Source organism: Ranitomeya imitator, chromosome 6, assembly GCF_032444005.1.
Source record: "Ranitomeya imitator isolate aRanImi1 chromosome 6, aRanImi1.pri, whole genome shotgun sequence".
NCBI lineage: Eukaryota > Metazoa > Chordata > Amphibia > Anura > Dendrobatidae > Ranitomeya > Ranitomeya imitator.
The window spans coordinates 392,331,249-392,403,337 of NC_091287.1; positions in this window are offsets into that span (position 1 = coordinate 392,331,249).

Below are 72,089 nucleotides of genomic sequence, written 5' to 3' on the forward strand. Positions count from 1 at the left end.
TCGCATGTCACATGTCACATGTGTTAGGGGTCGAGTTCCCGCCTCTGCACAGGGGGAATCTCGGGCCATCTCCGCTGCAGTCTCCCATTCTTCTCCTGCCGCAGTGGAGCCTGCTCAGCAGAGACGTCGGTCCCAGCGTCTCGCTCAGTCTGACTCTGTACAAAGAGTTACTGCTGCTTTTCCTGCTTCTGCCATTGAAGTCAGTGCTGGGCAGCGGTGAGCAGACGCTTTTGGGACTAAGTCCTGCTTTTCTCATTCAGAGCATGCCCAGAGTAAGATCTCTCAGTGGAGATTGAGGGTCACATGTTCAGATACTGCAGCTAAAGCCATTGGTCCTTCAGGAAGGTCCTGTAGGTGCTCAGGCTCTGTGGCAGCCTCTCTTTGGTCCTTCTAGGAAGGTCCTGTACATGCTGCAACTATTTAAGGCTCGCATGGCCACATGGCCATGCGCTAGTATCTTTCTATGTTATGTGCTTTGTGCCAGTGTGGTCATGTAAGTTTGTGTTCAGGGACCCGGCTAAAATAAGCCCCTAGAATGCTGGCACCTCCGGCGAGGAGATTGTATGTGTATGTATTCAGGGACCTGGCTGAAATAAGCCCCTAGAATGCTGGCACCTCCGGCGAGGAGTTTTGTGTGCATGCATGACCACTGACTGCTCTCAGTTGGGTAGTTAGCCTGTGCCTCTGTGAAGTCTAACAGGGCGCAGTGCTTTGATTTCACAGCTACTCTGTGAAATAACAGAGTTAGTTCATACCACCATATAGTTCTGTCGTTTGCTAGCACGGTGGACCCCGGGCTGCGAACGCATCAATTACAATAAAACATCTATATTTACTTGGTGCATTCCGCTAGCCCTAACAACATGTTGCATGTTGTTGCATGTTGTCGCATGTCGCATATTGTATGCCGCATGTTGCATGTCACATGTTCCATGTTGTCCCATGTTGCATGTCGTCGCATGTCGCATGTTGTATGTTGCATGGTGTATGTTGTATGGTGTATGCTGTGTGTTGTATGTTGTGTGTTGTATGTGCACACAGTGTAGACAAGTCCAGCTCTGCTACATCTGGATGCCTGACATCTAGATGTAGCAGAGCCGGTAGATGATCGCCGGAGATAACTCTCCAGCAATCACCTACACTACAGCGTTCTTGCAAACAGCTGATCAGCTGTTTGCAAGAACCAGACTAGTGACATAAGTTATCGCGAGAACTGCTGTGTACGAGGGACTTCCAGCGGCGGGACAGGTGAGCCGGCAGACATGCATAGTAAGCTGCTTGTACGCAGTTGCTACCCATGTGACTAATCATTAGATGCAATTTTATCGCATCAAATGATAGTCTATGGTAAATATACGGCACGGCGACAGAGCGTTGCCGCTTTGTAAACAAGCATGCTGCGTTCTGAAAAGACGTGCCGCATGTCCGTTTACGCCGGTCTGCCGCCTCCGTGTTTTACCGCATAGTGGAGATGGGATTTCATGATTTCCCCTCCACTATGCTGTAACATCTGGACGCTGCATGTTTGACGCTGCAGCTTAACGCAGCGTCAAACACGCAGCGTTTCCTTAACGTGGAAACATACCCTAACAGTTATAATCTTTATTATAAGCTTCTTTAAGGATGAGGAGTAAAGAAAGTGAATACAGTACTTCACATATTTCCATATGATTCCTAAAATGCAGAGGTGAAAAATTAAGAACAGGAGATCCAAGAACAAAAAAGGTATGTTTTGTGACAAAAATCATTGCAGATTATGTTATGGAATTATTTTAATGAATCTGCACCAAGATTGACATGTCTTCAGTTTGGGTATAGTTTTCCATGCTCTGTCGCTGAAATTTGGTAAAATGTTCTGTGGGAGTATTGTTTACAATGCTTTAAGGCTGATATTTAAAAAAAAATCTTCTGTGGGGGTATTGTCCCCAATGCTCTGAGGCTCAAATTTGTTAAAATCTTCTTCCGGGGTATTGTTTCCCATGATCTGAGGCCAACATTTTTTAAAAGCTTCTGTGAGGTTATTGTTCCCTATGCTCTGAGGCTGAAATTTGTTGAAATCTAATATGGTAATATTGTTCCCCATGCTCTGTGAATGAAAGGTGTTAAAATATTCTGTGGGGGTATTGTTACCCATGCTCTGTGGCTGAAATTTGTTAAAATCTCCAGTGGGAGTTTTGTTCCCCATGCTCTGAGGCAGATTTTTTTTAAATCTCCTATGTGGGGGTATTGTTCCCTATGCTCTGAGGCTGAAATTTGTCAAAATTTTCTTTTGGGGTATTGCTCCCCATGCTCTGAGACTGAAATTTATTAAAAGCTTATGTGGGGGTATTATTTTCCATGCTCTAAGGCTGAAATTCATTAAAAATCTTCTGTGGGGGTATTGTTCCCCATGCTCTATGGATGAAGTTTGTTAATATCTTTTGGAGGATATTGTTCTGAGGCTAAAACTTGTTAAAACCTTAAAACCTTAAAAAAAAATCTTCTATGGGGGTATTGTTCCACATGATCGGAGGCAGACATTTTTTACAATCTTCTGTGGGGGCATTGCTCCCCTTGCTCTGAGGCTGAAATTTGTTAAAAATCTTCAGTTGGGGTATAGTTTTCCATGCTCTGTCGCAGAAATTTGGTAAAATTTTCTTTGGGGGTATTGTTTACCATGCTCTAAGGCTGATATTTAAAAAAAAAATCTTCTGTGGGGCATTGTACCCAATGCTCCAAGGCTCAAATTTGTTAAAATTTTCTTTTGGGGTATTATTACCCATGATCTGAGGCCGACATTTTTTAAAAGCTTCTGTGAGGTTATTGTTCCTTATGCTCTGAGGCTGAAATTTGTTACAATCTATTGTGGGAATATTGTTCCCCATGCTCTGTGAATGAAATTTGTTAAAATTTTCTGTGGGAGTATTTTTACCCATGCTCTGAGGCTGAAAATTGTTAAAATCGTTAGTGGGAGTTTTGTTCCTCATGCTCTGAATCTGAATTTTTTTTTAAATATTCTGTGTGGAGTATTGTTTGCTATGCTCTGAGGCAGAAATGTATTAAAATTGTCTATGGGGGTATTGTTCCCTAAGATCGGAGGCTGAAATTTTTTACAATCTTCTGTGGGGGCATTGCTCCCCTTGCTCTGAGGCTGAAATTTGTGAAAAATCTTCAGTGGGGGTATAGTTTTCCATGCTCTGTCGCTGAAATTTGGTAAAATTTTCCATGGGCGTATTGTTTACCATGCTCTAAGGCTGATATTTTTATAACAATCTTCTGTGGGGATATTTTTCCCCATGATCTGAGGCCTACATTTTTTAAAAGCTTCTGTGAGGTTATTGCTCCCTATGCTCTGAGGCTGAAATTTGTTAAAATCTATTGTTCCCCATGCTCTGCAAATGAAAAGAGTTAAAATATTCTGTGGGAGTATTGTTCCCCATGCTCTGAGGCTGAAATTTGTTAAAATCTTTGTTTGGAGTATTGTTCCCTATGCTCTGAGGCAGACATTTATTAAAAGCTTCTGTGGGGGTATTGTTCCCCATGCTTTGTGGCTGAATTTTGGTAAAATCTTCGATGGGTGTATTGTTTACCGTGTTCTAAGGCTGATATTTAAAAAAAAATTATGTGGGGGTATTGTTCCCCATGCTATGAGGCTGAAATTTGTTAAAATCTTCTGTGGGCATATGGTTCCCCATGCTCTGAGGCTGAAATTTGAAAAAAAAAAATCTTTTGTGAGGGTGTTGTTCCCCATGCTCTGTGGTTGAAATTTTTATTAATTTTATGTTGGGTATTTGTTCCAAATGCTCTGTGGGTGAAATTTGAATCATCTTCCATGAGAGTACCTTGCCCCATGGTGTGGGAGTGAAGTTTGTAAGCTACTTCTTTGGGGATATTCTCCCAAATGCTCTTAGGGTGAAATTTATATCTGGACTGGTGGTAGCAAACCTCAGTCTCTGTAGGAGTACTGTTAATCTTTTTATGCTCTTGATTCACTTCCTATTTTACATTATGGCTATGTTGAAATAACTTCTTTAAGTCATTTTCCCCCATCCACATTTTTTTTTGCAGGGCAATTGTCCGGCTCTTAGTCACATTTCCCTTGCCTTTGCAGCTCCCTATTCCTTTCTACAACCATTCATTTTACAGCTCTGAAGTTTGAGTCCCCAATGACTTTTATGGGACTTAGGGTCCAGGGTCAAGTTCGGGTCAACTTCACAACCCGAATGGGACTTTAAAGAAAAGTCCTCCCGAATCAGCTGAACATGGACATCCATGAGTTTGCTCATCTGTAATCGCAAAAAATTATTTATTTGAGGTAAAACTTTTTTTTTAAAACCGGCAGGGATATGCTTTATCTCACAAAAGGAATCATCTGTGATTCCATGCTGTACTATCTGTATACTCTCTTTTGCTTCCTCCCCTGCCCAGGAGCTGTGGTATGATCAGCCATGCCCCTGTAAGGTCAGACACAGCCATTACACAGTACACAGCAGGGGCACATTAAAAAGATTATCTCAGCTCAGGAATATTTTTTTAAACACATCCAATTGTGGAAATTATTATTAAAATCAACATTAAAATGTTCTTTGTTCATGGGAAAACACTTTGAACTAATATCTCTATCCACATTTGTTTGCAGTGCAATTGTCCTGATCTTACCCTCATTGTGCTTCCGTTTACAGCCCCGTAGCCCTTATTAAAACCATTTTACAGCCATTTTAAAGCACCAAAGTCTAGGTCCCCCTTGACTTCTATGTGGTTTGGGTTCAAGTTTGGGTAGAGTTATAGTACCCGAGCCAAACTTTGGACTGCAGTTCGATTGAACACGACAAACCAGAACATCTCTATGATTGACCAATCCTGGCAGAGAAAAAAGCAGATTTCTCTTATAAGATATATTGCAAAGTTGCTTATTTTAATATATACTATTGATTTGTAGAAAAAAAAATTAAACGAGGTTGATAAAAAAATTAAACGAGGTTATGCTTTAAATATTTAAAGGAATCTAAGATTAATTAAATATTTGTTTCTACTTTTTCACATTTATCAGGCTTGTATGCTTTAGATCATTAACAGCTTTTATTACTTGACATAAATGAGCAAATTAGGTAAAAAAAATGCTTTTTATAAATGTTGATTTAATTCCAAAAGCCCTGACCTTGCCCTGTAATTGTCCCATTAACTATTAAATACAGCACCTAATCAAATTAATTGACAGTTGGGTTCACGTTCACTTTCACTAGTGATACCCATATAAGTATATAAGTGTAAGAACTCTATAAGTACAACAGTACTGACAGGACGCTATTAGGCCATGTTCACACAATGCGTTTTTTACTGCGGAACCGCTGCGATTTTGCAGCTGCGGGTCCGCAGCTGTTTTCCATGCAGGGTACAGTACAATGTACCCTATGGAAAACAGGAACCGCTGTGCCCACATTGCTGAAATTCACTAAAAAAGCCGCGCTGAATAGCTGCGGTAAAAAAGAAGGACCATGTCACTTCTTTGTGCGGAACTGCAGCGGTTCTGCACCCATTGACCTCCATTGTGAGGGTCAAACCCGCAGTAAAACCCGCAGACGAAAAAAATATCTGCGGGTTTTCTGCGGTTTGTGGTGCAGAACCGCTGCAGCAGGAAGTGCGTGGGCGGAGTGTGGCTGTCCCCCCGTGCCCCAATCCCACCCCCCATGCTCCGATGCCACCCCCCGTGCTCCAACGCCCCCCTCCGTGCCCTCATCTCCCCCCATTATACTTACCGGGCCTCCCGGTGTCCGTCCGTCCGTCTTCTCCCTGGGCGCCGCCATCTTCCAAAACGGCGGGCGCATGCGCAGTGCGCCCGCTGAATCTGCCGGCCGGCAGATACGTTCCAGGCACATTTTGATCACTGTGATAACCTCACAGTGGTCAAAATAAAAAAAAGGTAAATTACCCCCTTCCCTTTATCACCCCCATAGGTAGTAACAATAATAAAATAAAGAATTTTTTTTTTCCCCACTACAGTTAGAACTAGGGTTAGGGTTAGGGGTAGGGTTAGGGTTAGGGGTAGGGTTAGGGGTAGGGTTAGGGGTAGGGTTAGGGGTAGGGTTTGGGTTAGGGGTAGGGTTAGGGTTTGGGTTAGGGGTAGGGGTAGGGGTAGGGGTAAGGTTAGGGTTAGGGGTAGGGTTAGGGTATTTTCAGCCATTTTAACCCTAAAAAAACTTCCTAGAAAACACACAGACTCTGCAGAGAAAACTGCATAAAAAACCGCACTAAAAACGCATCAAAAAACGCACCAAAAACGCACCAAAAAACGCACCTGTGTTTTCTGCCAAGAGCTGCGGTTTTTAGTGCAGAAAAAACAGCAGGGAAATCAGGAACGTGTGAACATGTCCTAAGTAGTCAGACCTGTTGAATTTAAACATCAATAAACTGAACCTGTCTGGAAATGTAAAATGAGAGACAGTATCACATGCTAAGGAGATCCAAATAGAAATATCAAACAAAATAATTGAAATCTACTCATGCAGAAAGTTACAAAGCCATTGCTTAGATAATTTACAATTATTTAAAATTTTTCCACATGGATGTACAAGACACAATTTATCGCAGGTCTCTGATTACATTTCTTGCTGTCAATTGTAATGTTTAAGGGTGCAGTAATTATTTACGTGGTTGATATAGTTTAAACATATATCTGAAAATTCAAATTCAATTCATGGCATAGACTTTTAAAAGCTGCTTGTTGTTTTTACATATATTTTCTTTTTATAATATTATGATTAGTTTAATAAGAAGCATTTAAACATGACAAATTAGCAAAAAATCTAAAAAATCTGGGGAAAAATAAATATCTTTACACAGCACTGTGTAGTCGCAGATCTATATAAACGTTATTTTCCTTCATACAATATCACACATGAACATGGACCTTGCAAACTCAGTGCCCAAAGGCATTCTCAATATTAGATATTTTGTCATTTATCAGTTTCCAATGGAAGAGTCATATGATCTATATGACAAATGATATATGCAATAAGACCAATACGTATCATGGAATTAGATTGCCATTTTTATACAATTGAAACCACATTTTACTCTACAGATTAGTCATAATAGTAATTTAATAAAAATAAAATGTTACCTATAAATCTTATTACCTGAAATGCAGTTTTATTCTCCTTTTCAATTAGGATAAACTAATCAAAAATAACATTGCAATAAGTCAAACCATGGGAAAACACATTGCTTACTTTTTATTATTGTATTTTCTAGTTACAATATATTGAAAATTAACATCCAAAAATTTATTCAAAAGCATCATTACAGAAATCATTTGTTTAAAGCTAATCAAGTTTATTACACAAATAAAAACAGTTGCTGAAAAATGTAAGTGCTTACAAACGACATTCGATTTTATTTAATCGAATTTTAATGATAAATTATTTAAGCTTACAAAAGTGGACAATCATAGTTAGTGTATGTGCACACAACGTCTTTTCCGGTGGGTATACTCTCTAACCCACCAGAAAAAGCACCCAGTAACTGTAAAAAGAATGAACTGCGGGAGTGATGGGTGTCTCACCCCCCACAGATCTGGTATTGATGACCTATCCTAAGGACAGGATATCAGTATGAATGTTTAGAAAAAAAGACGACTGAGGGGCAATCTAATAACCATATATTAGTATATAAGGGGATAATACAAATAACTCGCTGAGGATCTGTTTATACCAAGGAAGGTGACAGTCACAAGGGAGCATTCTCTGCGTCTGGAGGAGAGAAGGTTTTTCCACCAACATAGAAGAGGATTCTTTACTTTTAGGGCAGTGAGAATCCGGAATTCCTTGTCTGAGCAGGTAGTGATGGCGAACTCAGTCGAGGGGTTCATGGAGAGGCCGGGATGTCTTCCTGGAGCGTAACAATATTGTATCTTACAGTTATAAGGTACTTTAGAAGGACGTAGATCTGGGGATTTATTCTGATGGAATATAGGCTGAACTGTATGGACAAATGTCTTTTATCGGCCTTGCTAACTATGTTACCATGTTGCTATGTTACCAGCATAACAATTATTTTTTCATATCAACTTGACCTTAGGCAGTTGGGTTTTTTTCAGGACAATTTTTTTTCAATCATATTTTGCATACATATAGTGTATTGTATAGCTATTAGAGATGGGCCAACCAAACAGTAAAGCTTGGGGTCCGTTCTGAACACCTGCTGTTTGGGCATGGATCCTGAACATGGACTTTACCAGGAAGTCTGTGTTACTGTTCGGGATTGGCACCATGAAAGCTTTGTGTTTATAATGCTGTGATATGCATGACAGCAAGGTAAACACTGCCTCTGATTGGTGGTAAAATCATTACCTCTGGTCAGAGAGCTGTGGTTCCCTCACTGTCAAATGACAGTGTGAACCCACAGCACTAACCAGAGGTAAAATTTTACCTCTGGTCACTGGCGTCAGCTGATGGGACTAGTACTCCCATCAGCCTAGGCTTGCAGCTGCTAATAACAGTGAAAGCAGGCGGTGGCTGATGGGAGTATTCATCAGTTGGTGCCTGGGCTGTTAGTAAAAAAACTCAGTCAAAACTGACATCTGTGGGCTGCAACCCTCAGCTGCCAGCTTCAGCATGGCTGATTATCAAGAAGAGAGGAATCCCCAGGCTGTTTTTTTAATTATTTAATTAAATAATTAAAAAATGACTTGGGGCTCTCCTCATTTTTGACATCCAACCAAGCTAAAGCAGACAGCTGAGGGCTGGTATCCTGAGATTCGTAATGGGCCATGGATATTGGCCCCCCAACCTAAAAATAGCAGCCCTCAGCCACCCAGAAAAGGCACATCTGTAAGATGCGCAAATTCTGGCACTTTACACTTGCCCTGTGGTGGCAAGTGGGGTTCATATTTGAAGGATCGATGTCACCTTTATATTGTCCGGTGACATCAAGACCGTGGCTTAGTAATGGAGAGGCAAGTGGAAAGAGCACACATAGAGCCAGAATTGGAGCATCTAAAAAATGCACCATTTCTGGGCAGCTGTGGGCTGGGGGGTCAACATTCATGGCCCCTTACTTGTTTCAGAATACCAGCCCCCAGCTGACTGCTTTATCTTGGCTGGTTGTCAAAAATAGGGGAGACCCCCATGCTGTTTTTCTCAATTATTTATTAAAATAATTAAAAACAACAAGTGTGGGACCCCTCTATTCTTGATAACTAACCTTGCTAACACTGACAGCTGTGAGGTGAAGCCCACAGCTGTCTGTTTTGCCTGGCTGGTTATCCAAAATACAAGGGAACCAAAATAAATTTTTTTTAATTGTTTATTCGGAGCATATGCATCAGTTGATGAATACTGCCATCAACCGTGCCTGCTATTGACGTTATTAATGGCAGCAGGCTTAGGCTGATGGGAGTACTAGTCCCATCAACCGATGCCAGTGAAGGAAGGCAAATTTTTTACTTCTGATCACAGCTGCGGGCTCATGCTGTCATTTGACAGCATGGGAATCACAGCCCTGTGGCCGGTGGTAATGATGTTACCCCCTATCAGAGACAGAGTTTGCCCTACTGCCATGAACATGACAGCGTGGCAAACGCTTGATGTTCTTCCCCTCCTATTGAAGAGAATGAGGTTCAAGTTCAGGTTCAGGTACTGCTCTGGTACCTGAACCAAACTTTCTTTAACTGTTTGACTGAACCTGAAGATCCTGTGGTTTGCCCATCTCTACTAGCTATGATTACCACGGTGTGGTATAAATAACTTGTTCACTGATTTGCTCACCATCCACTACTGCTTTGAACAGGAGACTACCATCATTTTATAGACAATCCTTTCATACATACATTTGACTTGCAACTATTTAGCATATGATTAGTTGTGCAGATTTTTTGTCCTGTCACTGCATGTTACTGTTTTGCTCCTAGAAGTGTAAAAATATTTTTCTTTGTGTACACTACAAATTACAACCTGTTCTCACATTTCCTAATAGCTCAGTGTGTTATTAGGTTGATTCCCAAGTGAAAGGTCACTTGTTTGAATCAAGGACTAGCCATGAAGAAGGTTTCCCAAGAAAAGAGAAACAGCATCATCCAAGTCATTGATAGCACTCTCACCAAAACGGCTCAGCATCTCGGGCAGATGGAGAATATCATTCCCATTTAAACAGGGGGATAGCATGTGCATATGAGAGGTGACATCTATGGACTGAATATATGAATGTGTTCATTTCAGTTACAGGTTGACACTGTATGAGGTAGATTTGTGATTCCATTAAGGACATTGTGCAATAGCGTAAGCACTTTAGTTTACTGACAGCCTGTATTTCAATAGCTGTTTGTTAACCCCTTCCCGACCTGTGACACAGCGTATGCGTCATGAAAGTCGGTGCCAATCCGACCTGTGACGCATATGCTGTGTCACAGAATGATCGCGACCCTGCAGATCCGGTGAAAGAGTTCACTCCAATTTCACCCGATCTGCAGGGACAGGGGGAGTGGTAGTTTAGCCCAGGGGGGGTGGCTTCACCCCCCCGTGGCTACGATCGCTCTGATTGGCTGTTGAAAGTGAAACTGCCAATCAGAGCGATTTGTAATATTTCACCTATTATAACTGGTGAAATATTACAATCTAGCCATGGCCGATGCTGCAATATCATCGGCCATGGCTGGAAACATTGATGTGCCCCCACCCCACCCCACCGATCGTCCCCCCAGCCCTCCGATCTGTCCTTTACACTGCTCCGCTCCCCTCCGTCCTCCTGTCCGCTCCCCCCGTGCTCTTATCCGCTCACCCCCGTGCTCCAATCACCCCCCCGTGCTCCAACCACCCCCCCTGCAGCAATCCGATCCACCCCCTTGCAGTCCGATCCACCCCCCGATGCTCCAATGCACCCCCCATGCTCCGATCCACCCCCGTGCTCCGATTCCCCCCCCCATGCTCCCCCCCACCCCATCATACTTACCGAGCCTCCCGTGGTCCGTCCGTCTTCTTTCCTGGGCGCCGCCATCTTCCAAAATGGCGGGCGCATGCGCAGTGCGCCCGCCGAATCTGCCGGCTGGCAGATTCGTTTCAAGTGCATTTTGATCACTGCGATAAAACCTATCGCAGTGATCAAAATAAAAAAAATACTGAATGACCCCCCCTTTGTCTCCCCCATAGGTAAGGACAATAATAAAAGATTTTTTTTTTCTTCCGCTAAGGTTGGGGTAAGAACTAGGGTTAGGGGTAGGGTTAGGGGTAGGGTTAGGGGTAGGGTTAGGGGTAGGGTTAGGGTATGTGCACACGTATTCTGGTCCTCTGCGGATTTTTCCGCTGCGGATTTGATAAATCCGCAGTGCTAAACCACTGCGGATTCATGGCAGATTTACCGCGGTTTTTCTGTGCATTTCACTGCAGTTTTACAACTGCGATTTTCTATTGGAGCAGTTGTAAAACCGCTGTGGAATCCGCAGAAAGAAGTGACATGCTGCGGAATGTAAACCGCTGCGTTTCCGTGCAGTTTTTCTGCAGCATGTGTACAGCAATTTTTGTTTTCCATAGGTTTACATTGAACTGTAAACTCATGGGAAACTGCTGCGGATCTGCAGCGTGTGCACATACTTTTAGAATTAGGCCATGTGCACACGGTGCGGATTTGGCTGCGGATCCGCAGCAGTGTTCCATCAGGTTTACAGTACCAAGTATACCTATGGAAAACCAAATCCGCTGTGCCCATGGTGCGGAAAATACTGTTGTGAGTTCTGTTTTTGGGCTCCCTCTGGTGGTTACTGATGGTACTGGGTGATTTGTGTTCTGCTTTCTCTGGTGTCCACCTGTTCTATTAGCTTTTGGGAGTTTCCTATTTAACCGGGCTTTCTTGTCATTTCCCCGCCGGCTATCAAGGTTATCAGAGTGTTTTGTTACCTCAGCTTCTGGCTTCAGTAATCTTCAGGACAAGCTAAGTTTTTGATTTTCTTGTTCCACGTTTTGCTTTATTTTTGTCTTGTCCAGCTTGCATATAATTGTTTCTTTGCTGCTGGTTGCTCTAGTGGGCTGTAATTGCTCCTCATGTTCCATGAGTTGGAACATGAGTTCAAGTAATTACAGGATGTTTTTTTGAAGGGTTTTTTGCTGACCGCGCAGTTTACTTTTGTATCCTCTGCTATCTAGTTTTAGCGGGCCTCATTTTGCTGAATCTGTTTTCATACTGCGTATGTGCCTTCCTCTCATTTCACCGTCATTATATGTGGGGGTCTGCTATTTCTGTGGGGGTATTTCTCTGGAGGCAAGAGAGGTCTGTGTTTCTGTTAATAGGGGAAGTTAGATCTTCGGCTGGTGCGAGACGTCTAGGACCAACGTAGGCACGTTCCCCGGCTATTGTTATTTGTGTGTTCAGGTTTAGGGTCGCGGTCAGCTCAGGTTCCATCACCCTAGAGCTCGTTGGTGCTTGTCCTTTTGTGATTCCCTGCCATTGGAATCATGACAGTATAGCCGGCCAAAATGTTTGGGCTGAAGTAGGAGGAAAAGTAGTCTGAGGAAGTTTTTTTTTTTCTCTCCTCTGAGGTTGCTGCCTAGCCTTAATTGCAGCCTGGCTGATTTTTTTTTTTTTTTTTCCTCCTCTTAATCCTTGAATGGCTCTGACCTTAGCTGTTTATCATGGACGTCCAGAGTTTAGCTTCCAGCTTGAATAATCTTGCTGCTAAGGTTCAAAATATACAAGATTTTGTTGTACATGCTCCTATGTCTGAACCTAGAATTCCTATTCCAGAGTTCTTTGCTGGAGATAGATCTGGTTTTCTGAATTTTAGGAACAATTGCAAGCTGTTCCTTTCTTTGAAATCTCGCTCTTCTGGAGACCCTGCTCAGCAGGTTAAGATTATTATATCTTTCCTGCGGGGTGACCCTCAAAATTGGGCATTTGCATTGGCACCAAGGGATCCTGCGTTGCTTAATGTGGATGCGTTTTTTCTGGCATTGGGTTTGCTCTATGAGGAACCTAACCAGGAGATTCAAGCTGAAAAAGCTTTATTAGCTCTCTCTCAGGGGCAAGATGAAGCAGAAATATATTGTCAAAAATTTCGGAAATGGTCAGTGCTTACTCAGTGGAATGAGTGCGCCCTGGCTGCAAAGTTCAGAGATGGCCTTTCTGAGGCCATTAAAGATGTTATGGTGGGGTTCCCTGCGCCTACGGGTCTGAATGAGTCTATGACTGTGGCTATTCAGATTGATCGGCGTTTACGGGAGCGCAAACCTGTGCACCATTTGGCGGTGTCTTCTGAACAGGCACTTGAGACAATGCAATGTGATAGAGTTCAGTCTAGAAGTGAACGGCAAAACTATAGGCGGAAAAATGGGTTGTGCTTTTATTGTGCTGATTCAGCTCATGTTATATCAGCATGCTCTAAACGCACAAAAAAGGTTGATAAGTCTGTTGCCATTAGTACGTTACAGTCTAAGTTCATTCTGTCTGTGACTCTGATTTGCTCATTATCATCCATTTCCGTCGATGCCTATGTAGATTCAGGCTCTGCCCTGAGTCTTATGGATTGGTCATTTGCCAAGCGATGTGGGTTTAGTCTTGAGCCTCTGGAAGTCCCTATTCCTTTGAAGGGAATTGACTCTACACCTTTGGCTATGAATAAACCTCAGTACTGGACACAAGTGACCATGCGTATGACTCCCGTTCATCAGGAGGTGATTCGCTTCCTGGTATTGTATAATTTACATGATGTTCTAGTACTTGGTCTGCCATGGTTACAAACTCATAATCCAGTCCTTGACAGGAAAACAATGTCTGTGTTAAGCTGGGGATGTCAGGGGGTTCATGATGATGCACCTCCGATTTCTATCGCTTCATCTACTCCTTCTGAGGTTCCTGTATTTTTGTCTGATTATCGGAATGTTTTTGAGGAGCCTAAGCTCAGTTCGCTTCCTCCTCACAGGAATTGCGATTGTGCTATAGATTTAATTCCTGGTAGTAAATTTCCTAAAGGTCGTTTGTTCAATCTGTCAGTGCCAGAGCATACTGCTATGCGGGATTATGTTAAGGAGTCCTTGGAAAAGGGACATATCCGTCCATCTTCGTCCCCTTTGGGAGCAGGTTTTTTTTTCGTGGCCAAAAAAGATGGGTCCTTGAGGCCTTGTATAGATTATCGTCTTTTGAATAAGATTACCGTAAAATATCAGTATCATTTGCCTTTGTTGACTGATTTGTTTGCTCGCATTAAGGGGGCTAAATGGTTCACTAAGATTGATCTTCGGGGTGCGTATAATCTTATACGAATAAAGCAAGGTGATGAGTGGAAAACCGCATTTAATACGCCTGAGGGCCATTTTGAGTATTTGGTAATGCCTTTCGGACTTTCTAATGCTCCTTCAGTCTTTCAGTCCTTTATGCACGATATTTTCCGTGAATATCTGGATAAATTTATGATTGTGTATTTGGATGATATTTTGTTTTTTTCTGATGACTGGGAGTCTCATGTTCAGCAGGTCAGGAAGGTGTTTCAGGTCCTGCGGGCTAATTCCTTGTTTGTAAAGGGCTCAAAGTGTCTCTTTGGAGTCCAGAAGATTTCTTTCTTGGGGTATATTTTTTCCCCTTCTACTATTGAGATGGATCCCGTCAAGGTTCGGGCTATTTGTGACTGGACGCAGCCTGCATCTCTTAAGAGTCTGCAGAAGTTCTTGGGCAGTGCTAATTTCTATCGTCGTTTTATAACTAATTTTTCTAGTGTTGTTAAGCCTTTGACGGATTTGACTAAGAAGGGTGCTGATGTTGCTGATTGGTCTCCTGCGGCTGTGGAGGCCTTTCAGGAACTTAAACGCCGGTTTTCTTCTGCTCCTGTGTTGCGTCAGCCTGATGTTTCGCTTCCTTTCCAGGTTGAGGTTGATGCTTCCGAGATTGGAGCGGGGGCGGTTTTGTCGCAGAGAGGCTCCGATTGCTCGGTGATGAAGCCATGTGCGTTCTTTTCTAGGAAGTTTTCGCCCGCTGAGCGGAATTATGATGTGGGTAATCGGGAACTTTTGGCCATGAAGTGGGCATTTGAGGAGTGGCGTCATTGGCTGGAGGGTGCTAGACATCGTGTGGTGGTCTTGACTGATCACAAAAATCTGATTTACCTTGAGTCTGCCAGGCGTCTGAATCCTAGACAGGCTCGTTGGTCACTGTTTTTCTCTCGTTTCGATTTTGTGGTTTCATACCTGCCAGGTTCAAAGAATGTGAAGGCGGATGCTCTTTCTAGGAGTTTTGTGCCCGACTCCCCTGGAAATTCTGAGCCCACTGGTATCCTTAGGGATGGGGTGATTTTGTCGGCCGTCTTCCCAGACTTGCGACGTGCTTTGCAGGAGTTTCAGGCAGGAAAACCTGATTGTTGTCCGCCTGAGAGACTGTTTGTTCCGGATAGTTGGACCAGTAGAGTCATCTCCGAGGTCCATTCTTCTGCGTTGGCAGGTCATCCTGGAATATTTGGTACTAGAGACTTGGTGGCCAGGTCTTTTTGGTGGCCTTCCTTGTCGAGGGATGTGCGTTCTTTTGTGCAGTCTTGTGAGGTTTGTGCTCGGGCTAAGCCTTGCTGTTCTCGAGCCAGTGGATTGTTGTCACCTTTGCCTATCCCGAAGAGGCCTTGGACGCACATTTCCATGGACTTTATTTCGGATCTCCCTGTCTCTCAAAAAATGTCCGTCATCTGGGTTGTGTGTGACCGCTTTTCTAAAATGGTTCATCTTGTACCCTTGCCTAAGTTGCCTTCCTCCTCTGAGTTGGTCCCTCTGTTTTTCCAGAACGTGGTTCGTTTGCATGGGATTCCGGAGAACATCGTTTCTGACAGGGGATCCCAGTTTGTGTCTAGATTTTGGCGGACGTTCTGTGCTAAGATGGGCATTGATTTGTCCTTTTCGTCTGCATTCCACCCTCAGACGAATGGCCAGATGGAGCGAACTAATCAGACCTTGGAAACTTATTTGAGGTGTTTTGTTTCTGCTGATCAGGATGACTGGGTTACCCTTTTGCCGCTGGCCGAGTTTGCCCTTAATAATCGGGCTAGTTCTGCTACCTTGGTTTCTCCTTTCTTTTGTAATTCGGGGTTTCATCCTCGTTTTTCCTCTGGTCAGGTGGAGCCTTCTGATTGTCCTGGAGTGGACATGGTGGTGGATGGGTTGCATCGGATTTGGAGTCATGTGGTGGACAATTTGAAGTTGTCCCAGGAGAAGGCTCAGCAGTTTGCTAATCGCCGTCGCCGCGTGGGTCCTCGACTTCGTGTTGGGGACTTGGTGTGGTTGTCTTCTCGTTTTGTTCCTATGAAGGTCTCTTCTCCTAAGTTCAAGCCTCGGTTCATCGGTCCTTATAGGATCTTGGAAATTCTTAACCCTGTGTCGTTTCGTTTGGATTTCCCGGCATCGTTTGCTATTCATAATGTGTTCCATCGGTCGTTGTTGCGGAGGTATGAGGTACCTGTTGTTCCTTCGCTTGAGCCTCCTGCTCCGGTGCTGGTGGAGGGAGAATTGGAGTATGTTGTGGAGAAGATCTTGGATTCTCGTGTTTCCAGACGGAAACTCCAATATTTTGTCAAGTGGAAGGGTTATGGTCAGGAGGATAATTCTTGGGTGGTTGCCTCTGATGTTCATGCTGATGATTTGGTCCGCGCTTTTTATAGGGCTCATCCTGGTCGCCCTGGTGGTTCTCGTGAGGGTTCGGTGACCCCTCCTCAAGGGGGGGGGGTACTGTTGTGAGTTCTGTTTTTGGGCTCCCTCTGGTGGTTACTGATGGTACTGGGTGATTTGTGTTCTGCTTTCTCTGGTGTCCACCTGTTCTATTAGCTTTTGGGAGTTTCCTATTTAACCGGGCTTTCTTGTCATTTCATCGCCGGCTATCAAGGTTATCAGAGTGTTTTGTTACCTCAGCTTCTGGCTTCAGTAATCTTCAGGACAAGCTAAGTTTTTGATTTTCTTGTTCCACGTTTTGCTTTATTTTTGTCTTGTCCAGCTTGCATATAATTTTTTCTTTGCTGCTGGTTGCTCTAGTGGGCTGTAATTGCTCCTCATGTTCCATGAGTTGGAACATGAGTTCAAGTAATTACAGGATGGTTTTTTGAAGGGTTTTTTGCTGACCGCGCAGTTTACTTTTGTATCCTCTGCTATCTAGTTTTAGCGGGCCTCATTTTGCTGAATCTGTTTTCATACTGCGTATGTGCCTTCCTCTCATTTCACCGTCATTATATGTGGTGGGCTGCTATTTCTGTGGGGGTATTTCTCTGGAGGCAAGAGAGGTCTGTGTTTCTTCTAATAGGGGAAGTTAGATCTTTGGCTGGTGCGAGACGTCTAGGACCAACGTAGGCACGTTCCCCGGCTATTGTTATTTGTGTGTTCAGGTTTAGGGTCGCGGTCAGCTCAGGTTCCATCACCCTAGAGCTCGTTGGTGCTTGTCCTTTTGTGATTCCCTGCCATTGGAATCATGACAGTATAGCCGGCCAAAATGTTTGGGCTGAAGTAGGAGGAAAAGTAGTCTGAGGAAGTTTTTTTTTTCTCTCCTCTGAGGTTGCTGCCTAGCCTTAATTGCAGCCTGGCTGATTTTTTTTTTTTTTTTCCTCCTCTTAATCCTTGAATGGCTCTGACCTTAGCTGTTTATCATGGACGTCCAGAGTTTAGCTTCCAGCTTGAATAATCTTGCTGCTAAGGTTCAAAATATACAAGATTTTGTTGTACATGCTCCTATGTCTGAACCTAGAATTCCTATTCCAGAGTTCTTTGCTGGAGATAGATCTGGTTTTCTGAATTTTAGGAACAATTGCAAGCTGTTCCTTTCTTTGAAATCTCGCTCTTCTGGAGACCCTGCTCAGCAGGTTAAGATTATTATATCTTTCCTGCGGGGTGACCCTCAAAATTGGGCATTTGCATTGGCACCAAGGGATCCTGCGTTGCTTAATGTGGATGCGTTTTTTCTGGCATTGGGTTTGCTCTATGAGGAACCTAACCAGGAGATTCAAGCTGAAAAAGCTTTATTAGCTCTCTCTCAGGGGCAAGATGAAGCAGAAATATATTGTCAAAAATTTCGGAAATGGTCAGTGCTTACTCAGTGGAATGAGTGCGCCCTGGCTGCAAAGTTCAGAGATGGCCTTTCTGAGGCCATTAAAGATGTTATGGTGGGGTTCCCTGCGCCTACGGGTCTGAATGAGTCTATGACTGTGGCTATTCAGATTGATCGGCGTTTACGGGAGCGCAAACCTGTGCACCATTTGGCGGTGTCTTCTGAACAGGCACTTGAGACAATGCAATGTGATAGAGTTCAGTCTAGAAGTGAACGGCAAAACTATAGGCGGAAAAATGGGTTGTGCTTTTATTGTGGTGATTCAGCTCATGTTATATCAGCATGCTCTAAACGCACAAAAAAGGTTGATAAGTCTGTTGCCATTAGTACGTTACAGTCTAAGTTCATTCTGTCTGTGACTCTGATTTGCTCATTATCATCCATTTCCGTCGATGCCTATGTAGATTCAGGCTCTGCCCTGAGTCTTATGGATTGGTCATTTGCCAAGCGATGTGGGTTTAGTCTTGAGCCTCTGGATGTCCCTATTCCTTTGAAGGGAATTGACTCTACACCTTTGGCTATGAATAAACCTCAGTACTGGACACAAGTGACCATGCATATGACTCCCGTTCATCAGGAGGTGATTCGCTTCCTGGTATTGTATAATTTACATGATGTTCTAGTACTTGGTCTGCCATGGTTACAAACTCATAATCCAGTCCTTGACAGGAAAACAATGTCTGTGTTAAGCTGGGGATGTCAGGGGGTTCATGATGATGCACCTCCGATTTCTATCGCTTCATCTACTCCTTCTGAGGTTCCTGTATTTTTGTCTGATTATCGGAATGTTTTTGAGGAGCCTAAGCTCAGTTCGCTTCCTCCTCACAGGAATTGCGATTGTGCTATAGATTTAATTCCTGGTAGTAAATTTCCTAAAGGTCGTTTGTTCAATCTGTCAGTGCCAGAGCATACTGCTATGCGGGACTATGTTAAGGAGTCCTTGGAAAAGGGACATATCCGTCCATCTTCGTCCCCTTTGGGAGCAGGTTTTTTTTTCGTGGCCAAAAAAGATGGGTCCTTGAGGCCTTGTATAGATTATCGTCTTTTGAATAAGATTACCGTAAAATATCAGTATCATTTGCCTTTGTTGACTGATTTGTTTGCTCGCATTAAGGGGGCTAAATGGTTCACTAAGATTGATCTTCGGGGTGCGTATAATCTTATACGAATAAAGCAAGGTGATGAGTGGAAAACCGCATTTAATACGCCTGAGGGCCATTTTGAGTATTTGGTAATGCCTTTCGGACTTTCTAATGCTCCTTCAGTCTTTCAGTCCTTTATGCACGATATTTTCCGTGAATATCTGGATAAATTTATGATTGTGTATTTGGATGATATTTTGTTTTTTTCTGATGACTGGGAGTCTCATGTTCAGCAGGTCAGGAAGGTGTTTCAGGTCCTGCGGGCTAATTCCTTGTTTGTAAAGGGCTCAAAGTGTCTCTTTGGAGTCCAGAAGATTTCTTTCTTGGGGTATATTTTTTCCCCTTCTACTATTGAGATGGATCCCGTCAAGGTTCGGGCTATTTGTGACTGGACGCAGCCTGCATCTCTTAAGAGTCTGCAGAAGTTCTTGGGCAGTGCTAATTTCTATCGTCGTTTTATAACTAATTTTTCTAGTGTTGTTAAGCCTTTGACGGATTTGACTAAGAAGGGTGCTGATGTTGCTGATTGGTCTCCTGCGGCTGTGGAGGCCTTTCAGGAACTTAAACGCCGGTTTTCTTCTGCTCCTGTGTTGCGTCAGCCTGATGTTTCGCTTCCTTTCCAGGTTGAGGTTGATGCTTCCGAGATTGGAGCGGGGGCGGTTTTGTCGCAGAGAGGCTCCGATTGCTCGGTGATGAAGCCATGTGCGTTCTTTTCTAGGAAGTTTTCGCCCGCTGAGCGGAATTATGATGTGGGTAATCGGGAACTTTTGGCCATGAAGTGGGCATTTGAGGAGTGGCGTCATTGGCTGGAGGGTGCTAGACATCGTGTGGTGGTCTTGACTGATCACAAAAATCTGATTTACCTTGAGTCTGCCAGGCGTCTGAATCCTAGACAGGCTCGTTGGTCACTGTTTTTCTCTCGTTTCAATTTTGTGGTTTCATACCTGCCAGGTTCAAAGAATGTGAAGGCGGATGCTCTTTCTAGGAGTTTTGTGCCCGACTCCCCTGGAAATTCTGAGCCCACTGGTATCCTTAGGGATGGGGTGATTTTGTCGGCCGTCTTCCCAGACTTGCGACGTGCTTTGCAGGAGTTTCAGGCAGGAAAACCTGATTGTTGTCCGCCTGAGAGACTGTTTGTTCCGGATAGTTGGACCAGTAGAGTCATCTCCGAGGTCCATTCTTCTGCATTGGCAGGTCATCCTGGAATATTTGGTACTAGAGACTTGGTGGCCAGGTCTTTTTGGTGGCCTTCCTTGTCGAGGGATGTGCGTTCTTTTGTGCAGTCTTCTGAGGTTTGTGCTCGGGCTAAGCCTTGCTGTTCTCGAGCCAGTGGATTGTTGTCACCTTTGCCTATCCCGAAGAGGCCTTGGACGCACATTTCCATGGACTTTATTTCGGATCTCCCTGTCTCTCAAAAAATGTCCGTCATCTGGGTTGTGTGTGACCGCTTTTCTAAAATGGTTCATCTTGTACCCTTGCCTAAGTTGCCTTCCTCCTCTGAGTTGGTCCCTCTGTTTTTCCAGAACGTGGTTCGTTTGCATGGGATTCCGGAGAACATCGTTTCTGACAGGGGATCCCAGTTTGTGTCTAGATTTTGGCGGACGTTCTGTGCTAAGATGGGCATTGATTTGTCCTTTTCGTCTGCATTCCACCCTCAGACGAATGGCCAGATGGAGCGAACTAATCAGACCTTGGAAACTTATTTGAGGTGTTTTGTTTCTGCTGATCAGGATGACTGGGTTACCTTTTTGCCGCTGGCCGAGTTTGCCCTTAATAATCGGGCTAGTTCTGCTACCTTGGTTTCTCCTTTCTTTTGTAATTCGGGGTTTCATCCTCGTTTTTCCTCTGGTCAGGTGGAGCCTTCTGATTGTCCTGGAGTGGACATGGTGGTGGATGGGTTGCATCGGATTTGGAGTCATGTGGTGGACAATTTGAAGTTGTCCCAGGAGAAGGCTCAGCAGTTTGCTAATCGCCGTCGCCGCGTGGGTCCTCGACTTCGTGTTGGGGACTTGGTGTGGTTGTCTTCTCGTTTTGTTCCTATGAAGGTCTCTTCTCCTAAGTTCAAGCCTCGGTTCATCGGTCCTTATAGGATCTTGGAAATTCTTAACCCTGTGTCGTTTCGTTTGGATCTCCCAGCATCGTTTGCTATTCATAATGTGTTCCATCGGTCGTTGTTGCGGAGGTATGAGGTACCTGTTGTTCCTTCGCTTGAGCCTCCTGCTCCGGTGCTGGTGGAGGGAGAATTGGAGTATGTTGTGGAGAAGATCTTGGATTCTCGTGTTTCCAGACGGAAACTCCAATATTTGGTCAAGTGGAAGGGTTATGGTCAGGAGGATAATTCTTGGGTGGTTGCCTCTGATGTTCATGCTGATGATTTGGTCCGCGCTTTTCATAGGGCTCATCCTGGTCGCCCTGGTGGTTCTCGTGAGGGTTCGGTGACCCCTCCTCAAGGGGGGGGGTACTGTTGTGAGTTCTGTTTTTGGGCTCCCTCTGGTGGTTACTGATGGTACTGGGTGATTTGTGTTCTGCTTTCTCTGGTGTCCACCTGTTCTATTAGCTTTTGGGAGTTTCCTATTTAACCGGGCTTTCTTGTCATTTCATCGCCGGCTATCAAGGTTATCAGAGTGTTTTGTTACCTCAGCTTCTGGCTTCAGTAATCTTCAGGACAAGCTAAGTTTTTGATTTTCTTGTTCCACGTTTTGCTTTATTTTTGTCTTGTCCAGCTTGCATATAATTGTTTCTTTGCTGCTGGTTGCTCTAGTGGGCTGTAATTGCTCCTCATGTTCCATGAGTTGGAACATGAGTTCAAGTAATTACAGGATGGTTTTTTGAAGGGTTTTTTGCTGACCGCGCAGTTTACTTTTGTATCCTCTGCTATCTAGTTTTAGCGGGCCTCATTTTGCTGAATCTGTTTTCATACTGCGTATGTGCCTTCCTCTCATTTCACCGTCATTATATGTGGGGGGCTGCTATTTCTGTGGGGGTATTTCTCTGGAGGCAAGAGAGGTCTGTGTTTCTTCTAATAGGGGAAGTTAGATCTTTGGCTGGTGCGAGACGTCTAGGACCAACGTAGGCACGTTCCCCGGCTATTGTTATTTGTGTGTTCAGGTTTAGGGTCGCGGTCAGCTCAGGTTCCATCACCCTAGAGCTTGTTGGTGCTTGTCCTTTTGTGATTCCCTGCCATTGGAATCATGACAAAATACCACGCGGAAACGCTGCGTTGTATTTTCCGCAGCATGTCAATTCTTTGTGCGGATTCCGCGGCGTTTTACACCTGTTCCTCAATAGAAATCCGCAGGTGAAATCCGCACAAAAAACACTGGAAATCCACGGTAAATCCGCAGGTAAAACGCAGTGCCTTTTACCCGCGGATTTTTCAAAAATGATGCTAAAAAATCTCATACGAATCCGCAACGTGGGCACATAGCCTTAGGGTTAGGGTTGGAATTAGGGTTGTGGTTAGGGTTAGGGGTGTGTTGGGGTTAGGGTTGTGGTTAGGGGTGTGTTGCGGTTAGGGTTGTGATTAGGGTTATGGCTACAGTTGGGATAAGGGTTAGGGGTGTGGGGAGGTTAGTGTTGGAGTTAGAATTGAGGGTTTTCCACTGTTTAGGCACATCAGGGGTCTCCAAACGCAACATGGCGCCACCATTGATTTCAGCCAATCTTGTATTCAAAAAGTCAAATGGTGCTCCCTCACTTCCGAGCCCCGACGTGTGCCCAAACAGTGGTTTACCCCCACATATGGGGTACCAGCATACTCAGGACAAACTGCGCAACAATTACTGGGGTCCAATTTCTCCTGTTACCCTTGTGAAAATATAAAAATGCTTGCTAAAACATCATTTTTGAGGAAAGAAAAATGATTTTTTATTTTCACGGCTCTGCGTTGTAAACGTCTGTGAAGCACTTGGGGGTTCAAAGTGCTCACCACATATCTAGGTAAGTTCCTTGGGGGGTCTAGTTTCTAAAATGGGGTCACTTGTGGGGGGTTTCTACTGTTTAGGCACACCAGGGGCTCTGCAAATGCAACGTGACGCCCGCAGAGCATTCCATCAAAGTTATTTCAAAACGTCACTACTTCACTTCCGAGCCCCGGCATGTGCCCAAACAGTAGTTTACCCCCACATATGGGGTATCACCGTACTCAGGAGAAACTTGACAACAGATATTGGGGTCAAATTTCTCCTGTTACCCTTGGGAAAATAAAAAATTGCAGGCTAAAAGATCATTTTTGAGAAAATAATTTTTTATTTTATTTTCATGGCTCTGCGTTTTAAACTTCTGTGAAGCACTTGAGGGTTCAAAGTCCTCACCACACATCTAGATTAGTTCCTTTGGGGGTCTAGTTTCCAAAATGGGGTCATTTGTGGGGGATCTCCAATGTTTAGGCACATAAGGGCTCTCCAAACCTGACATGGTGTCCGCTAATGATTGGAGCTAATTTTCCATTTAAAAAGCCAAATGGCGTGCCTTCCCTTCCGAGCCCTGCCGTGCGCCCAAACAGTGGTTTACCCCCACATATGAGGTATCAGCGTACTCAGGACAAACTGGACAACAACATTGGGGGTCCAATTTCTCCTAATACCCTGGGCAAAATAGGAAATTCCAGGCTAAAAAATCATTTTTGAGGAAAGAAAAGTTATTTTTTATTATCATGGCTCTGCGTGTTAGGGGTCGAGTTCCCGCTTCTGCACTGGGGGAATCTCGAGCCACTTCCGCTGCGGTCTCCCATTCTTGTCCAGCCGCAGTGGAGCCTGCTCAGCAAGGACGTCGGTCCCAGCGTCTTGCTCATTCTCACTCTGTTCAGAGAGTTAGTGCTGCTTCTCCAGTCTCTGCCATTAAAGTCAGTACTGGTCAGCAGCGAGCGGACTTCTCTGGGACTAAGTCCTTGTCTGCATGTACTGAGCATGCCCAGCGTAAGGTCTCCCGTTGGAGATCGAGGGTCATGTGCTCAGGCTCTGCAGCACATTCCATTGGTCCTCTTGGCAGGTCCTAGAAGGGCAAAAGTGCTGTGGCCACTTCCTGTGCTGCTCCTATATAAACTGCGCATGACCGCACGGCCATGCGCTAGTATTGTCTAACAATTGTTGATGTGTGTATGTTGTGAGTGCAAGTCGTCCTTTGAAATCCCTTCCCTATTGAATGTCTGTTCGCGGAAGGTGTATGGCTGCTACCTAGCGCCCGACTTAGCCTACAGCACTAGACACACATCTCAGCGTCCTGTAGCTGTGCCTGCCAGTACGGCGCCGTGCGCCTGCCTTGCGCTTTCCATACCCGAGTCTGGGTGGTTAGTGGCGTCCGTTAGTGCGGCATCGCTCGCACTCTTGTGCACTTATACTTCTTAAAGTTCTCTACACACCCAGTTGCGGTGTTACGCCAGCAAGGGTCTAATCGGGCTCCAATCCCTTCTGGGGTTAAGTCCGCTGACCACTTGCTCGCGCACTAGTGCGGTACTGCGGTCCTGTGGATTAACAGGATCGCTTTCTTCACGCTGGGTGAGGTTTAACCCACGCGTGTATCCTTTAGTGTACCGCCATATTGTCCGTCTTGCTAGCTGCAGGGTCTTTTACCTGCACGGTGGACCTCGGACTGCGAAAGCACCTAGTTTCGTACCATCTATACATGGTGCGTTCCGCCAGTCCTTAACATAATACTAGCGCCAGGGTCTGGCTAGTATGGCGGACATTCAGCAATCTTTGCGGTATATCCAGCAGTTGGAGGGTAGGTTGAAGGCTCTCGAGAACTCAACCTCAGCTGTGGATGTTACCGCAGTTGCTGTAAAGGCTGCTGGCGTGGCGGCAGCAACCTTGTCCACTGCCACCCCTGTTCCGACATTATCCCGCCTCCCGTTGCCAGAAAAATTTTCTGGAGATTGCAAAACTTGTAGGGGATTCGTGAGTCAGTGCTCTATCCACCTCGAGCTCCTGGCTGCACGTTTTCCTACAGAGCGGGCTAAGGTGGGATTTATTGTCTCGCTGTTGTCGGACAGGGCGTTGGAGTGGGCTACGCCGCTGTGGGAGCGTGATGATCATGTGGTGCAGAGTGCTCCGTTGTTTCTGGGCACGCTGAAAAAGGTCTTTCTAGGACCTCAACTCACCCATGATACAGCGCTCCAACTACTGGCATTAACTCAGGGTGAGTCCTTGGTCAGCCATTTTTCCGTCCGATTCCGTACGTTAGCTTCCGAGCTGGAGTGGTCGGATAAAGCCCTTATCCCCATATTCTGGAGGGGCCTGGCTGACCATGTTAAGGACGCTCTGGCCACTAGGGAGATTCCTGCCACACTGGAGGAGTTAATATCTATTTCTACTCGTATAGACCTCCGTTTTAACGAGCGGAGGTTGGAACGAGCCCAGTGTAGGCAGAGGTTTCGGCTGGCTCCTACCTTCGCCAAACCTTTGAAATCTCCAGTCCAGACATCTGAGTCACATGAGACCTTGGAGGTGACACGAGCGGGATCCAAGTCTCAGTCCGCTCGTGCACATAAGGTTCGTCATGTTCGCCAGCAGTCAGGACGTCTTGCCTCCAAGAGTCCTCAGCGGTCGGGGAAACGTCAGCGTCTAGTGGCAGTTGGAGGAGGTACACTAGACACGGCGACGTTTGCCTCAAAGTTGTCCTTCAAGGGGACAATTACCATAGGCCCATCCACTCTCACGGTCGAGCTATGCTTGGACTCTGGGGCAGAGGGTAACTTTATGTCCTCCGCCTTTGCCCAGCGTCACGCAATACCCTTGGTGATGCTCGCCCAGCCAGTGACCGTTCGAGTGGTAAATGGGTCAACACTACCTTCACAGATTACTCACCAAACCATTCCTTTCACCCTATCTGTGTCTCCATCACATCAGGAGATAATCTCCCTATTAGTCATTCCTGAGGGAATTGATGAGGTCCTGTTGGGGATGCCATGGCTTCGCTACCATTCTCCTCATATTGAGTGGTCCTCTGGGAGAATTTTGGGATGGAGTAAATCCTGTGAGGGTAGATGTCAGAGGGAGTGCGTTCAGGTTGCTTCTACACAGGTACCCGCAGATCTTTCCTCTCTCCCCAAGCACTATTGGTCCCATGCAGACGTGTTCTCCAAAAGAGCTGCGGAGACTCTTCCGCCTCACCGCCCCTATGACTGTCCTATTGACCTCTTGCCTGGTGCTGAGCCTCCCCGGGGTCGAGTCTACCCGTTATCTCTCCCGGAGACGGAGGCAATGTCCCAGTATATTCAGGAGAATCTGGCAAGAGGATTCATTAGGAAGTCAGTGTCACCGGCAGGGGCTGGGTTCTTCTTCGTACAGAAGAAGACTGGAGACTTACGTCCATGCATAGACTACAGGGGTCTTAACGCAATTACCGTTAAGAACAAGTACCCATTACCCCTGATATCTGAGCTCTTTGATAGGCTACGGGGAGCAAAGGTATTTACAAAGTTAGATCTGCGGGGTGCTTACAACCTGATTCGCATCCGTGAGGGGGATGAATGGAAGACGGCTTTTAACACCAGGGATGGGCACTATGAATATCTAGTGATGCCCTTTGGGCTCTGTAATGCCCCAGCCGTTTTCCAAGACTTTGTGAACGACATCTTTCGGGATATGCTCACCACCTCGGTCGTAGTCTATCTGGATGACATTCTCATCTACTCTCCAGATATAGACTCCCATCGGAGAGATGTTCGCAAAGTCTTCGACCTCTTACGGGCAAACTCCCTCTACGCTAAGTTGGAGAAGTGTGTGTTTGAGCAGGAGTCCTTGCCTTTCCTTGGATATATCATTTCTGCCCAGGGTTTGGCTATGGATCCTGCCAAGCTACAGGCTGTAATGGACTGGCAGGAACCCCATTCTCTTAAAGCGGTGCAGCGCTTTATGGGGTTCATTAATTATTATCGCCAGTTCATTCCACACTTCTCAACTTTGGTAGCTCCCTTGGTCGCCCTCACCAAGAAGGGAGCAAATCCCAAGTTGTGGTCAGAGGAGGTCTCCAAGGCCTTTCTCTCGATTAAGTCACACTTCGCTAGCGCTCCCATCCTACATCGCCCCGATGTAGATAAACCATTCATCTTGGAGGTGGATGCCTCATCCGTTGGTGCTGGAGCAGTCCTTTTCCAAAAGGATGCTCAAGGTCGGAAGCATCCTTGCTTCTTCTTCTCCAAGACCTTCACACCAGCGGAGAGGAATTATTCCATCGGGGACAGGGAGTTGCTAGCTATGAAGTTGGCTTTTTCAGAGTGGAGACACCTCTTGGAGGGAGCTCGCTTTCCCTTCCAAGTCTTCACTGACCACAAGAACTTGGTGTATATACAGACGGCCCAGCGGCTGAATTCTCGCCAGGCTAGATGGTCCCTGTTCTTCTCCCGGTTCCATTTTACTCTCCATTTTCTCTCCGGGGAGAAGAACGTTCGTGCCGACGCTCTCTCCCGCTCCGTAGTGTCATCTGAGGAGGAGGAGGAGGAGCCTCGGCTTATTGTCCCTTCTGAGAGCCTGAGAACTGTAGCTCCGGTTTCGCTAGAGTCTGTGCCCCCGGGCAAGACTTTCGTGCCAGCTAACTTGCGACCGGAGGTTCTCTCTTGGGCTCACTCCTCCAGAGTGGGGGGGCATTTTGGGACAAAGAGGACATCAGAGCTTTTGGCGAGAACATACTGGTGGCCGCATATGGCCCGAGATGTCAGGGACTACATTCAGGCGTGCGTTTCTTGCGCCCAGAATCGGTCTCCTCGGCAACGGCCTGCTGGGTTGCTTTACCCTCTACCGGTGGCAGACAGGCCCTGGGAGATGGTCGGAATGGACTTTGTGGTGGGTCTACCCAAGTCGCGTGGCTGCTCCATTATTTGGGTTGTCACTGACCATTTCTCTAAGATGGTGCATTTGGTGCCGCTTCCTCGGTTACCCTCAGCACGGGCCTTGGCGGTGTTGTTCGTTAAACACGTTTTCCGTTTGCATGGTATGCCTGATAAGATTGTCAGCGATCGGGGTCCCCAGTTCGCATCTCGGTTTTGGAGAGAGCTCTGCCGTTTACTCAGCATAGAGTTAAACCTCTCCTCTGCTTACCATCCCGAGACGAATGGGTTGGTGGAGAGAACCAACCAGACTCTGGTGACATATTTGCGACATTTCGTCTCTGCTAGGCAGGATGACTGGGCATCTTTGCTACCTTGGGCGGAATTTGCCCTGAACAACGCCGTAGCCGATTCCACTGGTCAAACTCCTTTTCTCCTTAATTACGGCCAGCATCCGCGTGTCCCTGTGCCCATGCCCGTGTCCTCCACCGATTCTAGGGTGGCAGACTGGGCGGTGGAGGCACGTGACATCTGGGACCGCACACAGGATGCTATCCGGGCCTCCAAGGAGAGAATGAGGGTTTCGGCTGATACACACCGGCGCCCCGCTCCGGTCTTTGCTCCCGGCGACTTAGTGTGGCTCTCCGCCCGTAACATCAGGCTGCGAGTTGAGTCCACTAAGTTTGCTCCTCGCTACATTGGCCCGTTTAAAGTTCTGGAACAGGTCAACCCTGTGGTTTACCGTTTGGCCATTCCTCCACGCCTTGGTATCACCGATACCTTTCACGTTTCCCTCTTAAAGCCCGTTCGCTTGTCTCGGTTTTCTGAGTCTTCTGCTGGGACATCGGGTTCATCCACGGATGAATTTGAGGTGAATGCTATTGTGGGAAGCAAGGTGGTACGTGGCAAAAAATTTTATTTGGTGGATTGGAAGGGTCATGGTCCAGAGGATAGAACCTGGGAGCCTGTGGAGCACATTCGGGCTCCGCAGCTCATTGCTGCCTTTGAACGTAGCGAGGCCCAAGGAGGGGGGGGCCCTAGGAGGGGGGGTAATGTTAGGGGTCGAGTTCCCGCTTCTGCACTGGGGGAATCTCGAGCCACTTCCGCTGCGGTCTCCCATTCTTGTCCAGCCGCAGTGGAGCCTGCTCAGCAAGGACGTCGGTCCCAGCGTCTTGCTCATTCTCACTCTGTTCAGAGAGTTAGTGCTGCTTCTCCAGTCTCTGCCATTAAAGTCAGTACTGGTCAGCAGCGAGCGGACTTCTCTGGGACTAAGTCCTTGTCTGCATGTACTGAGCATGCCCAGCGTAAGGTCTCCCGTTGGAGATCGAGGGTCATGTGCTCAGGCTCTGCAGCACATTCCATTGGTCCTCTTGGCAGGTCCTAGAAGGGCAAAAGTGCTGTGGCCACTTCCTGTGCTGCTCCTATATAAACTGCGCATGACCGCACGGCCATGCGCTAGTATTGTCTAACAATTGTTGATGTGTGTATGTTGTGAGTGCAAGTCGTCCTTTGAAATCCCTTCCCTATTGAATGTCTGTTCGCGGAAGGTGTATGGCTGCTACCTAGCGCCCGACTTAGCCTACAGCACTAGACACACATCTCAGCGTCCTGTAGCTGTGCCTGCCAGTACGGCGCCGTGCGCCTGCCTTGCGCTTTCCATACCCGAGTCTGGGTGGTTAGTGGCGTCCGTTAGTGCGGCATCGCTCGCACTCTTGTGCACTTATACTTCTTAAAGTTCTCTACACACCCAGTTGCGGTGTTACGCCAGCAAGGGTCTAATCGGGCTCCAATCCCTTCTGGGGTTAAGTCCGCTGACCACTTGCTCGCGCACTAGTGCGGTACTGCGGTCCTGTGGATTAACAGGATCGCTTTCTTCACGCTGGGTGAGGTTTAACCCACGCGTGTATCCTTTAGTGTACCGCCATATTGTCCGTCTTGCTAGCTGCAGGGTCTTTTACCTGCACGGTGGACCTCGGACTGCGAACGCACCTAGTTTCGTACCATCTATACATGGTGCGTTCCGCCAGTCCTTAACATAGCGTTATAAACTTCTGTGAAGCAGCTGGGGGTTTAAAGTGCTCAATATGCATCTAGATAAGTTCCTTGGGGGGGTCTAGTTTCCAAAATGGGGTCACTTGTGGGGGAGCTCCAATGTTTAGGCACACAGGGGCTCTCCAAACGCGACATGGTGTCCGCTAATGATTGGAGCTAATTTTCCATTCAAAAAGTCAAATGGCGCGCCTTCCCTTCCGAGCCCTGCCGTGTGCCCAAACAGTGGTTTACCCCCACATTTGAGGTATTGGCGTACTCGGGAGAAATTGCCCAACAAATTTTAGGATCCATTTTATCCTATTGCCCATGTGAAAATGAAAAAATTGAGGCGAAAAGAAATTTTTTAGAATTGATCTGTAAAAATGTACTTTTTCATTTTTACAGATCAATTTGTGAAGCACCTGAGGGTTTAAAGTGCTCACTAGGCATCTAGATAAGTTCCTTGGGGTGTCTAGTTTCCAAAATGGGGTCACTTGTGGAGGAGCTCCAATTTTTAGGCACACGGGGGTTCTCCAAACGTGACATGGTGTCCGCTAAAGAGTGGAGCCAATTTTTCATTCAAAAAGGGAAATGGCGCTCCTTCCCTTCCAAGCCCTTCCGTGCACCCAATCAGTGGTTTACCCCTACATATGAGGTATCAGCGTACTCAGGACAAATTGGAAAACAACTTTCGTGGTTCAGTTTCTCCTTTTACCATTGTGAAATCAAAAAAATTGTTGCTAAAATATAATTTTTGTGATTAAAAAGTTAAATGTTCATTTTTTCCTTCCATGTTGCTTCTGCTGCTGTGAAGCACCTGAAGGGTTAATAAACTTCTTGAATGTGGTTTTGTGCACCTTGAGGGGTGAAGTTTTTAGAATGGTGTCACTTTTGGGTATTTTCAGCCATATAGACCCCGTAAACTGACTTCAAATGTGAGGTGGTCCCTAAAAAAAATGGTTTTGTAAATTTCGTTGTAAAAATGAGAAATCGCTGGTCAAATTTTAACCCTTATAGCTTCCTAGAAAAAAAATATTTTGTTTCCAAAATTGTGCTGATGTAAAGTATACATGTGGGAAATGTTATTTATTAACTATTTTGTGTCACATAACTCTCTGGTTTAACAGAATAAAAATTCAAATTGTGAAAATTGCGAAATTTTCAAAATTTTCGCCAAATTTCCGTTTTTATCACAAATAAACGCATAATTTATTGACCTAAATTTACCATTAACATGAAGCCCAATATGTCACGAAAAAACAATCTCAGAACCGCTAGGATCCGTTGAAGCGTTCCTGAGTTATTACCTCATAAAGGGACACTGGTCAGAATTGCAAAAATTGGCCAGGTCATTAAGGTCAAAATAGGCTGGGTCATGAAGGGGTTAATAGGAGTGATGTGGCGGTATATCCTCAGGACAAGGTATAGCAAAGTAATTAATGAATACATTCCTTGAGAAAAGATACCTTGTGATGTTTCCCTATACTATTAGGGGATGTCCATAAATTTGTGTACACTGTCATTTTTAATTTAATATATTAGTGTCCACGTAATGCCCTTTGGTAGGGGCTTCATTGGACAGACTGCACACAAGCACGATGTTAGTGTTGGTGAATCGAACTAAATATAAATTAAGATAAAGTGCAATCGCAACCCGGTGTCCACAGTGCAGAGATGGCAAACTACAGCTAATATGATCAATGGCCGAACAACACACTAAGCGATAGTTAGCTCGCACTGAGTTAAATGTCACTCAGTGTATAGCTCACGAGGCTGTGTCAATCGCACACAGCAACAGAAAAGATGCTCTGCAGTTGAGTTGTGTCACTCACACACACAGTAACAGAGCAGGTATGGCGCTAAGCACAAGACATTTTAACTTCTCAGGAGAACGTTACACTCACTGGGCAAGGGAACAGGTAGTGGACAGAAACACAGCGTGTGCACACACAGGAACTCCTCTGCGGAGGTGCTTGGATTGTAAAAGCTTAATGCCTGTCCTGAATTCGCTCAAACTCCTCTCCGAAGGTGCCAGAATTGTAAAGGCTATACACCTGCCCTGAGCACATGCAGACAAGTACACACTACCATTAAGTTCCGCACAATCATAAAACATAAATGATCTTAGTGCCCAGGAAACCTTTTATACATTCCTGTTCAAGTCCAATCAGGATCTTGCTCGTGGACCAATCTGAAGCTGCCACGTCACCCAAGCAGTTGACGACCAACCACCAGTGGGAAGTCGCCACCTCACAAGCATGCTCAGTAGGGTGATTTCTGGACTTAGACTCTGGAATGCCTGCTTGCTGCTGCCTATTGCTAGTTACTATGGCTTTGGCTGGAGAGCCAGCAGTAATCAAGCGAACAGCATGAATCTGGGCAAGAAGCTGAGACTGACATCTTTGCTGAGCAGCTCCAATTGGGGCCGAAGCAGAATGGGAGACAGCAGAGGTAGACAAGGCTTTGGATCTACCCTAGGCAGTGGGAGAATCCCAGCGCCTAACACATGGTGGATTAAATTATTTCACAATTTAATAAAAGTTGTTTTAATAATTTTTGATTTTTCCACCACAGTCAGTGATTTTTGTAATTTTTGGTGGGATACCTTTCTGGTTTTAGGGTGCCAATTCATTGATATTATTATTTATTTATATAGCGCCATTAATTCCATGGTGCTGTACATGAGAAGGGGTTACATCAAAATACGAATATCACTTACAGTAAACAAACTAACAATGACAGACTGGTACAGACGGAAGAGGACCCTTCCCTTACGGGCTTACATTCTACAGGATTATGGGTAAGGAGACAGAAGGTCGGGGGGTTGCAATAGCTCCGATGGTGTTGAAATGGCCGTGTGGTCATTACAGGCTGTAAGCTTCTTTGAAGAGGTGGGTTTTCAGGTTTCTTTTGAAGGATCCAAATGTGGTGGATATCTGGACGTGTCGAGGCACAGAATTCCAGAGGAAAGGGGATATTCGGGAGAAGTCTTGGAGGCGATTGGGTGAGGAGTGAATAGGCGTAAAAGAGCGAAGGAGGTCTTGGGAGGACTGGAGATTACGTGAAGAAAATATTGAGCGATTAGCTTTGAAATGTAAGGAGGAGAAAGGTGATGTATGGCTTTGTAGGTCAGTGTTAGTAGTTTAAACTGGATACGCTGAGAAATTGGGAGCCAGTGAAGGGATTTGCAAAGAGGGGAAGCAGTCTCTCAGAGGGGATAGCACTCTAGCAGCCGAGAAAATTGCCAAACTGCATCATGTGAGTGCCATGACAGTTGGAAGAATACGAAATGAAGTCCACCCATCCATTTGAAAGCCAAGAGGTTGACGTCCAGGAAAATTATCAGAGTCAACAAGTTGGCTGATCACAAGGTCTATCAGTTCTAGAGACATAGACGCCAATGTAGGTGGCTTGCATGCTTTGTAATAGTGAGATCACAGATATTCATGCAAGCACTGTGCAACACACGTTACACATGTCTGAAATGGTGGTCCAAAAAAAATGAAGAAGCCTCAACTTCAATACTATCATAATAATCGTAAGCTCGAGTTTGCACAAAAGTGAGCAGTAGAAGAATATAAATGAGTTATTTAAAGCAATGAAATGAAATTTAAAGGACTGGGCTCTGATGGGTGCAAATGAGTTTGAAAGAAACAAGGAAAAATGGGGCTAACGGATCGACGAGTTGAAAGAACCGTCAAGTTTAATGGAGGAAGCCTGATGATATGGAGTTATTTCCCAGCCAAACGTGTTGGATACTTGACCAGGCTCAAATGTGGTCTCAGTGCTGATCTAAATGTAAGTATCCTACAATAGAGTTAAGTCATGCACTCAAGCATTATGGTTATGAAAAGGAAGACAACGTGGTAAATGACCCAAAGCATAAGTAGAGATTGGAAAAGAAATGGTTCAAAGAAAATGAAATAGAGGTGTTGGATTGGCCCCAGTCTCCAGACTTCAATCTAATTGAATACTTTTGGATAGAGTTGATGAAAAAGCTGCATACATACCCAAATGAGTTGACCAGTAAGCACCAACTTTGAGAATGTGTAAAAGAGACCTGGGATCAGACTTCAGTTGAGACATGCTTGAATCTGATTGAGAGCATGCTCAGAAGAATTTAGGCAGTGTTGAATTCCAAAGGTGGATTTGCAAAATACTAACAAAATAATAAAAATAAAAAACAATAACAATGCAGTGATGTTGCAAAAATCTGCATAGATAATCATAAACAAAATATTTGCCAGTCAAATTTATGTATGAGATAGCCAAAATGATTGTCTAGAAGTCTGGCTGGAACTGAGATAGGACGCCATGTCGCTTTGGGAGAGCCCCTGATGTGCCTAAACAGTAGAAACCCCCCACAAGTGACACCTATTTGGAAAGTAGACCCCCCTAAAGAACTTATCTAGATGTGTGATGAACACTTTGACCCACCAAGTGCTTCTAAGAAGTTTATAATGTAGAGTCGTAAAAATAAAAAAGCATATTTTTTCACAAAAATTAATTTTTGCCCCCAATTTTTAATTTTCCCAAGGGTAACAGGAGAAATTGGACACCAAAAGTTGTTGTGCAATTTGTCCTGAGTATGCTGATACCCCATATGTGGGGGTATACCGCTGGTTGGGCGCATGGCAGAGCTCGGAAGGGAAGGACTTTCCAATGCCAAATTGACTGGAATTGAGATAGGACGCCATGTGATGTTTGGAGAGCCCCTGAAGTGCCTAAACAGTGGAAACCCCCCACAATTAACACCATTTTGGAAAGTAGACCTCCTACGGAACTTATCAAGATGTACTGTGAGTACTTTAGACCCCCAAGTGTTTCACTACAGTTTAAAACTCTGAGCCGTGAAAATAAAAAATCTTTTTTTCCACAAAAGTGATATTTTAGCCCCCAGTTGTGTATTTTCCCAAGTCCAACAGGAGAAATTGGACCCCAAAAGTTGTTGTCCAATTTGTCCTGAGTACGCTGATACCTGATATGTGGGGGGGAACCACCATTTGGGCGATTGGCAGAGCTCAGAAGTGAAGGAGCGCCGTTTGGAATGCAGACTTTGAAGGAATGGTCTGCGGCGTCACGTTGTGTTTGCAGAGCCCCTGATGTACCTAAAAAGTAGAAACCCCCCATAAATGACCCCATGTTGGAAACTAGACACGTAAGGAACTGAACTAGATGTGTTGTGAGAACTTTGAGCCCCCAAGTGTTTCACTTCAATTTATAATGCAGTGCCGTGAAAATAAAAAATTCTTTTTTTTCCCACAAAAATGATTTTTTAGCCCCCAAACTTTTATTTTCCCAAGGGTAACAAGAGAAATTGGACCCCAGAAGTTGTTTTCCAATTTGTCCTGAATACGCTGATACCCCATATGTTGGGGTAAACCCCTGTTTGGGTATACGGGAGAACTCGGAAGGGAAGGAGGACTGTTTTACTTTTTCAACGCAGATGTTGCTGGAATTGAGATAGGTCGCCATGTTGCATTTGGAGAGCCCCTGATGTGCCTAAACAGTGGAAACCCCCCAATTCTAGCTACAACCATCACCGCAACACACCCTTAACCCTGATCCCAGCCCTAGCCATAACCCTAACCACACCCCTAACCCGAACACGCCCCTAACCCTAATTCCAACCCTAACCACACCACTAACCACAACACACTCCTAACCACAACACACCACTAACCCTAATCCCAATCCTAACCACACCCCAAACTCCAACACACCCCTTACCCTAATCCCAACCATAACCCTGACCACACCCCTAACCCTGACACACACCTAACCCTAATCCAACCCTAATCCTAACCGTAAATGTAATCCAAACCCTAACACTAACTTTTGCCCCAACCCTAACTTTAGCTCCAACCCTATCCCTAACATTAGCCCCAACTCTAACCCTAACTTTATCCAAAACCTTAACTGTAGCCCTAACCCTAACTTTAGCCCTAACCCAAATGAGACAATATTAATAAATACATTTTTTTATTTTATTTTTTTCCCTAACTTAGGAGGTGATAAAGGGGGGTTTGATTTACTTTTTATAGCGGGTTTTTATGTTTGGCAGCTGTCACACACTAAAAGACTCTTTTTATTGCAAAAAATAGTTTTGCATTACCACATTTTGAGAGCTATAATTTTTCTATATTTTGGTCCACAGAGTCATGTGAGGTCTTGTTATTTGTGGGACAAGTTGACATTTTTATTGGTACCATTTTTGGGCACATGGAGTTTTTTGAATGCTTTTTTTCTGATTTTTGTTAGGCAGAATGAAAAAAAACAGCAATTCAGGAATTTCTTTTGGGGGGGCGTTTGGTAAAATTGATAAAGCAGTTTTATTCCTCGGGTCAGTACAATTACAGCGACACCTCATTTATATAATTTTTTTATGTTTTGGGGTTTTATACAATAAAAACTATTTTATAGAAAAAATAATTATTTTTGCATTGCTTTATTCTTATAACTTTTTTATTTTTTCGCTGATGATGCTGTATGGTGGCTCATTTTTGCGAGACAATATGACGTTTTCAGCGGTACCATGTTTATTTATACAGTACAGACCAAAAGTTTGTACACACCTCCTTTAAAGATTTTTCTGTATTTTCATGACTATGAAAATTGTACATTCACACTAAAGGCATGAAAACTATGAATTAACACATGTGTAATTATATACTTAACAAAAAAGTGTGAAACAACTGACATTATGTCTTAAACTCTAGTTTCTTCAAAGTAGCCACCTTTTGCTTTGATGACTGCTTTGCACACTCCTGGCATTCTCATGATGAACTTTAAGAGGTAGTCTCCGGGAATGGTTTTCACTTCACAGGGGTGCCCTGTCAGGGAGAGAAGATATACGACTTACATGCAGCTCAGGCATTAGCCGCTGAAGAATTGACAAACTGCCAGCAGATAGCAGCGACCCCTGGGACATTGAAGAGGAGCGATGAGGCACTGTTGGAGAAAGATGTTGGGACTCCCCTGACTCACCGGGAACGGGAAACAGGAAGCAGAATAATTCGCCACCCTCCTCGCTGGCTGTCAGCAAGGAGAATAGACATAAGGGAATCACCGCGAAAACAGAGAGGGATGTAAAGACAGCGCCGCTGCTGACAGAACATGGGGAGCCTCCTCCTGCTCTGGCAGTGGTGAGTCTCTCTGGAGCCCTGCCTGGCCGCCGGAGATCCGGGGGAGCTTCACTCTGGTCTACAGTGCTCACAATGGGGAAGAAAGAAGTAGGACGGGGGATGCATTGCCAGTCAGCTGATCTCAGATATGGTGAGTAAAACACCTCTTCAACACCACGACGGTCTGCAGCCACCCTCACTCAAGGAGGTGTGCCACCCCTATATCCCCTTACAAGAACTTAAAAACCATAGGGCATATGCAGGGGGACAAAGATTATGTGGAGCCACCAGATAGACGTTTGAAAGACACAGGGGTTGTGCTGCCAAAACCAAACCATACAACAGATCGTTCAGTTGAGAGCTATGGCAGCTGGCAACCCTTCTCTAAAGTAGAGACATGTGCCATCCCTAAACATGTATATACAGTATTAATCCCAAAACTAAGGTGAAGGTGCCTCAGGATAGTGGTTAAAAAAGGGGATTGTTAGATGTTTTAGTAGATTGCACTGCTGATGGGACATGGCTGAATGGCACCGTAGATTCACCTAAGGAGTTCTATGCGAAAGTTCAAACATGTTACACATCAGGGGACTGCGCCACCTTTGACTCTTTCAACCCCATTACAGATTTCAAAGATGGAAATCTTAAAAACCCTAAATCCTCTATCCACATTAATGCGGATTATAAGTCTGATAAAAATGTTGCGACACCTTTTGATAAATCCTCCTGCCCTAATGGGTCAAACTCCAACATGGCTACAACTAAAAACTATAGTCGTCCTCTGGTGAACGACAGTAATGCACTGCCTCACGGCAATTGCCATATGACTGTCAATCATGCAGAAGATCCTTTCAACTTAAAACACATATTAGGTACCAAAATGCTTGGTTAGATTCTTTAATGGAACAGACTGTGCTTCTTCTGTATCCTTTCAAAATAAAACAGCAAAATTTACCTCTACTGTAGAACCAGCCAATAATAAAAATAATAGTGACACAGAGGATCATTCAGATCCGACAGATTCCTACCTTGTCTCACACTCAGAAACAGACGTTTCTTCTATTTCTCATGAGGAACTAGAGAGTGTCCGCTCAGAAGACTTTACTAAGGTGACAGATTCGTCTTATCATGGGGGCAGTGATTTTCCCTATGAGGGAGATTCTGTTGATACTTCATTCCTATTCAGAATCAGAGGGTTCCAACGGTTCCGAGAAGTCTGATCTCCCAGATAATTTCTCAAAGCATTTAATTACAAGAGATACTAGTCACAAGCAATTTTCTATGGCGTCTAGGGTGCGTCCTACTAATTTATCTCTAGTGGACAATATACCCGCTTCTGAAAATTCTCCATCTGAAAGGCTTATGATTAAAATGTGTAAAGCTTTTCTAGCATCAGCGTATATCACAGGAAGGGTTATGGGTACTGGTGGTAGTTTGAAAATTTTGTTTGGAACCAAAACAAAGACATCACACTCTCAACAAACAGATGAAGTAAAGGCCTCCGAGACCTTTTTAAAAAACTTTTGATAGATACTCTATCTTCTAATGTTAAAGACCCCAATCCAAACGTTATCAAGGCCCCTGACACCCCTTTACTATTTCCATAAATAATCGATAAGACATACAAAAATTATGAGACCCCGTTTTCTAAGGACTTTAAAAATATTCCTAGTAATCTTGGATTCCCTGGAAAGATTCAAAAATATATTCTCTCTTTTAAAAACAGCTTAGCTAATTATGAAGATTTAAAAAAACAAACAAAAAAAAACAACCTGAAAATTAGAGGAATTCTGGGATCGATCCAGTCCTCTCAATTAAAAGATTATATCTCTACAATGATATTTGACTTACAACCTAAAACCAAAGAAAAAAACCTGGTTGAGAGGGCATTTAGAATCCCTAGGCCACTCTTTCTTCCTACAGATATAGCAAGAGACGTTATTGTGTCCTCTTACCTTGGGTGGGTAAGGAAAGATCTTCTTGTCCTGACAAGAAATTCAAAAAACCTTGCTTCGCCGTGTGACAAAATAACTATGTTATTTCTATTGTTATTTTCTATAGCTACAATGGAAAAAAGGAAATCATATCACTATATTACTCGAGAACTCTTACGCGCCGGAATATCTTATGACTGGACCAAGACTTTCACCTTACAAGTGAAATTTGAGTCAAAATTAATAGCCATCTCATTTCCGGAGGAAAGAATTGAGTTTTTGAAAAAAAAAATGGAATAATGTCCTCGTCGGCTTCACATGAACTCTTTTCTTCGTCCCAACCAGGCCTCTGTCCTACGTGATGGAACTGGGTGCTAATTTTGCTTCATTTCCCATAGGGTCTTCTCATTTTTGGATTACAATGTAATAGTGGACTTCAATGTTTTGCCTGATAATTAAGTGATTAGTAGTGTTGAGTGATACCTTCCGATATCCATAAGTATCGGTATCGGATTGGATCGGCCGATATCCGAAAAATATCGGATATCACCGATTCCCGATACCAATGCAAGTCAATGGGACGAAAATATCGGAATTAAAATAAACCCTTTCTTTCCTTGTAGGTTATTTCTACATGAAGGAAAACAACTAAGAATAATGTAGGATGTATTGGGGGAGGTGGAGGAGACATTAAAGGCATAGAGGTTAAGCCCAATCAAATGGAATAGCAGGAATTAATTTTTTTTAAGACGTTCGGAGTTACAAAGATATTGACTATGTTAAGATTTTTTATATTTTGTCAGATATTTAGGTTTCACTACTTCCATGCTGTTCGCCTTCTTTTTAACTTCTGCCACAGTTTCTTCTTCATCATCCTCAGCAGCATAATCTTTTCCATCAACTTCTCCTTCACCTTATACATCTTCTTCACCTTCTTCGTATTATTTTTTTTTACATTCTTCATATTCTTTTTATTCAACTATTATTCTTCTTCATATTCAACTTCTTCATCTTCTTCATATTCTTCTTCTTCATCATATTCTTATTTGTGACAGCCAGGCCTTCCTGTAGTTGTTATCTATAAAAGTTTGAAGATTACACATTCTGTTCTGCCTGTCACAAAAGATTTACAACAGGATTTGTCCGCGTTCAGTTTGGCCTGCAGCAGCAGGTTTTTTCCAGGGGCAGCACGAGGAGGAACGGACTCAACCCCATACACTGCTTAGTCTTCTTCTGCTTATCTAATATATAATTGCCTAGAATACTACTTCCTGCAATTTGTGCCAACTTCCGTGGCTTTGTCCGGAGCTAATGTCCGGAGCTAATGTCCGGAGCTAATGTCCGGAGCTAATGTCCGGAGATTAATTGCCTAGAATACTACTTCCTGCAATTTGTGCCAACTTCCGTGGCTTTGTCCGGAGCTAATGTCCGGAGCTAATGTCCGGAGCTAATGTCCGGAGATAACGTCAACAGTGTCCAGTGTCTGATTGGTTGCCGCCTGCTGCGAGCGACCAATCAGAAACGTGCCGTACTGTGACACACTCCGCCCGCCATTTTGGTGTGATTTTTGAATTTTTACATCACAGCAAGTTTCTACTGCGTGGAGGCGGGCCCAGTGACGTTGCTCTTCAAGCTCCTGCCGAATTTCGTCAAAAAATGATAATACCATTTACCAAAACTATATATATTTAGTTGTGAAGTGGTTCAGTGACATTTTCACACCAATTTTGAACTTTTGTTTGGTGTTTTCTCCATATACTGCCTATTATTTTTGTTCTTTCTTACTATTATTTATTAATTGTATTATTCTTACATTTGAATAAATAAAGTATATATGGATTCTAGACTCCCGATTCTTTAGAATCGGGCTGCCATCTAGTAAGTTATAATTTAGATAATATCTTTTGCTCTGATTTTTAGTCTTATGCTTAACGTTCTTCTGCTTTTTGTTCTGCAGCCTCTTGTTCTTCTGCTTCTCTGTCTTCAGGGTCGTCATCTTTAGGGTCTCGAACTTGGAAATGTAGCAGAAGGTACAAGAGCAAAAGACCCTGCCGAGAAGCAGCTGACGGTACTGGAACCCGGATGGCTAGCCAAAGGTACAAGAGCCAATGGAACAACCGAGGACCAGCTGACGTTACTGGAACCCGGTTACTAAGCAGGAGGTACCCGTGCTAGAAAGCACTACCAAGGACCACCTGACATTGGTGGAACTCGGATACTCAGAAGGACGCACCTAAGCCAAAGGCTCTGCCTGGAACCAGCTGACGGTACTGGAACCAGGATGGTGAGCAGAAGGTACAAGAGAAAAAGACCCTGCCGAGAACCAGCTGACGGTACTGGAACCCGGATGGCTAGCTGAAGGTACAAGAGCCAATGGAACCGAGGCCAGCTGACGTTATTGGAACCCGGTTACTAAGCAGGAGGTACCCATGCTAGAAAGCACTACCAAGGACCACCTGATGTTGGTGGAACTCGGATACCCAGAAGGAGGCACCTAAGCCTAAGGCTCTGCCTGGAACCAGTTGATGGTACTGGAACCACGATGGGGAGCAGAAGGTACAAGAGCAAAAGAACCTGCCGAGAACCAGCTGACGGTACTGGAACCCGGATGGCTAGCTGAAGGTACAAGAGCCAGTGGAACAACCGAGGCCAGCTGACGTTACTGGAACCCGGTTACTAAGCAGGAGGTACCCGTGCTAGAAAGCACTACCAAGGACCACCTGACATTGGTGAAACTCGGATACCCAGAATAACGGACCTAAGCCAAATGCTCTGCCTGGAAACAGCTGACGGTACTGGAACCAGGATGGTGAGCAGAAGGTACAAGAGCAAAAGACCCTGCCGAGAACCAGCTGACGGTACTGGAACCCGGATGGCTAGCCGAAGGTACAAGAGCCAATGGAACAACCGAGGCCAGCTGACGTTACTGGAACCCGGTTACTAAGCAGGAGGTACCCGTGCTAGAAAGCACTACCAAGGACCACCTGACGTTGGTGGAACTCGGATACCCAGAAGGAGGCACCTAAGCCAAAGGCTCTGCCCAGAACCAGCTGATGGTACTGGAACCAGGATAAAGAGCAGAAGGTACAAGAACAAAAGACCCTGCCGAGAACCAACTAATGGTACTGGAACCCAGATGGCTAGCCGGAGGTACAAGAGCCAATGGAACAACCGAGGACTAGCTGACGTTACTGGAAACAGGTTACTAAGCAGGAGGTACGCGTGCTAGAAAGCACTACCAAGGACCACCTGACATTGGTGGAACTCTGATACCCAGAAGGAGGCACCGAAGACAAAGGCTCTGCCCAGAATCAGCTGACGGTACTGGAACCAAGATAGGGAGCAGAAGGTACAAGTGCCAAAGACACTTCTGAGCAGCAACTGCCGGTGCTGCAGCCCAGTGACAGCAGGAGGAGCAAAGTGTAAGCCAAAGCCTGCACTCGAGCCAGTTTAATATCTGATGTTGGGTCAACGTGACAGTCGCTGTACACATTGCCGGATACACAGCTGGGGATCAGCTGATGTTACTGAAACCCAATAACACGGCAGCTAGTGTTGACTGTGCAGACAGCACTTCCAGGCAGCAAATGGCAGTGTTGGAGCCGAGGAACAGCAGGAGGAGCAGAATGTAGGCCGAAGCCTGAGGAGATTTTGTGCCAGCGTGGCAGTTACAGGATACATTGCCAGATACACACCTGGGGATCAGCTGACATTGCTGAAACCCAATAACATGGCAGTTAGTGTTGACTGTGCATACAGCAATTCCAGCCAGCAACTGGCGGTGTTGGAGCCCAGGGACAGCAGGAAAAACAGAGTGTAGGCCGAAGCCTGCACTCAAGGCAGTTTAATATCTGATGTTGTGTCAGCGTGGCGGTTGGAGGACACATTACCAGATACACAGCTGGGGAGCAGCTGGTGTTACTGTACCCCACTGACACATGAGCGAGTGTTTTACTCTATGCAGCCAGCAATTCCGGGCAGCAACTGGCGGTGTTGGAGCCCAGGGACAGCAGGAGGAGCAGAGTGTAGGCCGAAGCCTGCACTCGAGGCAGTTTAATATCTGTTATTGTGTCAGCGTGGCGGTTGCAGGACACATTACCGGATATACAGCTGGGGAGCAGCTGGCGTTACTGAACCCCACTGACACATGAGCGAGTGTTTTACTCTATGCAGCCAGCACTTCCGGGCAGCAACTGGTGGTGTTTGTGCCCAGGGAATCCAGGAGGAGCAGAGTGTAGGCCGAGGCCTGCATGGGAGGCAGTTTAATAACTATTGTTGTGCCTGCGTGGCGGTCACAGGACACGTTGCCAAATACACAGCAGGGGAGCAGCTGGCGTTACTGAACCCCACTGACACATAAGCGAGTGTTTTTCTCTGTGCAGCTAGCACTTCCGGGCACCAAATAGCGGTGTTGGAGCCCAGTGAATCCATGAACAGCAGAGTGTAGGCCGAGGCCTGCACAGGAAGCAGTTTAATGTCTGTTGTTGTGCCAGCATGGCGGTCGCTGGACATGTTGCCGGATACACAGCTGGGGATCAGCTAACGTTACTCAAGCCCAATAACACGGCAGCTAGTGTTGACAGTGCAGACAGTACTTCCAGGCAGCAACTGGCGGTGTTGAAGCCCAGGGACAGCAGGAGGAGCAGAGTGTAGGCCGGAGCCTGCGCTCGAGGCAGTTTTATATCTGACGTTTTGCCAGGGTGGTGGTCGCAGGACACATTGCTAGATACACAGCTGGGGATCAGCTGACGTTACTGAAACCCAATAACACGGCAGCTAGTGTTGACTGTGCAGATAGCACTTTCAGGCAGCAACTGGCGGTGTTGGAGCCCAGGGACAGCAGGAGGAGCAGAGTGTAGGCCGAAGCCTGCATTCGAGGCAGTTAAATATCTGTTGTTGTGTCAGTGTGGCAGTCGCAGGACACATTGCCAGATCCACAGCTGGGGATCAGCTGACGTTACTGAAACCCAATAACATGGCAGCTAGTGCTGACTGTGCAGACAGCACTTCCAGGCAGCAACTGGCGGTGTTGGAGCCCAGGTACAGCAGGAGGAACAGAGTGTAGGCCGAAGCCTGCACTCGAGGTAGTTTAATATCTGTTTTTGCGTCAGCATGGCGGTCGTAGGACACTTTGCCGGATACACAGCAGGGCAGCAGCTGGCGTTACTGAACCCCACTGACACATGAGCGAGTGTTTTTCTCTATGCAGCCAGCACTTCCGGGCACCAACTGGCGGTGTTTGTGCCCAGGGAATCCAGGAGGAGCAGAGTGTAGGTTAAGGCCTGCATGGGAGGCAGTTTAATTACTATTGTTGTGCCTGCGTGGTGGTCGCAGGAAACATTGCTGGATACACAGCAGGGGAGCTGCTGGCACTACTGAACCCCACTGACACATGAGCGAGTGTTTCTCTCTGTGCAGCCAGCAATTCTGGGCACCAACTGGTGGTGTTTGTGCCCAGGGAATCCAGGAGGAGCAGAGTGTAGGCTGAGACCTGCACGGGAGGCAGTTTAATGTCTGTTGGTGTGCCAGGGTGGCAGTCGCTGGACACATTGCCAAATACACAGCAGGGGAGCAGCTGGCATTACTGAAACCCACTGACACATAAGCAAGTGTTTTTCTCTGTGCAGCTAGCACTTCTCAGCACCAACTAGCAATTTTGGAGCCCAGGGAATCCAGGAGGAGCAAAGTGTAGGCCGAGGCCTGCACAGGAGACAGTTAATGTCTGTTGTTGTGCCAGCGTGGCGGTTGCTGGACACGTTGCCAGATACACAGCTGGGGATCAGCTAACTTTACTCAAGCCCAATAACACGGCAGCTAGTGTTGACTGTTCAGACAGCACTTCCAGGCAGCAACTGGCAGTGATGGAGCCCAGGGACAGCAGGAGGAGCAGAGTGTAGGCCGAAGCCTGCGCTCGAGGCAGTTTTATATCTGATGTTGTGTCAGCATGGTGGTCGCTGGACACGTTGCCGGATACACAGCAGGGGAGCAGCTAGCGTTACTGAACCCCAATGACACATGAGCGAGTGTTTTTCTCTATGCAGCCAGCACTTCCAGGCACCAACTAGCTGTGTTTGTGCCCAGGGAATCCAGGAGGAGCAGAGTGTAGGCCGAGGCCTGCACGGGAGGCAGTTTAATGACTGTTGTTGTGCCTGCGTGGCGATCACAGGACACGTTGCCGGATACACAGCAGGGGAGCAGCTTGCATTACTGAACCCCACTCACACATGAGAGAGTGTTTCTCTCTGTGCAGCCAGTGTGCAAGGGCACGAACTGGCGGTGTTTGTGCCCAGGAAATCCAGGAGGAGCAGAGTGTAGGCTGAGGCATGCATGGGAGGCAGTTTAATGACTGTTGTTATGCCTGCGTGGCGATCGCAGGACATGTTGCTGGATGCACAGCAGGGGAGCAGCTGGCGTTACTGAACCCCACGGACACATGAGTGAGTATTTCTCTCTGTGCAGCCAGCACTTCTGGGCACCAACCGGCGGTGTTTGTGCCCAGGGAATCCTGGAGGAGCAGAGTGTAGACCGAGGCCTGCACGGGAGGCAGTTTAATGTCTGTTGGTGTGCCAGTGTGGCGGTCGCTGGACACATTGCGAAATACACAGCAGGTGGCAGCTGGCGTTACTGGACCCCACTGACACATGAGCGAGTGTTTTTCTCTGTGCAGCTAGCACTTCCGGGCACCAACTAGCGGAGTTGGTGCCCAGGGAATCCAGGAGGAGCAGAGTGTAGGCCGAGACCTGCATGAGAGGCAGTTTAATGTCTGTTGTTGTGCTAGCGTGTCGGTCGCTGGACACGTTGCCGGATACACAGCAGGGGAGCAGCTGGCATTACTGAACCCCACTGACACATGAGCGAGTGTTTTTCTCTGTGCAGCCAGCGCTTCCAGGCACCAACTAGCAGTGTTGGAGCCCAGGCAATCCAGGAGGAGCAGAGTGAAGGCCGAGGCCTGCACGGGAGGCAGTTTAATGTCTGCTGTTGTGCCAGCGTGGTGGTCACAGGACACGTTGCTGGATGCACAGCAGGGGAGCAGCTGGCGTTGCTGAACCCCACTGACACTTGAGTGAGTGTTTCTCTCTTTGCAGCCAGTACTTCTGGGCACCAACAGACTGTGTTTGTGCCCAGGGAATCCAAGAGGAGCAAAGTGTAGGCCGAGGCCTGCAGGGAAGGCAGTTTAATGTCTGTTGGTGAGCCAGCATGGCGGTCACATGATACGTTGCCGGATATACAGCAGGGGAGCAGCTGGCGTTACTGAACCCCACTGACATAAAAGCAAATGTTTCTCTCTGTGCAGCCAGCAATTCTCGGCAACAGCTGGCGGTGTTTGTGCCCAGGGAATCCAGGAGGAGCAGAGTGTAGGCCGAGGCCTGCACGGGAGGCAGTTTAATGTTTGTTGGTGTGCCAGTGTGGCGGTCGCTGGACACGTTGCCGGATACACAGCTGGGGATCAGCTAACGTTACTCAAGCCCAATAACACGGCAGCTAGTGTTGACTGTTCAGACAGCACTTCCAGGCAGCAGCTGGCAGTGTTGGAGCCCAGGGACAGCAGGAGGAGCAGAGTGTTGGCCGAAGCCTGCGCTCGAGGCAGTTTTATATCTGATGTTGTGTCAGCGTGGTGGTCGCAGGACACATTGCCGGATACACAGCTGGGGATCAGCTGATGTTACTGAAACCCAATAACACGGCAGCTAGTGTTGACTGTTCAGACAGCACTTCCAGGCAGCAACTGGTGGTGTTGGAGCCCAGGGACTGCAGGAGGAGCAGAGTGTTGGCCGAAGCCAGCACTCAACGCAGTTTAATATCTGTTTTTGCGTCAGCGTGGTGGTCATTGGACACGTTGCCGGATACACAGCAGGGGAGCAGCTGGCGTTACTGAACCCCACTGACACATGAGCGAGTGTTTTTCTCTATGCAGCCAGCACTTCCGGGCACCAACTGGCGGTGTTTGTGCCCAGGGAATCCAGGAGGAGCAGAGTGTAGGCCAAGGCCTGCATGGGAGGCAGTTTAATGACTATTGTTGTGCCTGTGTGGCGGTCGCAGGACACGTTGCTGGATACACAACAGGGGAGCTGCTGGCATTACTGAACCCCACTGACACATGAGCAAGTGTTTCTCTCTGTGCAGCCAGCAATTCTGGGCACAAACTGGCGGTATTTGTGCCCAGGGAATCCAGGAGGAGCAGAGTGTAGGCTCAGACCTGCACGGGAGGCAGTTTAATGTCTGTTGGTGTGCCAGCATGGCGGTCGCTGGACACATTGCCAAATACACAGTAGGGGAGCAGCTGGCATTACTGGACCCCACTGACACATAAGCGAGTGTTTTTCTCTTTGCAGCTAGCACTTCTGAGCACCAACTAGCGGTTTTGGAGCCGAGGGAATCCAGGAGGAGCAGAGTGTAGGCCGAGGCCTGCACAGAAGGCAGTTTAATGTCTGTTGTTGTGCCAGCATGGCGGTCGCTGGACACGTTGCCGGATACACAGCTGGGGATCAGCTGACGTTACTGAAACCCAATAACATGGCAGCTAGTGTTGACTGTGCAGACAGCACTTCCAGGCAGCAACTGGCAGTGTTGGAGCTCAGAGACAGACGGAGGAGCAGAGTGTAGGCCGAAGCCTGCGCTTGAGGCAGTTTTATATCTGATGTTGTGTCAGCATGGTGGTCGCAGGACACATTGCCGGATACACAGCTGGGGATCAGCTGACATTACTGAAACCCAATAACACGGCAGCTAGTGTTGACTGTGCAGACAGCACTTCCAAGCAGCAACTGGCAGTGTTGGAGCCCAGGTACAGCAGGAGGACAAGAGAGTAGGCCGAAGCCTGCGCTCGAGGCAGTTTAATATCTGTTTTTGCATCAGTGTGGTGGTCGCTGGACACGTTGCCGGATACACAGCAGGGGAGCAGCTAGTGTTACTGAACCCCACTGACACATGAGCGAGTGTTTTTCTCTATGCAGCCATCACTTCCAGGCATCAACTAGCTGTGTTTGTGCCCACGGAATCCAGGAGGAGCAGAGTGTAGGCCGAGGCCTGCACGGGAGGTAGTTTAATGACTGGTGTTGTGCCTGCGTGGCGGTCGCAGGACACATTGCCGGATACACAGCAGGGGAGCAGCTTGCATTACTGAACCCCTCTAACACATGAGTGAGTGTTTCTCTCTGTGCAGCCAGTGTGTCAGGGCACGAACTGGCGGTGTTTGTGCCCAGGAAATACAGGAGGAGCAGAGTGTAGGCTGAGGCATGCATGGGAGGCAGTTTAATGACTGTTGTTGTGCCTGCGTGGCGATCGCAGGACACGTTGCTGGATGCACAGCAGGGGAGCAGCTGGCGTTACTGAACCCCACTGACACATGAGCGAGTGTTTCTCTCTGTGCAGCCAGCACTTCTGGGCACCAACTGGCGGTGTTTGTGCCCAGGGAATCCAGGAGGAGCAGAGTGTAGGCTGAGACCGGCACAGGAGGCAGTTTAATGTCTGTTGGTGTGCCAGCGTGGCGGTCGCTGGACACGTTGCAAAATACACAGCAGGTGAGCTGCTGGCATTACTGAACCCCACTGACACATGAGCGAGTGTTTCTCTCTGTGCAGCCAGCACTTCTGGGCACTAACTGGCGGTGTTTGTGCCCAGGGAATCCTGGAGGAGCAGAGTGTAGATCGAGGCCTGCACGGGAGGCAGTTTAATGTCTGTTGGTATGCCAGCGTGGCGGTCGCTGGACACATTGCCAAATACACAGCAGGGAGCAGCTGGCATTATTGGAGACCACTGACACATGAGCGAGTGTTTCTCTCTGTGCAGCCAGCACTTCTGGGCACTAACTGGCGGTGTTTGTGCCCAGGGAATCCTGGAGGAGCAGAGTGTAGATCGAGGCCTGCACGGTAGGCAGTTTAATGTCTGTTGGTGTGCCAGCGTGGCGGTCACATGATACGTTGCCAGATACACAGCAGGGGAGCAGCTGGCGTTACTGAACCCCACTGACATATAAGCGAGTGCTTCTCTCTGTGCAGCCAGCAATTCTGGGCACCAACTGGCGGTGTTTGTGCCCATGGAATCCAGGAGGAGCAGAGTGTAGGCTGAGACCTGCACGGGAGGCAGTTTAATGTCTGTTGGTGTGCCAGCGTGGCGGTCACTGTACACATTGCCAAACACACAGCAGGGGAGCAGCTGGCATTACTGAACCCCACTGACACATAAGCGAGTGTTTTTCTCTGTGCAGCTAGCTCTATTGAGCGCCAACTAGCAATTTTGGAGCCCAGGGAATCCAGGAGGAGCAGAGTGTAGGCCGAGGCCTGCACAGGAGGCAGTTTAATGTCTGTTGTTGTGCCAGCGTGGCGGTCGCTGGACACGTTGCCGGATACACAGCTGGGGATCAGCTAACACTACTCAAGCCCAATAACATGACAGCTAGTGTTGACTGTTCAGACAGCACTTACAGGCAGCAACTGGCAGTGTTGGAGCCCAGGGACAGCAGGAGGAGCAGAGTGTAGGCCGAAGCCTGTGCTCGAGGCAGTTTTATATCTGATGTTGTGTCAGTGTGGTGGTCGCAGGACACATTGCCGGATACACAGCTGGGGATCAGCTGATGTTACTGAAACCCAATAACACGGCAGCTAGTGTTGACTGTGCAGATAGCACTTCCAGGCAGCGACTAGCGGTGTTGGAGCCCAGGTACAGCAGGGGGACCAGAGAGTAGGCCGAAGCCTGCACTCGAGGCAGTTTAATATCTGTTTTTGCGTCAGCGTGGTGGTCGTTGGACACGTTGCCGTATACACAGCAGGGGAGCAGCTGGCGTTATTGAACCCCACTGACACATAAGCGAGTGTTTTTCTCTATGCAGCCATCACTTCCGGGCACCAACTGGCGGTGTTTGTGCCCAGGGAATCCAAGAGGAGCAGAGTGTAGGCCAAGGCCTGCTTGGGAGGCAGTTTAATGACTATTGTTTTGCCTATGTGGCGGTCGCAGGACACGTTGCTGGATACACAGCAGGGGAGCCGCTGGCATTACTGAACCCCACTGACACATGAGCGAGTGTTTCTCTCTGAGCAGCCAGCAATTCTGGGCACCAACTGGCGGTGTTTGTGCCCAGGGAATCCGGGAGGAGCAGAGTGTAGGCCGAGGCCTGCACGGGAGGCAGTTTAATGTCTGTTGTTGTGCCAGCATGGCGGTCGCTGGACACGTTGCCGGATACACAGCTGGGGATCAGCTAGCGTTACTTAAGCCCAATAACACGGCAGCTAGTGTTGACTGTGCAGACAGCACTTCCAGGCAGCAACTGGCAGTGTTGGAGCCCAGGGACAGCAGGAGGAGCAGAGTGTAGGCTGAAGCCTGCGCTCAAGGCAGTTTTATATCTGATGTTGTGTCAGCATGGTGGTCGCAGGACACATTGCCGGATACACAGCAGGGGATCAGCTGACGTTATTAAAACCCAATAACACGGCAGCTAGTGTTGACTGTGCAGACAGCACTTCCAGGCAGCAACTGGTGGTGTTGGAGCCCAGGGACAGCAGGAGGAGTGGAGTGTAGGCCGAAGCCTGCACTCAAGGCAGTTTAATATCTGATGTTGTGTCAGCATGGTGGTCGCAGGACACATTGCTGGATACACAGCTTGGGATCAGCTGACGTTACTGAAACCCGATAACATGGCAGCTAGTGTTGACTGTGCAGACAGCACTTCCAGGCAGCAACTGGTGGTGTTGGAGCCCAGGGACAGCAGGAGGAGTGGAGTGTAGGCCGAAGCCTGCGCTCGAGGCAGTTTAATATCTGTTTTTGCATCGCGTGGTAGTCGCAGGACACGTTGCCGGATACACAGCAGGGGAGCAGCTAGCGTTACTGAACCCCACTGACACATGAGCGAGTGTTTTTCTCTATGCAGCCAGCACTTCCAGGCACCAACTAGCTGTGTTTGTTTCCAGGGAATCCAGGAGGAGCAGAGTGTAGGCCGAGGCCTGCATGGGAGGCAGTTTAATGACTGTTTTTGTGCCTGCGTGGCGGTCGCAGGACACGTTGCCGGATACACAGCAGGGGAGCAGCTTGCATTACTGAACCCCACTCACACATGAGTGAGTGTTTCTCTCTGTGCAGCCAGTGTGTGAGGGCACGTACTGGCGGTGTTTGTGCCCAGGAAATCCAGGAGGAGCAGAGTGTAGGCCGAGGCATGCATGGGAGGCAGTTTAATGACTGTTGTTGTGCCTGCGTGGCGATCGCAGGACACGTTGCTGGATGCACAGCAGGGGAGCAGCTGGCGTTACTGAACCCCACTGACACATGAGTGACTGTTTCTCTCTGTGCAACCAGCACTTCTGAGCACCAACTGGCGGTGTTTGTGCCCAGGGAATCCTGGAGGAGCAGAGTGTAGACCGAGGCCTGCACGGGAGGCAGTTTAATGTCTGTTGGTGTGCCAGCGTGGCAGTCGCAGGACACATTGCCAAATACACAGCAGGGAGCAGCTGGCGTTACTGGAGCCCACTGACACATGAGCGAGTGTTTTTCTCTGTGCAGCTAGCACTTCCGGGCACCAACTAGCGGTGTTTGTGCCCAGGGAATTCAGGAGGAGCAGAGTGTTGGTCGAGGCCTGCACGGGAGGCAGTTTAATGTCTGTTGTTGTGCCAGCGTGGCGGTCGCTGGACATGTTGCCGGATACACAGCAGGGGAGCAGCTGGCATTACTGAACCCCACTGACACATGAGCGAGTGTTTTTCTCTATGCAGCCAGCACTTCCAGGCACCAACTAGCAGTGTTGGAGCCCACGCAATCCAGGAGGAGCAGAGTGTAGGCCGAGGCCTGCACGGGAGGCAGTTTAATGTCTGTTCTTGTGCCAGTGTGGTGGTCGCAGGACACGTTGCTGGATGCACAGCAGGGGAGCAGCTGGCATTACTGAACCCCACTGACACATGAGTGAGTGTTTATCTCTGTGCAGCCAGCACTTCTGGGCACCAACAGGCTGTGTTTGTGCCCAGGGAATCCAGGAGGAGCAAAGTGTAGGCTGAGGCCTGCAGGGAAGGCAGTTTAATGTATGTTGGTGTGCCAGCGTGTCGTCACTCGACACGTTGCCGGATACACAGCAGAGGAGAAGCTGGCGTTACTGAACCCCACTGACATATAAGCGAGTGTTTTTCCCTGTGCAGCCAGCACTTCTGGGCACCAACTAGCTGTTTTGGAGCCCAGGGAATCCAGGAGGAGCAGAGCGTCGGCCGAGGCCTGCACGGGAGGCCGTTTAAGGTCTGTTGTTGTGCCAGCGTGGTGGTCACTGGACACATTGTCAGATACACAAGCAGTGGAGCAGCTGGCATTACTGAACCCCAGTGACACATGAGTGAGTGTTTCTCTCTGTGCAGCCAGTGTGTCAGGGCACGAACTGGCGGTGTTTGTGCCCATGGAATCCAGGAGGAGCAGAGTGTAGGCCGAGGCCTGCACGGGAGGCAGTTTAATGTCTGTTGGTGTGCCAGCGTGACGGTCGCTGGACACGTTGCCAAATACACAGCAGGGAGCAGCTGGCGTTACTGGACCCCACTGACACATGAGCGACTATTTTTCTCTGTGCAGCTAGCACTTCCGGGCACCAACTAGCGGTGTTGGAGCCCAGGGAATCCAGGAGGAGCAGAGTGTAGGCTGAGGCCTGCATGGGAGGCAGTTTAATGACTGTTGTTGTGCCTGCGTGGCGGTCGCAGGACACATTGCCAGATACACAGCGGGGGAGCAGCTTGCATTACTGAGCCCCACTGACACATGAGTGAGTGTTTCTCTCTGTGCAGCCAGCACTTCTGGGCACCAACTGGCAGTGTTTGTGCCCAGGGAATCCAGGAGGAGCAGATTGTAGGCCAAGGCCTGCACGGGAGGCAGTTTAATGTCTGTTGTTGTGCCAGCGTGGCGGTCGCTGGACACATTGCCAGATACACAGCAGGGGAGCAGCTGGCGTTACTGAACCTCACTGACACATGAGCGAGTGTCTTTCTCTCTGCAGCCAGCACTTCCGGGCACCAACTAGCGGTGTTGGAGGCCATGGAATCCAGGAGGAGCAGAGTGTAGGCTGAGGCCTGCACGGGAGGCAGTTTAATGTCTGTTGTTGTGCCAGCGTGCCGGTCACATAATACGTTGCCGGATACACGGCAGGGGAGCAGCTGGCGTTACTGAACCCCACTGACACATGAGCGATTGTTTTTCCCTGTGCAGCCAGCACTTCCGGGCACCAACTGGTGGTGTTTGTGCCCAGGGAATCCAGGAGGAGCAAAGTGTAGGCCGAGTCCTGCAGGGAAGGCAGTTTAATGTCTGTTGGTGTGCCAGCGTGTCGGTCACTGGCCACGTTGCCGGATACACAGCAGGGGAGCAGCTGGCGTTACTGAACCCCACTAACACATAAGCGAGTGTTTTTCTTTGTGCAGCCAGCACTTCTGGGCACCAACTAGTGGTGATGGAGCCCAGTGAATCCAGTAGGAGCAGAGCGTAGGCCGAGGCCTGCACGGGAGGCCGTTTAAGGTCTGTTGTTGTGTCAGCGTTGCGGTCGCTGGACACATTGTTGGATACACAAGCAGGGGAGCAGCTGGCACTACTGAACCCCACTGACACATAAGCGAGTGTTTTTCTCTGTGCAGCCAGCACTCTTGGGCACCATCTAGCTGTGTTTGTGCCCAGGGAATCCAGGAGGAGCAGAGTGTAGGCCGAGGCCTGCATGGGAGGCAGTTTAATGACTGTTGTTGTGCCTGCGTGGCGGTCGCAGGACACATTGCCTGCCACACTGTAGGGGAGCAGCTGGCGTTACTGAACCCCACTGACACATGAGCGAGTGTGTTTCTCTGTGCAGCCAGCACTTCCGGGCACCATCTAGCGGTGTTTGTGCCCAGGGAATCCAGGAGGAGCAGAGTGTAGGTCGAGGTCTGCACGGGAGGCAGTTTAATGACTGTTATTGTTCCTGCGTGGCAGTTGTAGGACACGTTGCCAGATACACAACAGGGGAGCAGCTGGCGTTACTGAACCCCACTGACACATGAGCGAGTGTTTTTCTCTGTGCAGCCAGCATTTCCAGGCACCAACTAGCGGTGTTGAAGCCCAGGGAATCCAGGAGGAGAAGAGTGTAGGCCGAGGCCTGCACAGGAGACAGTTTAATGACTGTTGTTTTGCCTGCGTGGCGGTCGCAGGACACGTTGCCGGATACACAGCAGGGGAGAAGCTGGCGTTACTGAACCCCACTGACACATGAGCGAGTGTTTTTCTCTGGGCAGCCAGCACTTCTGGGCACCAGTTAGCAGTGTTGGAGCCCAGGGAATCCAGTAGGAGCAGAGCGTAGGCCGAGGCATGCACGGGAGGCCGTTTAAGGTCTGTTGTTGTGGCGGCGGTGGTGGTGTTTGTGCCCAGTGAAAGCAGGAGGAGCAGACTTTAGTTTTTGCTGCACACACAGCACACAGCAGGGAAACAGCTGACGTTACTGAACCCCAATAACAGAGGAGCGACTGTTGACTGTGCAGACAGCACTTCCGGGCACCAACTGGCGGTGTTTGTGCCCAGGGAAAGCGGGAGGTGTAGACTTTAGTTATTGCTGTACACACAGCAGGGGAACAGCTGACGTTACTGAACCCTAATAACAGGGCATCGACTGTTGACTGTGCAGATAGCACTTCCGGGCACCAACTGGCAGTGTTTGTGCCTAGAGAAAGCAGGAAGAGCAGAGTTTAGTTATTGCCGCACACACAGCAGGGGAACAGCTGACATTACTGTTCCCCAATAACAGAGGAGCGACTGTTCACTGTGCAGACAGCACTTCCGGTCACCAACTAGCGGTGTTTGTGCCCAGGGAAAGCAGGAGAAGCAGACTTCAGTTATTGCCGCACACACAGCAGGGGAACAGCTGACCTTACTGAACCCCAATAACAGAGGAGCGACTGTTGTCTGTGCAGACAGCACTTCCAGGCACCAACTAGCAGTGTTTGTGCCCAGGGAAAGCAGGAGGAGCAGACTTTAGTTATTGCTGCACACACAGCAGGGGAACAGCTGACGTTACTGAACCCCAATAACAGAGGAGCGACTGTTGACTGTGTAGACAGCATTTCCGGGCAACAACTGGTGGTGTTGAAGGCCAGGGAAAGCAGGAGGAGCAGACTTTTGTTATTGCCGCACACACAGCAGGGGAGCAGCTGACGCTGCTGAACCCCACTAACACAGGAGCTAGTGTTTTCTCTGCCAAGCCAGCACTTCCGAGCACCAACTGGTGGTATTGGAGCCCAGGGTCAATCAGGGTGTAGGCCGAGGCGTAATTGGAGCAAGTTTAATATCTGAAGTAGTGTGAGTGTGGACGGAGCAGGAGAAATTGCCAGATACACAGCAGGGAATCAGCTGACTTTACTGAAACCCAATAACAATGGGTCATGTGTTGACTGTGCAGATGGCACTTCTGAGCAGCAACTGGCAGTGTTGAAGCCCAGGGATTACAGATCAGGTGGTAGAAACATGAACACAGTAGGAGACCTGGATACTGTTGCCAACCAAGTATTTAATCTGGAAGAGGAGTGGCAAATTCCTGCGAGATCCAGGCCTTGTTCACTTTCAGAAAAGTAAGCCGTTCAACGTTATCGGAGGATAGTCGCATGCCACGGTCTATTAGTACACTACCTGCGGCACTAAAGACGTGTTCCGATAATACAGTAGCAGCAGGGCAAGCCAGCACCTCCAATGCATACTGGCTAAGCTCTGGCCATGTATCCAGCTTAGAGACCCACAACTTGAAGGGGGAAGAGCCGTTTGGGAGTACACTGAGAGGGCAAGCCATGTAGTCTGTCACCATCTGACGGAAACGCTGCCTCCTGCTGACTGGAGCCGTCTGTGATGGTGTAGACATTTGTGGCAGGCACACAAAACTTTGACACAGTTGGGCCATACTGATCTTGCCTTGTGCTGAAGCACTGCTTCTGCTCCCTGTTTGTGCTGAGCTTCCTCCACTGCCTCGACGCACAGAGCTGCTTTGTAAAGCACTAGTAGAACTCGGCAAAAGAGGGGAGAAGCCAGCACAGCCTAAGGTTAAGACGCAATACATAAAGTGCAAATGCACATATTAATTTCTAACTGTATTATCAAAATGAGACATTTAGCAAACAATTGATCAATTCTTTGAGCCACCCCGCCTTTTCACGGCAATCTCATATTGGGGCAGTCCTACACTACGTTTTTTATATTCGCTGTGCCATACAGGCTTCCTAAATGAACTAAAAGCAAGACCACATTAAAAGCATGCTGTACCTGGAGCATTACTGAGTCACCAGGTCCAGACAGACATTTCAGATCCAACCTCCACACTGCCTATCCAGAACCACAGATGAAGAGTGAGACAGGCTGAGGCACAGGTGCATAATTAACCCCTTCATGACCCAGCCTATTTTGACCTTAAAGACCTTGCCGTTTTTTGCAATTCTGACCAGTGTCTCTTTATGAGGTAATAACTCAGGAACGCTTCAACGGATCCTAGCGGTTCTGAGATTGTTTTTTCGTGACATATTGGGCTTCATGTTAGTGGTAAATTTAGGTCAATAAATTCTGCGTTTATTTGTGATAAAAACGGAAATTTGGCGAAAATTTTGAAAATTTCGCAATTTTCACATTTTGAATTTTTATTCTGTTAAACCAGAGAGATATGTGACACAAAATAGTTAATAAATAACATTTCCCACATGTTTACTTTACATCAGCACAATTTTGGAAACAAAATTTTTTTTTGTTAGGAAGTTATAAGGGTTAAAATTTGACCAGCGATTTGTCATTTTTACAACGAAATTTACAAAACCATTTTTTTTAGGGACCACCTCACATTTGAAGTCAGTTTGAGGGGTCTATATGGCGGAAAATACCCAAAAGTGACACCATTCTAAAAACTGCACCCCTCAAGGTACTCAAAACCACATTCAAGAAGTTTATTAACCCTTCAGGTGCTTCACAGCAGCAGAAGCAACATGGAAGGAAAAAATGAACATTTAACTTTTTAGTCACAAAAATTATTTTTAGCAACAATTTTTTTATTTTCCCAATGGTAAAAGGAGAAACTGAACCACGAAAGTTGTTGTACAATTTGTCCTGAGTACGCTGATACCTCATATGTGGGGGTAAACCACTGTTTGGGCGCACGGCAGGGCTTGGAAGGGAAGGAGCGCCATTTGACTTTTTGAATCAAAAATTGGCTCCACTCTTTAGCGGACACCATGTCACGTTTGGAGAGCCCCCGTGTGCCTAAAATTTGGAGCTCCCCCACAAATGACCCCATTTTGGAAACTATACGCCCCAAGGAACTTATCTAGATGCATAGTGAGCACTTTGAACCCCCAGGTGCTTCAAAAATTGATCCGTAAAAATGAAAAAGTACTTTTTTTTCACAAAAAAATTCTTTTAGCCTCAATTTTTTCATTTTCACATGGGCAACAGGATAAAATGGATCCTAAAATGTGTTGGGCAATTTCTCCTGAGTACACCAATACCTCACATGTGGGGGTAAACCACTGTTTGGGCACTCGGCAGGGCTCGGAAGGAAAGGCGCGCCATTTGACTTTTTGAATGGAAAATTAGCTCCAATTGTTAGCGGACACCATGTCGCGTTTGGAGAGCCCCTGTGTGCCTAAACATTGGAGCTCCCCCACAAGTGACCCCATTTTGGAAACTAGACCCCCCAAGGAACTTATCTAGATGCATATTGAGCACTTTAAACCCCCAGGTGCTTCACAGAAGTTTATAACGCAGAGCCATGAAAATAAAAAATAATTTTTCTTTCCTCAAAAATGATTTTTAGCCTGGAATTTCCTATTTTGCCAAGGATAATAGGAGAAATTGGACCCCAAATATTGTTTTCCAGTTTGTCCTGAGTACGCTGATACCCCATATGTGGGGGTAAACCACTGTTTGGGCGCACGGCAGGGCTCGGAAGGGATGGCACGCCATTTGGCTTTTTAAATGGAAAATTAGCTCCAATCATTAGTGGACACCATGTCACGTTTGGAGAGCCCCTGTGTGCCTAAACATTGGAGATCCCCCAGAAATGACACCATTTTGGAAACTAGACCCCCAAAGGAACTAATCTAGATGTGTGGTGAGGACTTTGAACCCCCAAGTGCTTCACCGAAGTTTATAACGCAGAGCCATGAAAATAAAAAATAAAAATTATTTTCTCAAAAATGATCTTTTAGCCTGCAATTTTTTATTTTCCCAAGGGTAACAGGAGAAATTTGACCCCAAAATTTGTTGTCCAGTTTCTGCTGAGTACGCTGATACCCCATATGTGGGGGTAAATCACTGTTTGGGCACATGCCGAGGCTCGGAAGTGAAGTAGTGACGTTTTGAAATGCAGACTTTGATGGAATGCTCTACGGGCGTCACGTTGCCTTTGCAGAGCCCCTGATGTGGCTTAACATTAGAAACCCCCCACAAGTGACCCCATTTTGGAAACTAGACCCCCAAAGGAACTTATCTAGATGTGTGGTGAGCACTTTGAACCCCCAAGTGCTTCATAGAAGTTTATAATGCAGAGCCGTGAAAATAATAAATACGTTTTCTTTCCTCAAAAATAATTATTTAGCCCAGAATTTTTTATTTTCTCAAGGGTTACAGAAGAAATTGGACCCCAAAAGTTGTTGTCCAGTTTCTCCTGAGTAAGTTGATACCCCATATGTGGGGGTAAACCACTGTTTGGGCACATGCCGAGGCTCAGAAGTGAAGTAGTGACGTTTTGAAATGCAGACTTTGATGGAATGCTCTGTGGGCGTCACGTTGCGTTTGCAGAGCCCCTGATGTGGCTTAACAGTAGAAACCCCCCACAAGTGACCCCATTTTGGAAACTAGACCCCGAAAGGAACTTATCTAGATGTGTGGTGAGCACTTTGAACCCCCAAGTGCTTCATAGAAGTTTATAATGCAGAGCCGTGAAAATAATAAATACGTTTTCTTTCCTCAAAAATAATTATTTAGCCCAGAATTTTTTATTTTCCCAAGGGTTACAGGAGAAATTGGACCCCCATATTTGTTGTCCAGTTTCTCCTGAGTACGCTGATACCCCATGAGTGGGGGTAAACCACTGTTTGGGCACACGTCGGGGCTCAGAAGGGAAGTAGTGACTTTTGAAATGCAGACTTTGATGGAATGGTCTGCGGGTGTCACGTTGCGTTTGCAGAGCCCCTGGTGTGCCTAAACAGTAGAAACCCCCACAAGTGACCCCATTTTAGAAACTAGACCCCCCAAGGAACTTATCTAGATATGTGGTGAGCACTTTGAACCCCCAAGTGCTTCACAGACGTTTACAACGCAGAGCCGTGAAAATAAAAAATCATTTTTCTTTCCTCAAAAATTATGTTTTAGCAAGCATTTTTTTAGATTCACAAGGGTAACAGGAGAAATTGGACCCCAGTAATTGTTGCGCAGTTTATCCTGAGTATGCTGGTACCCCATATGTGGGGGTAAACCACTGTTTGGGCACACGTCAGGGCTCGGAAGTGAGGGAGCACCATTTGACTTTTTGAATACGAGATTGGCTGGAATCAATGGTGGCGCCATGTTGCGTTTGGAGACCCCTGATGTGCCTAAACAGTGGCAACCCCTCAATTCTACCTCCAACACTAACCCCTCCACACCCCTAACCCTAATCCCAACTGTAGCCATAACCCTAATCACAACCCTAACCGCAACACACCCCTAACCACAACCCTAATTCCAACCCTAACCCTAAGGCTATGTGCCCACGTTGCGGATTCGTGTGAGATATTTCCGCACCATTTTTGAAAAATCCGCGGGTAAAAGGCACTGCGTTTTACCTGCGGATTTTCCGCGGATTTCCAGTGTTTTTTGTGCGGATTTCACCTGCGGATTCCTATTGAGGAACAGGTGTAAAACGCTGCGGAATCCGCACAAAGAATTGACATGCTGCGGAAAATACAACGCAGCGTTTCCGCACTGTATTTTCCGCACCATGGGCACAGCGGATTTGGTTTTTCATATGTTTACATGGTACTGTAAACCTGATGGAACACTGCTGCGAATCCGCAGCCAAATCCGCACCGTGTACACATAGCCTAATTCTAAAGGTATGTGCACACGCTGCGGAAAACGCTGCAGATCCGCAGCAGTTTCCCATGAGTTTACAGTTCAATGTAAACCTACGGGAAACAAAAATCGCTGTACACATGCTGCGGAAAAACTGCACGGAAACGCAGCAGTTTACATTTCGCAGCATGTCGCTTCTTTGTGCGGATTCCGCAGCGGTTTTACAACTGCTCCAATAGAAAATCGCAGTTGTAAAACCGCAGTGAAATGCGCAGAAAAAAACGCGGTAAATCCGCCATAAATCCGCAGCGGTTTAGCACTGCGGATTTATCAAATCCGCAGCGGAAAAATCCGCAGAGGACCAGAATACGTGTGCACATACCGAAACCCTAACCCTAGCCCTAACCCTAACCCTACCCCTAGCCCTAACCCTAGCCCTAACCCTACCCCTAACCCTACCCCTAACCCTACCCCTAACCCTACCCCTACCCCTAACCCTATTCTAACATTAGTGGAAAAAAAAAATTCTTTATTTTTTTATTGTCCCTACCTATGGGGGTGACAAAGGGGGGGGGGGGTCATTTATTATTTTTTTTATTTTGATCACTGAGATATAATCTATCTCAGTGATCAAAATGCACTTTGGAACGAATCTGCCGGCCGGCAGATTCGGCGGGCGCACTGCGCATGCGCCCGCCATTTTGGAACATGGCGGCGCCCAGGGAGAAGACGGACGGGACCCCGGCTGGATCGGTAAGTATGATGGGGTGGGGGGGGATCACGGGGGGGGATCGGAGCACGGGGGGGGGAATCGGAGCGCGGGAGGGGTGGAACGGAGCATGGGGGGCGTGGAACGGAGCACGGGGGGGCTGGAATGGAGCACGGGGGGGGGTGGAACGGAGCACCGGGGGGGGGGTGGATCGGAGTGCAGGGGGGGTGATTGGAGCACGGGGGGGTGATTGGAGCACGGGGGGAGCGGACAAGAGCACGGGGGGGAGCGGAGCACTGGACGGAGGGGAGCCGGAGCAGTGTACCGGCCAGATCGGGGGGCTGGGGGGGCGATGGGTGGGGTGGGGGCACATTAGTATTTCCAGCCATGGCCGATGATATTTCAGCATCGGCCATGGCTGGATTGTAATATTTCACCCGTTATAATAGGTGAAATATTACAAATCGCTCTGATTGGCAGTTTCACTTTCAACAGCCAATCAGAGCGATCGTAGCCACGAGGGGGTGAAGCCACCCCCCCTGGGCTAAACTACCACTCCCCCTGTCCCTGCAGATCGGGTGAATTGGGAGTTAACCCTTTCACCCGATCTGCAGGGACGCGATCTTTCCATGACGCCACATAGGCGTCATGGGTCGGATTGGCACCGACTTTCATGACGCCTACGTGGCGTCATGGGTCGGGAAGGGGTTAAACAAAGCCTGAGGCAGGGCAGGGCTGCTGTGTGTGTACAGCAGCCTATCAATCCCAGAGACAGAGAAAGAATGTCTGTCTGGACCTGGTCAACCTTTATCCTTGCTTGCCTACTCTGGCGCCATGGGGGTGACTCAGTAATGCTCCAGGTACAGCATGCTTTTAATGTGGTCTTGCTTTTAGTTCATTTAGGAGGCCTTTATGGCACAGCGAATATAAAAAACGTAGTGTAGGACTGCCCCAATATGAGATTGCCATGAAGAGGCGGGGTGGCTCAAAGAATTGATCAATTGTTTGCTAAATGTCTCATTTTGAAAATACAGTTAGAAATTAATATGTGCATTTGCACTTTATGTATTGTGTCTTAACCTTAGGCTGCGCTGGCTTCTCCCCTTTTTTGCACTAGCAGAACTCCTCTCGATTGGACTGGAGAACATGATGGACTGCACCAGTGTGTCTTGGTACTCCCACATTTTTTGCTCCCGGTTCAACGGTGTTATCAGGCTTTGAAAGTTGTCCCGGTAGTGAGGATCTAGGAGGGTGTACACCCAATAATCAGCTGTGTTGAGAATGTGGGTGATGCGGCGGTCATTTCCCAGGCACTGCAGCATGAAATCAACCATATGCTGCAGACTGCCAACTGGCCAAGAAACTCTGTCCCCTGCTTGAGACGTGACCTCTGCCTGCTCAGAATCACCCCACCCTCGCTCTACATACTGACTACTGGAGAATTGTGTAACTCCCTCCTCTGGAGAGATGTCTTCCTCCTCCATTGACTACTCCTCATCCTCCTCACAAAGTGTCCCCTGCCCAGGCCTTTGTGAGGAACCACGTTGCGCAGACGGTGCAGAAGCAGATGGCATTTGTGACTCCTCATCCTCCACCTCTTCCACAACATCATCGCTTAGCGCTTGCAGGGTTCTTTCAAGCAGGCAGATAAGGGGGACAGTCATGCTGACTAGTGCAACATCTGCACTCGCCATCCACGTGGAATCATCAAAGGCACGCAAAACCTGGCAGATGTCCTTCATAGTGGCCCACTCAGTGATTGTGAAGTCTGAATGGCGCGCAGTGCGACTTCTTTGCGCCAGATGCAGCTGGTACTCCATTACTGCTGGCTGCTGCTCACACAACCGCTCCAATATATGTAATGTTGAATTCTACCTGGTGGGTAGGTCACATATGATGCAATGTTCTGGAAGGCGGAATCGGAGCTGCAGAGCTGCAATGCGCGATCTTGCCATGCTGGAACGCCGCAAGTGAGCACACTCTAGGCGGACCTTGTGCCGCAGTGCATCAAGATCCGGATAGTCCCTCAAAAAACTCTGCACAACACTACCATGCCTGGCTGGAGATTCGCTGGCACAAACCACATGTCGCTCTCCTGCTTGATGGCATTCCAGAGCTCCTGTGCTGTGTGGCTTCGATTCCCCAAAGAAACTAATTTCAGTACGGCCTGTTGACGTTTGGCCACAGCTGTGCTCATACCGGTCATAACAGGTAAGAGTTCACAGGGCAAGGTGGAAGTAGACCGTGACGGCTCCTGCAGCGATAATTCTGAGGAGCTGGAGCATGAAGAGGAGGCAATGTGTACACTGGATTCCTGCAATCCTTGGAGTTGGCAGAACACATACAGCGCCACTCGCAAAATCTGTACCTGGCTCCACAACATTGACCCAATGGGCAGTGAGAGACAGGTATCGTCCCTGTCCATGGTGACTGGTCCACTCATCGGTGGTGAGGTGGACCTTGCTACTGACGGCGTTTAGTAGCGCATGTTTAATGTTTCCCTCCACATGCTTTTGCAGGACAGGGATGGCTTGCCTGCTGAAATAAGAGCGGCTGGGCACGTTGTATTGTGGGACTGCCAATGCCATCAAGTTACGGAAGGTGTCAGTCTCCACCAGCCTGAATGACAGCATTTCAAGGGACAGTAGTTTTGCAATGCCAGCATTCAGAGCCTGTGCTCGGGGGTGGTTTGCCGAGAATGGCCACTTTTTCTTCCATGCCTATGCTACCGATGGCTGTAGAGTGGACTGGGAGTGTGAGGATGACTGGGAACGTGGTGCTGTGGGTGTAATTACACTGGGTCTCTGAACAACAGTGCCAGAGGTTCTTCCATGGCGATCCTGGGAGGAAGCTGAACCAGCTGTGTGTGAGCTGGAGGAAGAGGCAACAAGACGAGCTGAAGAGGTGGTAGGTGCTGCTGTTGGTTGGCCCAGGTCTTCAGTGTGTTTTTGTAACTCCACCACGTGCTTGGTCCGCACATGTTTCCACATATTTGTGGTATTGAGGTTGCTGACACTTTTCCCTCTTTTGACTTTCTGATGACACACCCTGCATTTGACTAAGCAAATGTCATCATGCAACTGTCCTCTAGCAGGATACCGATGGAAAGCCACTAATAGGATTAATTTGAACAAATGTGCAGCAGGCCGCACTAATTGAAAAACGGACAATGGAACAGTATGAGGCAGTGATGCACCCTAAGCTGGCTACAACCAGCGGTGTCTGCAGACCAAACTACAGAGTGAGCTGCTCTAACACAGACATCTTGCAGACAGCTATGAACAGCGCCGCAAGGTAAAAACAAGGTTCTCACACAGCGGTTGCTAAATTAGCCTGGGTAAAGCACAATGAAGCAATTCGCTATCTCTAAACTGGCCCTCAGTCAGAACACAGTGTCCTGTCCCTAACTGAATTCACAGCAGAGTGAACCCAAAATGGCAGCAGTGACTTTTATAGAGCATCATGACAACATTTCAGCAGCCAATCACAGCCATGCAAGTAGTTACATGCCTACCATGAAGAACAGGATGTGCCCACACTTCTAATCATTCCTCATTGGCTGAATTCTGGCCGTTTGAATTATGGGAAGCACGGGCAGCACGGTGGCGCAGTGGTTAGCACTGCAGCCTTGCATCGCTGGAGCCCTGGGTTCAAACTCCACCAAGGACAACATTGGAAAAAAGTTTGTATGTTCTCCCCGTGTTTGCGTGGGTTTCCTCTGGGGACTCCGGTTTCCTCCCACATTCCAAAGACATACTGATAGGGAATTTAGATTGTGAGCCCCATTGGGGACAGCGATGATAATGTATTCAAAACTGTAAAGCGCTGTGGAATATGTTAGCGCTATATAAAAAATAAAGACTACTATAGATTACTATATGACAACTTCCAATTCCGGTATCCGATATACTGAAAGTATCGGAACTCGGTATCGGAATTCCGATACCGCAAATATCGGCCGATACCCGATGCTCAACACTAGTGATTAGTTAAATTCTATTCCACTTGCTACTGTTTTAAATGAACTGAACTTTCCCTCCACTTAGACTTAGGGTCACCAAAAGGTGACGCGACAAGCTCTCATATATTCCATATATTATTCAAAGTATTTGTATGACTAATGCTTTTTGATTTTCAGGTGCTGTAATATTAACCCCTTCCCGACCTTTGACACATACGCTGCGTCATGAAAGTCGGTGCCATTCCGACCCATGACGCAGCATATGCGTCATGGAAAGATCGCGTCCCTGCAGATCGGGTGAAAGGCTTAACTCCCATTTCGCCCGATCTGCAGGGACAGGGGGAGTGGTAGTTTAGCCCAGGGGGGGTGGCTTCACCCCCCCCGTGGCTACGATCGCTCTGATTGGCTGTTGAAAGTGAAACTGCCAATCAGAGCGATTTGTAATATTTCACCTAAAAAAATGGTGAAATATTACAATCCAGCCATGGCCGATGCTGCAATATCATCGGCCATGGCTGGAAACACTAATGTGCACCCACCCCACCCCACCGATCGCCCCCCCCAGCCCCCCGATCTGTGGTCCGCTCCCCTCCATCCTGTGCTCCGCTCCCCCGTCCTCCTGTCCGCTCCCCCCGTGCTCCAATCACACCCCCCGTGCTCCAATCAAACCCCCCCGCACTCCGATCCCCCCGCACAGCGATCCCCCCCCCGCACAGCGATCCCCCCGTGCTCCGATCCACCAGCCCGCACAGCGATCCCCCACTCCGTGCTCCAATCCACCCCCCGTGTTCCGATCCACCCCCCCATGCTCCGATCCACCCCCCCGTGCTCCGACGCCCCCCTGTGCCCTGATCTACCCCCCATTATACTTACCTGGCCTCCCGGGGTCCGTCCATCTTCTTTCCTGGGCGCCGCCATCTTCCAAAATGGCGGGCGCATGTGCAGTGCGCCCGCCGAATCTGCCGGCCGGCAGATTCGTTCCAGAGTGAATTTTGATCACTGAGATATAACCTATCTCAGTGATCAAAATAAAAAAAAAGTAAATGACCCCCCCCCTTTGTCACCCCCATAGGTAGGGACAAATAAAAAAAATATATATTTTTTTCCCCACTAAGGTTGGGGTAAGAACTAGGGTTAGGGTTAGGGGTAGGGTTAGGGTTAGGGGTAGGGTTAGGGGTAGGGTTAGGGGTAGGGTTAGGGGTAGGGTTAGGGGTAGGGGTAGGGGCAGGGTTAGGGGTAGGGTTAGGGTTCGGGATGTGCACACGTATTCTGGCCCTATGCGGATTTTTCCGCAGAGGATTTCATAAATCCGCAGTGCTAAACCGCTGTGGATTTACCGCGGTTTTTCTGTGCATTTCACTGCGGTTTTACAACTGCGATTTTCTATTGGAGCAGTTGTAAAACGGCTGCGGAATCCGCAGAAAGAAGTGACATGCTGCGGAATGTAAACCGCTGCGTTTCCGTGCAGTTTTTCCGCAGCATGTGTACAGCGATTTTTGTTTCCCATAGGTTTACATTGAACTGTAAACTCATGGGAAACTGCTGCGGATCCGCAGCATTTTCCGCAGCGTGTGCACATACCTTTAGAATTAGGCCATGTGCACACGGTACGGATTTGGCTGCGGATCCGCAGCAGTGTTCCATCAGGTTTACAGTACCATGTAAACATGTGAAAAACCAAATCCGCTGTGCCCATGGTGCGGAAAATACCGCGCGGGAACGCTGCGTTGTATTTTCCGCAGCATGTCAATTCTTTGTGCGGATTCCGCAGCGTTTTACACCTGTTCCTCAATAGGAATCCGCAGGTGAAATCCGCACAAAAAACACTGGCAATCCGCGGTAAATCCGCAGGTAAAACGCAGTGCCTTTTACCCGCGGATTTTTCAAAAATGGTGCTGAAAAATCTCATATGAATCCGCAACGTTGGCACATAGCCTTAGGGTTAGGGTTGGGTTGTAATTAGGGTTGTGGTTAAGGTTAGGGGTGTGTTGGGGTTACTGGTGTGTTGGGGTTAGGGTTGTGATTAGGGTTACGGCTACAGTTGGGATAAGGTTTAGGGGTGTGTTGGAGTTAGAATTGAGGGGTTTCCACTGTTTAGGCACATCAGGGGGTCTCCAAACGCAACATGGCGCCACCATTGATTCCAGCCAATCTTGTATTCAAAAAGTCAAATGGTGCTCCCTCACTTCCGAGCCCCGACGTGTGCCCAAAAAGTGGTTTACCCCCACATATGGGGTACCAGCATACTCAGGACAATCTGCGCAACAATTACTGGGGTCCAATTTCTCCTGTTACCCTTGAGAAAATAAAAAATTGCTTGCTAAAACATCATTTTTGAGGAAAGAAAAATGATATTTTATTTTCACGGCTCTGCGTTGTAAACGTCTGTGAAGCACTTGGGGGTTCAAAGTGCTCACCACATATCTAGATAAGTTCCTTGGGGGGTCTAGTTTCCAAAATGGGGTCACTTGTGGGGGGTTTCTACTGTTTAGGCACACCAGGGGCTCTGCAAACGCAACGTGATGTCCGCAGACCATTCCATCAAAGTCTGCATTTCAAAAGTCACTACTTCCCTTCTGAGCCCCGACGTGTGCCCAAACAGTGGTTTACCCCCACACATGGGGTATCAGCGTACTCAGGAGAAACTGGACAACAACTTTTGGGGTCCAATTTCTCCTGTAACCCTTGGGAAAATAAAAAATTCTGGGCTAAACAATTATTTTTGAGGAAAGAAAACGTATTCATTATTTTCACGGCTCTGCGTTATAAACTTCTGTAAAGCACTTGGGGGTTGAAAGTGCTCACCACATATCTAGATAAGTTCCATTGGGGGTCTAGTTTCCAAAATGGGGTCACTTTTGGGGGGCTTCTACTGTTTAGGCACACCAGGGGCTCTGCAAACGCAACGTGACGCCCGCAGACCTTTCCATCAAAGTCTGCATTTCATAAGTCACTACTTCCCTTCTGAGCCCCCACGTGTGCCCAATCAGTGGTTTACCCCCACACATGGGGTATCAGCTTACTCAGGAGAAACTGGAAAACAACTTTTGTGGTCCAATTTCTCCTGTAACCCTTGGGAAAATAAAAAATTCTGGGCTAAAATATTATTTTTGAGGAAAGAAAACGTATTTATTATTTTCACTGCTCTGTGTTATGAACTTCTGTGAAGCACTTGGGGGTTCAAAGTGCTCACCACACATCTAGATAAGTTCCTTTCGGGGTCTAGTTTCCAAAATGGGGTCACTTGTGGAGGGTTTCTACTGTTTAGCCACATCAGGGGCTCTGCAAACGCAACGTGACGCCCGCAGAGCATTCCATCAAAGTCTGCATTTCAAAACGTCACTACTTCAATTCCGAACCTGCATGTGCCTAAACAGTGGTTTACCCCCACATATGGGGTATCAGCGTACTCAGGAGAAACTGGACAACAACTTTTGGGGTCAAATTTCTCCTGTTACCCTTGGGAAAATAAAAAATTGCGGGCTAAAAAATCATTTTTGAAAAAAGAATTTTTTTTTTATTTTCATGGCTCTGCGTTATAAACTTCTGTGAAGCACTTGAGGGTTCAAAGTGCTCACCACACATCTAGATTAGTTCCTTTGGGGGTCTAGTTTCCAAAATGGGGTCATTTGTGGGGGATCTCCAATGTTTAGGCACACAGGGGCTCTCCAAACGCGACATGGTGTCCGCTAATGATTGGAGCTAATTTTCCATTTAAAAAGCCAAATGGCGTGCCTTCCCTTCTGAGCCCTGCCGTGCGCCCAAACAGTGGTTTACCCCCACATATGGGGAATCTGCGTACTCAGGACAAACTGGACAACAACATTTGTGGTCCAATTTCTCCTATTACCATTGGCAAAATAGGAAATTCCAGGCTAAAAAATCATTTTTGAGAAAAGAAAAATTATTTTTTGTTTTCATGGCCCTGCATTATAAACTTCTGTGAAGCACCTGGGGGTTTAAAGTGCTCAATATGCATCTAGATAAGTTCCTTGGGGGGTCTAGTTTCCAAAATGGGGTCACTTGTGGGGGAGCTCTATTGCATAGGCACACAGGGTCTCTCCAAATGCGACATGGTGTCCGCTAACAATTGGAGCTAATTTTCCATTCAAAAAGTCAAAAGGCGCGCCTTCCCTTCCGAGCCATGCCGTGTGCCCAAACAGTGGTTTACCCCCACATATGAGGTATCGGCGTACTCGGGAGAAATTGCTCAACAAATTTTAGGATCCATTTTATCCTATTGCCCATGTGAAAATGAAAAAAATTGAGGCGAAAAGAAATTTTTTGTGAAAAAAAAGTACTTTCTCATTTTTACGGATCAATTTGTGAAGCACCTGAGGGATTAAAGTGCTCACTAGGCATCTAGATAAGTTCCTTGGGGGGTCCAGTTTCCAAAATGGGGTCACTTGTGGGGGAGCGCCAATGTTTAGGCACACAGGAGCTATCCAAACGCGACATGGTGTCCGCTAACGATGGACATAATTTTTCATTCAAAAAGTCAAATGCCGCTCCTTCCCTTCCGAGCCTTACCATGTGCCCAAACAGTGGTTTAACCCCACATATGAGGTATCGGTGTACTCAGGAGAAATTGCCAAACAAATTTTAGGATCCATTTTATCCTGTTGTCCATGTGAAAATGAAAAAATTGAGGCTAAAAGAATTTTTTTTGTGAAAAAATAGTACTTTTTCATTTTTACGGATCAATTTGTGAAGCACCTGGGGGTTTAAAGGGCTCACTATGCATCTAGATAAGTTCCTTGGGGCGTCTAGTTTCCAAAATGGGGTCACTTGTGGGGGAGCTTCAATTTTTAGGCACACGGGGGCTCTCCAAACGTGACATGGTGTCCGCTAAAGAGTGCAGCCAATTTTTCATTCAAAAAGTCAAATGGCGCTCCTTCCCTTCCAAGCCCTGCCGTGCGCCCAAACAGTGGTTTACCCCAACATATGAGGTATCAGCGTACTCAGGACAAATTGGACAACAACTTTCGTTGTTCAGTTTCTCCTTTTACCATTGGGAAAATACAAAAATTGTTGCTGAAAAATCATTTTTGTGACTAAAAAGTTAAATGTTCATTTTTTCCTTCCATGTTGCTTCTGCTGCTGTGAAGCACCTGAAGGGTTAATAAACTTCTGGAATGTGGTTTTGTGCACCTTGAGGAGTGCAGTTTTTAGAATGGTGTCACTTTTGGGTATTTTCAGCCAAATAGACCCCTCAAACTGACTTCAAATGTGAGGTGGTCCCTAAAAAAAATGGTTTTGTAAATTTCGTTGTAAAAATGAGAAATCGCTGGTCAAATTTTAACCCTTATAACTTCCTAGCAAAAAAAAATGTTGTTTCCAAAATTGTGCTGATGTAAAGTAGACGTGTGGGAAATGTTATTTATTAACTATTTTGTGTCACATACCTCTCTGGTTTAACAGAATAAAAATTCAAAATGTGAAAATTGCGAAATTTTCAAAATGTTCACCAAATTTCCGTTTTTATCACAAATAAACACAGAATTTATTGACCTAAATTTACCACTAACATGAAGCCCATTATGTCACGAAAAAACAATCTCAGAACCGCTAGGATCCATTGAAGCGTTCCTGAGTTATTACCTCATAAAGGGACACTGGTCAGAATTGCAAAAAACGGCAAGGTCTTTAAGGTCAAAATAGGCTGGGTCATGAAGGGGTTAAGCAACAGTTAACTATGTGTATATTTAAGGAAATGTATGTTTGCTTGTCTCTCCACTATTTGTATACTTTTTTTTTCCTTTATTCTTCCTTTTCTTTTTCCTCCTTTCCTCTGTCCACTCTTTACCCTTCCCTTCCCTCCCTTCCCTTCCTTCCTATGTTAACCTCCCTAATCCCAGTTTAATATAAAACCCAATAAAAATATTTTAAAAAGAAATTGACCTTTATATGCAAATGCCAAAATGGTCAAATCTTTCTCAGCACATATCAGAACAGTACACATATATTATGGGAGTAAACTGAAAGGTCAAGAAAAACAACTGAGCATGGAATAGAAGGAGTATGGAATATGGAGTAATGTTGCTTCCCATCTATTTGACAATTCTAAAACATTAGATAAAGTTGAATCACCTAGGAAAAATATAAAACTTTAAAAGGGTGTGTGTGAGTTTACAGGACAGTGAGGCACCCTAAGGTAATTCTCTAATAGTATCTACCCCTGATATATATATATTTTTTCCTGAGTCACTTTTTCAGTACATTGCACTTTGTGATTCTGCAACTTTGCACAGCTCTCAGGGATTTCGCTATGCACATGTGAGGATTCCTCCCTGAATCTATTTCCACACTTGAGCACTTTATATTACTTGCTGCAATTTTGCACGGCTTATTTGTGTGACCTCCACCCATTGCTATATACATTGTTTATATATTGTTTTTGTATATTTTTTATTTCTGATATTTGTTATATATATTTTTTGAAACTTTTTTCTGGCACAATGACACAAGAATTTCAGGGAATTGCCTATATTCCTTAAAGGGGAATCATTACCTTGCACATGCCCATTGGTGACACTTATATGAATTGTGCTTATGGGTTTACTTTTATTGTACATACTGTCCTGATTCGCACAACAGTCTGTTTTATTTTTAAAATTATTTTTTTCTGTATTGCTACTATTAGTTAATAAAGATATTTTATAATCCAATTCTAAAACATGTACAATCTTGCTGTGTAGCGTGCACGGGGAATTTTGCGTTATGGGTCAATGTACCAGCAGACTCATCTATCACTGGCTGGGCAATGGGCAGGATGAGGAGGAAACACAGATATAGGCCCAAAGAATAAAGTGGGCTAAATGCAGTTCAAAATTGGTAACACAGGACTAACCAGGGGGCATTGCAGTGGAGGACAACTGGAATGAGAGGCTGACACAGAGAGTAGGCCCAAATCAGTAAGTAGTCGAAATGCAGTTCAAAATTGGCAACCGTAGTAAACAGGCGGCACAGCTTTGTTCAGTGGAGGAGAACAGCAAGGAGTGGCAGACACCGATAGTAGGCCCCAAACCAACTAGTACGCCAAATGCAGTTGTTCCATTTAACCACAATTTAATGAGAGCCTGAAGATAGAAGTTCAGGAAAGGCAACCTGGAGAACACCTTGGAGTGTAACACACCATCTCTCTACACCCCATACCCAATTTGTAGGCCTAATGCAGCGTAGTTTCCAACAACTACTAAACGAGAGCATGAAGATCGAAGCAATGGAGAGGAAACCTGGGGAACACCTTGGAGTGGAACACACCATCTCTCTACACCCCATACCCAATTTGTAGGCCTAATGCAGCGTAGTTTCCAACAACTACTAAACGAGAGCCAGAAGATCGAAGCTCAGGAAAGGCAACCTGGAGAACACCTTGGAGTGGAACACACCATCTCTCTACACCCCATACCCAA